Source organism: Oncorhynchus tshawytscha, linkage group LG16 (assembly GCF_018296145.1).
Source record: "Oncorhynchus tshawytscha isolate Ot180627B linkage group LG16, Otsh_v2.0, whole genome shotgun sequence".
NCBI lineage: Eukaryota > Metazoa > Chordata > Actinopteri > Salmoniformes > Salmonidae > Oncorhynchus > Oncorhynchus tshawytscha.
In genome coordinates this window covers 9,760,829-9,832,017 of record NC_056444.1, presented here as the reverse complement: position 1 = coordinate 9,832,017, position 71,189 = coordinate 9,760,829, and the positions used below count along the sequence as shown (strand labels likewise).

The window sequence follows — 71,189 nt, the reverse complement described above, 5'->3', positions numbered from 1 at the left end:
GTTGTGTGTAAGACTCACCTGATATAAAGAGGCCAATGAGAAAAAACATGTTCTCAGGACAAGCCATGTGAGAACTCACACACCACTGATCACCTGAAACAGTACAAACATTCACGTCCTGGTAGAGTAGGTCACATGACACATATTGTATCATATTGAAGCTTTAGTCCATAGTCACATAGGTTCTTCAGTTCTTCATGAACTAACAGCCGTACATTGAACATTTTGAATGTCATTACTTGTAATTCATTTCCTTAATTTAGTTTGAACATTAAAATATAAAGATAAGATAGTGAAGTAGTTGACACTTGCCTTACACTGATGTAAACGGTCCACAGGAGAGACTGTCACACACACATAGTGTGTTCTGACAAACTAAAATGCTGAAATTCATGTGGCACATCTCACATCTCATCAGTGACATACTTCCTAATAAGTGCATTTATATGACAGGATGTTGAATAGTCTATGTGATGGGTGTCAACATCAGTTGTGAAAACATTGTATGCTAATTGAAGTGTACAGAACATTGTAATTTTCTAATGAACCTTCTACTCCAGAACAATTAGTTTCAGTCACTTGAAACATTGCAGAGTTGGCCTGATCCATGTTTCACCAGTTTCAAATGAAATGGGCCCCAGCTGCCCACTGACTAATTCTAAACACAAAGTGTGTGTCAGCCACTGACTCAACAGCATTATATGGCCTATATACATTTCATTACTGCCAGAAATGAAACACTTATACACAATATATTTTTCATTGTGGGATAATAATATTCATTGCAGTTAATGTATGTGTGGTGGGTAAATAACCCTTTTAGGGGGAAGGGGACCCCTTTACAGCATTTTGTTACAGGCCCCCAAGTAGTCAAGTCCTCCCTTGATACAACAATGGAAACGTTCTGCAACATAACCATCTCCCTCTCCTCTATCTCACAGGCTTGAATGGGAATTTGTGTGAGATTTTTTTTTCTGTAGCTTCATCATCAACCAAAATCCATCCAACTTGATCAATTAAATTTGAGTTCAGTAAAAGATACCCGGTTCTGACATTATCTTTCAGCATGGAAAACAGACTTTGTCAGAAACAGAGTAACTATAATTGTAGCTGATGGATTATCACACACTTCCACATTTCTCCTGCACCCACTTCCTCTTTCATTACATCACTTCTATCTGCCAAGAAGAGCATGGTGGCTGGGAGCCACAGGAGGGAGCCATCAACCTGCAGGGCAAGGTGTACCTCCCCGGCGGTCATGTCTAGATGGGATACAGCTTTTGTCAAATTGAGGTTCTTAAGTTGATTGTATGTTTTATTTTAGCTAACCCTAACCCTTTTTCTTACCTTAATCTAATTATCCTAACCTGCTACGTTAATTCTCCCAAACTGCTGCACAAGTTCTCCTACATTTGCAAGGATATATCCCTTCGATTATAAACCCTCTTGGACCTGCCCAAGGCCTTCAGGGAGAAGGAGACCCAGGAGCTGAGGACGTACTTTACCCAGCAGGTGGGTTTTTATTACAGTGCAATTAATGAACAACCTCAAATGCAGCCTCATTTGTGTCTCTTGATCAACACTCAAAACAAAAGCAGACAAAATAACTCCCAACAATACACACTTGAAAAATAGACATGTAATGGGGAAATTTAAGAATAAAGTTCAGATTCAGTTTAGATTGATTCATATAGTGTTCAGCATATTTATTTATTTGACCTTCCTGTAACATGATTTCCAGGGGGGAGAATATGGTACAGGTTACAGGGTAGTCCAGGTAATTGAGGTAATATGTACAAGGAGGTAGGGGTAAAGTGACTAGGCATAGATAATAAACAGCAGCATAAAAAAGGGGGGTCAATTGGCCCAGCGTCGTCTGGGTTAGGGGAGGGTTTGACCCACAGGGATGTCCTTGTCCCATCGCGCTCTAACGACTCATGGGGCGGGCCAGGTGCACGCTGACACGTCACCAGGTTATGGTCTTTCCTCTGACACATTGTTGTGGATGGCTTCCAGGTTAAGCAGGCTTTGCGTCATGAAGCAGTGCAGCTTGGTTGGGTTGTGTTTCGAAGGACGCACAACCTTTGCATCTCCTGAGTCCGTAAGGGAGTTGCAGTGATGAGACAAGACTGTAACTACCAATTGGATACCACAAAATTGAAAAAAGTGGTAAAAATTCAATAGAATTTTAAAAAGTATCTATCATTAAAAAATAAATAATATATACATTTTAGGGCCTTCCTCTGACACCACGTGGTGTAGAGGTCCTTGATGGCTGGAAGCTTGGCCCCAGTGATGTACCGGGCCATACACACAACCTCCTGTAGCGCCTTGCGGTTGGAGGACCCATGCCAAATCTTTTCAGTCTCCTGAGGGGGAAGAGGTGTTGTTGTGCCGTCTTCATGACTGTCTTGGTGTGTTTGGATAATGATAATAATGATGATTGTTGGTGATGTGGAGACCAAGGAACTTAAAGCTCTCAACCTGCTCCACTACAGCCCCGCTCGGCCCTCCTTTTCCTGTAGTCCACGTTCATGTCCTTTGTCGTAATCACGTTGAGGGGGAGGTTGTTGTCCTGGCACCACACTGCCAGGTTTTTGACCTCCTCCCTACAGGCTGCCTCATTTTTTGTTGGTGATCAGGCGACTCCAGGCGACTGTTGTGTCATCGGCAAACTTAATGATGGTGTTGGAGTCGCTCAGTCATGGGTGAACAGGGAGTACAGTAGCGGATTAAGCACGGATCCCTGAGGAACCCTCGAGTTGAGTATCAGAGAGGCAGATGTGTTTTTGCCTACACTTACCACCTGGGGTGCGGCTCATCAGGAAGTCCAGGATCCAGTTGCGGGGTGAGGTATTTAGTCCCAGGGTCCTTAGCTTAGTGATGAGCTTTGAGGGCACTACGATGTTGAACGCTGAGCTGTAGTCAATGAACAGCATTCTCACGTAGGTGTTCCTGTTGTCCGAGTAGGAAAGGGCATTTTGAATTCAATAGAGATTATGTCATCTGTGGATCTGTTGGGGTGGTATGCAAATTGGAGTGGATCTAGTGTTTCTAGGATGATGGTGTTGATGTGAGCCATGACCAGCCTGGCTACAGACATGAGTACTATGGGTTGGTAGTCATTTAGGCAGGTTGCCTTGGTGTTCTTGGGCACAGGGAATACGGTGGTCTGCTTGAAACATGTAGGTATTACAGACTCAGCCAGGGACAGGTTGAAAATGTCAGTGAAGACACTTGCCAGTTGGTCAGCGCATGCTCAGAGTACACATCCTGGTAATTCATCTGGCCCTGCGGCCTTGTGAATGTTGACCTGTGGAATCCCTTTGTAGTCCATAATAGTTAGCAAGCCCTGCCACATTTGACGAGCGTCGGAGCAGGTGTAGTAGGATTCAATCTTAGTAGGATTCAATCTTGCAAGGGCTGTAGCTTTTGTGGCGTGATGGGTAACAATGCTTCGTGGGTGTCAGATTTTGATGTGTGCAGAGGGTCCCTGGTTCGAGCCATTTAGGGGCGAGGAGAGAGACTGAAGCTATACTGTTACATTGATGCTGTTGACTCGTTGACCCAGATCACTGGTTGCTGCGGAAAAGGAGGAGGTCAAAAGGGGGGTGATGTGAACCGATGTGAAATGGCTGGCTAGTTAGCGGGGTGCTAATAGCGTTTCAATCTGTAACGTCACTCGCTCTGAGACCTTGAAGTAGTTGTTCTCCTTGCTCTGCAGGGGCCATGGCTTTTGTGGGGCGATGCTTCATGCGAGGCAGTTGTTGATGTGTGCACAGGGTCCTTCGTTCGAGCCCAAGTAGGGGTGAGGAGAGGGACGGAAATGAAACTGTTACTTTAGAATCACCTCTGGCAGTGATTACAGCTGTGAGTCTTTCTGGGTAAGTCTATAAGAGCTTTGCACACCTGGAATGAACAATATTTGCACATTATTCTTTTTTTAAATTCTTCAAGCTCTTTCAAATTGGTTGTTGATCATTGCTTGACAGCCATTTTCAAGTTGTGCCATAGATTTTCAAGCTGATCAAAACTGTAACTTGGACAATTAGGAACATTCAATGTTGTCATAGTAAGCAACTCTGGTATATATTTGGCTTTTTGTTTTAGGTTATTGTCCTGCTGAAAGGTGAATTTGTGTCCCAGTGTCTTTTGAAAATCAGACTGAACCAGGTTTTTCTCTAGTTTTGCCTGTGCTTTGCTCTATTCCATTTATTTTCATCCTAAAACACTTGATGACAAGCATGCCCATAACATATTGCAGCCATCACCAGGCTTGAAAATATGAAGAGTGGTACTCAGTGATATGTTGTGTTGGACATAGAGTGAATTTCTTTGCCAAATGTTTTGCAGATTTACTTTAGTGCCTTATTGCAAACAAAATGCATGTTTTGGAATATTTTTTATTCTGTTTCCTTTTCACTCTGTCATTTAGGTTAGTATTGTGGGGTAAGTACAATGTTGTTGATCCATCCTCAGTTTTCTCCAATCACAGCCGTTAAACTATGTAACTGTTTTAAAGTCACCATTGACCTTATGGTGAAACCAGTGGAGGCTGCTGAGGGGAAGACAACTCATAATAATGTCTGGAACGGAGCAAATGGAATGGAATCAAACACATGGAAAACATGATGGATGTATTTGGTACCATTCCACCTGTTCTGCTTCAGTCATTACCACAGTACGTTCTCCCCAATTAAGGTGCCACCAACCTCCTGTGGGTGAAATCCCTGTGCAGTGTTTTTCCTCTCCGGCGACTGAGTTAGGAAGGACGCCTGTATCTTTGTAGTGATTGGGTGTATTGATAAACCATCCAAAGTGTAATTAATAAACTCACTACGCTCAAAGCGATATTCAATGTTGCTTGACTGATGGACCTTACAGATAATTGTATGTGTGGGGTGCAGAGACGAGGTAGTCATTTAAAAATCATGTTAAACACTAGTATTGCACACTAAGTGAATCCATGCAACTCATGTGACAAGTTAAGGAAATCTTTACTCCTGAACTTATTTAGGCTTGCCATAGAAAGGGTGTTGAATACATATTGACTTTCAGCTTTTCATTTTTATGTCTAAAAAGATAATTCCACATTGTGTGTAGAACAGTGACACAAAATCTCAATTGAATACACTTTAATGAGATATGTTAAATGTTGGACCAATAAGACCAAAAGATTTCATGGAAATTGAATGTAAAGGTTTTAATTACAGTGCAATTAATAAACAACCTGAAATGCAGTCTCAATTGTTTCTTCGTTTTAACACTCAACATAAAAATAATAAGATAAACAGTGACTAGTAAATGTTAACACCATTCTGCCATCATGTAGACTTCCTGCACCAACTTCCTGTCTTGTATCAGACCACTGTCTCTCCAACTAACTGTGTCTTCTCTCCTCAGTCATCATTGACTTTATATGGTCTTAAACTGCCTTCAGTGAGCTAGTTGAACTCAGCAGTTCCTCTATACTGGAACCCATTAAACAGATGCTCTGTGAACTCAACACTCAAAATAAATGGTCTAAAATAAAGAGTAGCCTGCATCATCATATCACCACTATAGTAACAGTTAAACACTTTTCATCCCAGAAAATTCTACAAATATGCAGATAATCAAAGAGCACACAATTATAAATGTAACAAAAGTACCAATAGAAACAGATACACAATGACAATACTGTACATAAAAACACTTAATACCCATTGGAAAAATAATTAACATCCACCTCTTTTATTCACTTGTGCATAAAGCCCATCTAGGTTGTTAAGAGGTGGTTCCTGAGCCCCTCTCCCAGTCACATTGACTTCAGCGTACTCACTCTCCTGTCCCTGGACCCTGTCCTGGGCTGCAGCTGGGGTCTCTTTGGTCTGTAGTTTGGAGAAGTCTATGTCACCGTAGTGGATCTCTTCAGGCTGGTCTTCTGCAGGTTCCTCTGGTTCCTCTCCGGCTGTGGCCTGGTTAGTACACACTGTCCCAACCGGGGAGTTCTGTGGAGAGAACACAGAGAGAGGAACAGGTGTAAAGCTCTAAGCTCAGTAATGGTTAAACTCTAAGATCAGCAGGTTACACAACACATACTGAGTGGATGACAATGAAAATTTAAATTAAACTGACATGAGTAAAGAATTTCATTTTGTCAACAAATGAGCTCCAATCTAAACAAAACACTGTCAAAGTCCAACAACTATTCTGTTATCATTCCATGTTCTTACAGGATGTGGCATTGCTTTCGGTGTGGTCATCTCCCCTAAACTTCCTCTGAAATGATGTTAACCTCATGGCTTTAAATAGTTTCAGCATTAATTCAGTACTTCCTTAGATACACTTTGTAGATGGTTTTGTAAGTTGAGCCTTATTCCCACCTGTCCCTGTGGACTGTCTGTCCTTTCAAGTCCATCGTGGAGCCTCGAGTTTCTCCTCCTGGAAGACATTTACAAAGGTATTCTGAATGCACTGAGAGGGTTTTCATATGCAAAAGCACAAACACAGCAGAAATAAAATTGTTTTGTGTTGATGCCAGGAATAGTTCTTACCATACAAAAAGACTGATCAGGCTGATAAGCAAAAAGGCCCCCAGAGTTCCTGCTGCAACCCCAATAACCTCTTCTTGACCTGAAAATACAGCACATATTGTGGTCAATTCTCACAAAAAGATCTCTAAAGTACACTACATGACCAAAAATATGTGGACACCTGCTCGTCGAACATCAATTCCAAAATCATGGGCATTAATATGGAATGTAGAATGTCATTGTATGCTGTAGCGTTAAGAATTCCCTTCACTGGAACTAAGGGGCCTAGCACAAACCATGAAAAAAACAGCCCCAGACCATTATTCCTCATCTACCAAACTTTACAGTTGGCACTATGCATTGGGGCAGGTAGTGTTCTCCTGGAATCCGTCAAAACCCAGATTCGTCCGCCGGACTGCCAGATGGTGAATCGTATTTTCAACACGCCAGAGAACGGATTTCCACTTCTCCAGAGTCCAATGGCAGTGAGCTTTACACCACTGCAGCTGATTCTTGGCACTGCACATAGTGATCTTAGGCTTGTGTGCGGCTGTTCGGCCATGGAAACCCATTTCATGAAGCCCTCATCAAACAGTTCTGGTGCTGCCATTGCTTCCAAAGGCAGTTTGGAACTCGGTAGTGAATGTTGCCATCCTACTGCCAATGTTTGTCTACGGAGATTGCATAGCTGTGTGCTCGATTTTAAACACCTGTCAGCAACATGTGAGGCTTTAATAACTGAATCCACGCATTTGAAGGGGTGTCCACATACTTTTGAATATATATTGTATATCTAACCTACGATTGTGCCCTACGTGCCCATTTTACCTTTTATAGCCAGCTGCACTTCATTCGACTTCCCACAGCCGTGACTATTTCTTGCTTCACAGTAGTACAGTCCTCCATCACCAGATGTCACATTGAGGGTGTAACTCAGTCCAGATGCTACCTGTGTTGGTTTACCCCCACTGATCTTGAACCAGGTGAAGTTTGTCACAGGAGGGTTGGCTGTACTGCTGCAGGTCAGATTAACACAGCTGCCCACTAATACTGGATCAGCTGGACTGATGGAGGCCAAGGTGTCCTTAGGAGAGACTGGGGGAGAGGGGTTCATTTACAATGTATCTGGATATGGTATATTGAATAGTCTCATCAAAACCACTCTATTACAATCATCAGTGAAAACATGATAGAATGATCTATTCTTCAGGAACCGGTGACTAAATCTTACATGAAACGTTAAGCATCATGTTATGTTCAGCTGTCTTGTTGCTTGTCCCTACTGGGTAGACTGCAGTACAAGTGATGTTCTTCTCATGATGAAGATATGACGGAGTGAAGGTCACCGTGGAGAGAACTGATTTGGTTTGGTCTGGTTTCTCCTGCAGTTGGTTCTCAGTTGTGAACTGTGTTGGGAGAGTCCATGTCAGCTCAGGGGGGTGTTCGGGACAGGGAGCGACAGCAGAGCAGTTCAAACTGACAGGGGTCCCTTCCTTCACCTCACCTGAGACAGTAATGATGGGACTGGAAGGAAAATCTGTAATACATTGTAGATAAATATATTTTACACTAATAGTTAAACTGTCCACTTGTTCTACTCTTATCTTTGATGCAAGGAATCTAAACTGGAAAAAAATAATTGGTAAACAGTTCAATTGTCTCTTACCCCTGACAACTATTTCAACAGACTTTACAGGATCTGTTGCACAGTATGGTTGACCGTCAATCCTGAAGTAGTATATATCAGAGTAACTGGTGGTTACATTGAAGAAGACTGTGGTGCAGTTCTTCTGGGACAGGTTTCCAGTTATCTTTCCTTGATATCTGTTGACTTTCCCATTACTGTGAAAAATCACATTTCCAGGATACTGATGAACATCAGGATATTTTTTTATCCACACTCCAAAGGTTGGTATTGTGCTTTTAAATTTATCCTTATGTTGGTCAGGAACATCAAATGAACATGGGATTTGCACACAGGAGCCAGTCAGTACATCCAGTCTATCTGGCATTGTGGTGATCAAATCTCGTCGACCAAAACAGGCCAAAACACCTGCAACATAAAGGACAACATCAGGGAGGTTCTGATATATTATCAGTTCAGTCCAATGATATGTATTAACCCTAGATGACTGACAGGAGCCTCTGTTTGGAAGCCACTGCACAGCCATCTTGTTACTCCTCCTCCAGTGTAAAACAGATGTTGGAAGCTATAGAAATGCATTTATTAATGTCTATATTCGTTTTAGACAAGTATATTCTATTACAGACACCTTAATGCAGACTTTTAAATTATATTTTGTGACCTGCAACACTTCCTTCAGTAGAGTGACCCTACTGTTTCTCCAGCCAATGATCGCATCTTGGAACTCACTAAACTGGTATTATGCAATAACTACTTCATCTTTGAGTCAGAGCTTTTCCTTTCAAATTCAGGATGTAGCCATGGCCTCCCCCTTTGCCCCCAACTATGTGAACCTGTATGTGGAACAATTTGAGGAAGCACTCATCTACAAAACAGAGACACACTCCCTACTTTCTAAAATCCTCTCATGGAAGAGATACATAGATGATGTCTTTGTGCTCTGGGAAGGAAGTCAGCAGGAACTAAATGAATTCCAAACTCTGCTAAACGAGAGCTCTGAATATCTCAAATTCACCATGCAGACTGTTGAGAGAAAAATAAACTACCTGGACTTATGGATCATCAAAGAGAATGATGCATTACATACAGATTTGTACACAAAGCCAACAGACCTCAATACCCTGCTACGTGGGGATAGTATGCATCCCCTTCCCTCAGGAATGGTCTACCATATAGCCAGTTATGCAGGGTTAAACAATCTGTGGCCAACAGTCAGATTTTGAGAGCAATGCTAAGAAAATGAAAAATAAATTCAAAATCAGAGGATACAAGGAAGAAACTCTTGATGCTGCAACGATGAAAATATCTCATAAACCAAGAGAGGAATTGCTAAAAACTACACGTCTTTTGCACTAAGTAAACCAAGTGTTCAGAGAAAATGAAAGCAATCCTCTTCAAGGTACCCCCACTGGTGGTCAATAAGTGTGGTCGCAATTTTAGGGATAACTTAGCGAGATCTGACCTGCCCCCTGAGCCCACTCAGACACTCTTGACACCCATTCCAAATGGGAACTACAAATGTGGCTCATGCTCACAGTGCAATAGCACTACAAAAACATCCTTCTTCAGACACCCACATACAGGTGGAAACATCCCTGTTAGGGGATATCATCTCTTGCAAGATAAATGGAGTAATCTGTCTCATCACATGTTCATGTGGGGAAGCCAACGCATTACAAACAAAAAACATTTAAAACAATGCATAGCTGTAAGAACACTGATTATCTAGTAGCAGCTCACTTTGTTGAAGCTAACCATCCCATCTCCTCCCTCAAATATACAGGTATTGAGCATGTTGCTCTACCAAGGAGAGGAGGTAACATGGAGATCCTACTGCTGCAAAGGGAGGTCTACTGGATTTCCCTTTTAAAACATTGACCCCTATTGGTCAGAATATTGACTTTGATCTCAGGCCCTTCTTATAAACAATTAGTTTTATGAACAAGTCTTATAAATGAATATATTCTTTCTTCAGCTTATCAGCGTACAACCAATATGTTCCCCCTGTTGATGATGCTTATTGTGCATTATTGATTAACCAAAAGATTACTTGTAAGACCATTTTATGAAATTGGAAACAAGAAATATATGTGAAATTAAATTCAACAATAATGTATGTTGATGCTAATCTTATGCTAATGTTAATGAAAACAATAGGCTAATATATTCAATATGCTGTAAACTATTGTTTATTAACAGTTTCACTCAATTCATTCAAATTAAGCTCATAATTATGACAGACTCCTCACTATTGTCATTGGTTGCACTAATTGCACTGTTTGTCTACATAACCTGGTTCAAGCATTCATGACTTTACCCTGAAGAAGGAACAGTGATGCCGAAACGTTGGTGTTTTACCCAATAAATTACTGGGAGTTTATATATATATATAGATTGTGCAACTCTCTTTGTGTTTTCACCATTAGTCAGCACCTTACAGTGTCATTTTCCTGGGTTAGTCAGCACCTCTAAACAATAAGTCATTTTCTCTGGGTGTGCTCCAGATAATGCTTTTTATATCACCTGAACATAACAAATAAAATAAATAAACATGTGAAGATGTTAAAGTATTTTATTTATAGAGTACTAACTTTACTGTCCCTTCTACAACAACATACTTAAATACATGTAATAAAGTCCTTGAAACATTTGATTTAAATACTGTAGAATTCCATTAATTCTTATGGAGGACTGCTTCTTCTGGGGAGTACCATATATAGAGACCGGTGGTTTCATAGTCTCTCATTGGCCGTTACATAGAATCAGCGATCCATGGTTTATACACATCAACGGTATAGTCTCTACTAATAATAATAATATAGACTTACTTCAATGAACATGTGATTTTTCAATTGGTTTGTCTGTCATCAAAGAGTGAGGTCACATGTGTTTGTGAGCAGATGACCACTAGTTTGAGCCCGGTATGGGGACAGGGACAGTGGTGGAAGCTATACTGTTAGCCGCACACTGACGTCGGTTTCACATGAACATACAGTGGAAAAGTATTTCCCCCATTATGGTTCTCTATTTTTGTATTTTTTTAATACTGAATGTTATCAAATCTTCAACCAAAATCTAATATTAAATAAAGGAAACTTGAGTTTACAAATGACTAAATAAATGTATAGTTATTTAATTTATTGAATGAACAAAGTTATGCAACATCCAATTCCCCTATGTGGAAAAGTAATTCACCCCTACTCTCAATAACTGGTTGTGCCTCCATTTCAAAACACACAATCTAATCTACATGAAAATGGATATGAAGCAACAAATTTGAAGTTTTGGAATGGCCTAGTCATAGTCCAGACCTAATCCCAAATAAGATATTGTGACAGGACTTGAAACGATGCTTGAAAACCCACAAATATCGCTGAATTAAAGCAGTTCTGCACAGGAGAGTTTGCCAAAATTTCTCCACAGCAACGTGAGAGACTGATCAACAACTACAGGAAGCATTTGGTTGGAGTCATTTCAGTTAAAGGAGGCACAACCAGTTATTGAGTATAAGGGGGCAATTACTTTTTCACACGGGGACATTGGGTGTTGCTTAACTTTGTTTAAGTATTAAATTAAATAAGTATGTAATTGTTCAGGTTCCATTTATCCAATATCAGCTTTTGATTGACTATCTGATTACATTCAGTATCAAAAATATGTTAAATACATTTTGACAAGACTGTTTGAATCCAGACAATTAAAATACACTAATCAGGAATTAACTTTACACTTTTCTACACAATTAAAAAGCTGGAATATAGCACATCCCATAAAATATAATGACTTGTGGTTATTCCTTTATCTCTGATTCATAACTAGTTGTTGTTGTGTGGAAGACTCACCTGATATAAAGAGGCCAATGAGAAAAAACATGTTCTCAGGACAAGCCATGTGAGAACTCACACACTACTGATCACCTGAAACAGTACAAACATACACTTACTGGTGGAGTAACTTAACTCACACAACACAATGAACCATCTCCATATCAAATACACAATGTCCTTCAGTTGTAAAGCTAATACATGAACAAACAGCAGTACATTAGAACATATTGAATCTCATTACTCAGAATTAATCTCCTTGAATTTATTTTGAACATTAAAATTAACAGAAATATAGTGAAGAAGTCGATACTTGCCTTAGACGGTAACGTAAACTGTCTACAGCAGAAACTGTCACACACATAGTGTGGTCTGACAAACTAAAGTGCTGAAATTCATGTGGCACATCTCACATCTCAACAGTGACGTACTTCCTAATAGATGAGAAATGATTTTCAAACAATTCTTCAGTATTTATTGTCCCTTTCTCGGGGTAGGACAGGTCAGCAGTATTTTGAAACTGGCCCCCAAATCACTAAGTCCGCCCCCGACACATTGTTAAATAGAACAAATGAAACTTTCAGGCATTATAACCATCTCCCTCTCCTCTATCTCCCAGGCCTGAATGGGAATGTGTGTGGGATTTAAACATATAGTTAAATCATGAACCAAAATCCACTATTCATTTATTCAAGAGTTACATTTATTAAATTAGAGTTTGATACAAAACATAAGGTTGTCACATTATGTTTCAACATGAAAAACAGACTTGGTATGAAACAGAGTAACTGTAATTGTATCTGAGTGATTCTCACACACTTCTCAACTTCTCCGACACCAACTTCCTCTTTGAAGTCTATTTGCAAAGAGGAGCCTGGTGGGCTGGATGCCACAGAGACACTCTTTTCACTCCACTTTGAAACAGAATTTACTTTTTCGTAACATGTTTATGAGAATTCATGTAGCAGGATAGGAGAATTATCTTAGCATGTTAAGAGCCTAAGGTTAAGGTCAGGTAAAATAGTCAGGTTTAGGGAAAATGGTCTCCTAACCAGGGTTGGATGAGGGCATTTGGGACCCTGAGCTTACTTTCCTTCATTTCAACACGTTCTGCCATGGTGCAGAGAAAATTATTTTTTATATTTTTGTTGTTTTATAGCACCTCATGCAGTTTTAACGCTACAATCAGTTCTACACATTTTTCTATCATATGCTATCTGGGGCCGTTCAGTAATCCCTGCTGCTGACCTGCTTCCAAAATCGCTTCTTATTGAAGTGCCGTGAAAAGAATGTTGCGGGTGACACAGGAGGGAGCCAGCCACCTGCAGGTCCTGGACGGCAAGGAGGACATGGGTGCCCTCTTCGGTGGTCAAGTCTAGATGGGATTAAACTTTTGTCAAAATGATGTGAAAAGTATAATTATTACAGCATTTTAGCTAATCCTAACCCTTTTTTGTACTTCAATTTAATTTTCATAACCTGCTCTGTTAATTCTCCTAACTTGCTGCAAAAATTCTCCCAAACTTGCTAGAAAACTCAATTTTGACAAAAGCTGTATCCCTTCTAGACCAAACCCTCAACCTTCCCGAAGGCCTTCTGGGAGAAGGAGACCCAGGAACTGAGGGCGTACTTTACCCAGCAGGTGGGAGCCGACCTCCCCCAACAGGTGGTCTCCCAGGCTTCAATGGGAACGTGTGTGTGATGTTTTTTTTAAACGAGTTAAATCATAATCGTTGAATAGAACAAGTGTAGACCTTACCGTGAAATGATTACTTACAAGCCCTTAACCAACAGTGCAACTCAAGAAAGAGTTAAGAAAATGTTTACTAAATTAACTAAGGTAAAACATTATTAAAAGAAACACAAAAAATGTGCAATAACAAGGCTATATTCATGGAGTACCGGTACAGAGTCAATGTGGGGGTACAGGTTAGTCGAGGTAATTTGTACATGGAGGTAGGGGTGAAGGGACCATGCATAGATAATAAACAGCGAGAAGCAGCAGTGTACAAAACAAATGAAGGTGGGGGGTAAATGTAAATAGTCCGTTGGCCATTTGATTAATTGTTCAGCAGTCTTATGGCTTGGGGTAGAAGCTGTTAACGAGCATTTTGGTCCTATACTTGGCGTTGCGGTACAGCTTGCTGTGCGGAAGTAGAGAGAACAGTCTATGACTTGGGTGACTGGAGTCTCTGACAATTTTTGGGGATTTCCTCTGACACCGCCTAGTATATAGGTCCTGGATGGCAGGAAGCTTGACCCCAGTGATGTACTGGGCCGTACGTACTACCCTCTGTAGGGCCTTAGGGTCAGATGCCGAGCAGTTGCCTTACCAGTCGGTGATGCAACTAGTCAAGATGCTCTCGATGGTGCAGCTGTAGAACCTTTTGAGGATCTTGGGACCCATGCCAAATCATAGGGTTGTCACAATTTTTTCAACATGAAAAACAGACTTGGTATGAAACAGAGTAAGTGTAATTGTATCTGAATGATTCTCACACACACCACTCAACTTGTCCTACTCCAACTTCCTCTTTTTCTTGCTTAACTTCCTCTTTAAAGTCTATTTGCCAAGAAAACCCTGGGGGGCTGGATGACACATTTTCATACCACTTCTATCCAGATTTGACTTTGTCGTATCGGGCTAGAAGAATTGCACAAGCATTTCGCTACACTCGCATTAACATCTGCTAACCATGTGTATGTGACAAATACAATTTTATTTGATTTTATTTGAATTTATGCAGCAGATTAGGAGATTTACAGCTATGGGTGAAAATGCTCTCCTAACAAGGGTCGGACGACCCCACACACCCACCTCTTACTTACTGCATTTAAACCCATTTTGCCATGGTGGGGAGGGCATTTCAACCCATTTTGCCATGGTGTGGAGAGAATTTCAACCCATTTTGCCATGTTGTGGAGAGAATTTCAACCCATTTTGCCATGGTGTGGAGGGAATTTCAACCCATGGTGCAGAGATGCATATTTACAGTTTTATAATGCTATTCAACATGTTGTCATGAAGCTGACAATTTTTTTTTGTTGTTCCCACAATTCAACACAATTTTCTATCATATGCTATCTGGGGCCGTTCTGTAGTCCAGCCCTGCTCCTAACCTGCTACCAAAATCACTTCTTATTGAAGTGGCGTGAAAAGAATGTCCCGAGCGCCACAGGAGGGAGACCGTGACCTACAGGTACTGGGAGGCAAGTTGGACATGGGCTCACTCTACAACGGTCAAGTCTAGTTGGGATAAAGCTTTTGTAAAATTGACGTCAAATTCTTTTAGCATTTGAGCTAATCCTAACACTTTTCTGTTCCTTGATCTAATTATCATAACCTGCTACGTTAATTCTCCTAACCTGCAGCCTAATTCTCCTAATCTTGTGAGAAAACTACATTTGGACAAATAACTCTTCGACCTTCCCAAGGCCTTCTGGGAGAAGGATTCCCAGGAGCTGAGGACGTACTTTACCCAGCAGGTGGGAGCCGACCTCCCCCAACAGGTGGAGGGAGAGCTGAAGGCTCTGGAGGACAAGATCAGGAATTGAGAGGTGAAGGGACCAGATGGTTCAGAGAGAGAAGAGAGAAAGTATTGACTATTGGACATTATACTACGCTGATGCTGCTAAATGAGAGTACTGGCAAAAAATTATTAACAAGCTCATTTCAGTTATGTGGAAACTGCTTTGCCTATATGTGGATAAAATGTTTGAAAATACAATGAAACAATGTGCCTGCATGCAGATCAGGCTACCACTCACTATCAATGGATATATGAGTAGTTATTAGGTGATAAAACAGAACCAATCTTACTGCTCTTTCCATGACATAGACTGACCAGGTGACTCCAAGTTAAAGCTATGATCCCTTATTGAAGTCACTTGTTAAATCCACTTCAGTGTAGACGAAGGGGAGGAGACAGGTTAAAGAAGGATTTTTAAGCCTTGAGACAATTGAGAAATGTGTTGTGTATGTGTGCCATTTAGAGGGTGTTTAGGCAAGACAAAAAATGGAAGTGCCTTTGAATGAGGTGCGGTTGTTGGTGCCAGGCGCACTGCTTTCAAGAACTGCAATACTGCTGTTTTTTTCTCACTCTAAACAGTTTCCGGTGTGTATCAAGAATGGTCCACCACCCAAAAAACATCCATCCAACTTGACACAACTGTAGGAAGCATTGGCCAGGTCGCAGTTGCAAATGAGAACTTGTGCTCAACTAGCCTACCTGGTTAAGGTGAAATAAAAATAAATAAAATAAATTGCTGTCATAATGGGCCAGCATCCCTGTGGAACGCTTTTGTCACCTTGTAGAGTCCATTACCTGATGAACTGAGGCTGTTCTGAAGACAAAAGGGGTTTCAACTCAAAGTTAGGAAGGTGTTCCTAATGTTTGGTATCCTCAGTGTCTTCAGAAAGGACCCCTTGACTTATTCCACATTCTGTTGTTTTACAGCTTGAATTAAAAATGGATTAAATAGAATGCCCATAACATGGTGCAGCCATCACCTTGAAAATATGAAGAGTGGTACTCAGTGATGTGTTGTGTTGGATTTGCCCCAAACATACACTTTTTATTCAGGACATAGAATTAATTTCTTTGCTCATTTTTAAGCAGTTTTACTTTAGTACCTTATTGCAAACAGAATGCATGTTTAGGAATATTTTAATTCTGTACATGTTTCCTTCTTTTCAGTATGTCATTTAGGTTTGTATTATGGAGTAAGTACAATGTTGTTGATCCATCCTCAGTTTTCTCCAATCACATCAGTTAAACTATGTAACTGTTTTAAAGTCACTATTGACCTTATGGTGAAATCAGTGGAGGCTGCTGAGAGGAAGACAACTCATAGTAATATCTGGAACGGAGCAAATGGAATGGAATCAAACACATGGAAAACATGTTGGATGTATTTGGTACCATTCCACCTGTTCTGCTCCAGTCATTACCACGAGTACATTCTCCCCAATTAATGTGCCACCAACCTCCTGTGGGTGAAATCCCTGTGCGGTGTTTTTCCTCTCCGGCGACTGAGTTAGGAAGGACGCCTGTATCTTTGTAGTGATTGGGTGTATTGATAAACCATCCAAAGTGTAATTAATAAACTCACGTCGCTCAAAGGGATATTCAATGTCAGATTTCATTTATTTTTATCCATCTAGAAACAGGTGCCCTTCTTTGTGAGGCAATGGAAAAGCTGGTTATATCTGTTTGGAAGTTGCTGCTTGACTGAGGGACCTTACAGATAATTGTATGTGTGGAGTACAGAGACGAGGTAGTCATTTAAAAATCATGTTAAAAACTAGTATTGCACACTAAGTGAATCCATGCAAGTCATGTGACAAGTTAAGGAAATCTTTACTCCTGAACTTATTTAGGCTTGCCATAGAAAGGGTGTTGAATACATATTGACTTTCAGCTTTTCATTTTTATGTCTAAAAACATAATTCCATGTTGTGTGTTGAACAGTGACACAAAATTTAATCCAATTTAATCCATTTTAATGTTAAATGTTGGTCCAATAAGACCAAAAGATTTCATGGAAATTGAATGTAAAAGTTTTTATTGCAGGGCAATTAATAAACAACCTTAATAAATTCAGCCTCAATTGTTTCTTTGATTTAACACTCAACATAAAAACTGACAGAATAATTCTAAATAGATATAACCTGAAAATAGATAATATTATTAGTCTGGTAAATGCACAAAAGATGAAGATAAACAAGGACTAGTAGATGTTAACACCATTCTGCCATCATGTAGACTTCCTGCACCAACTTCCTGTCTTGTATCAGACCACTGTCTCTCCAACTAACTGTGTCTTCTCTCCTCAGTCATCATTGACTTTATATGGTCTTAAACTGCCTTCAGTGAGCTAGTTGAACTCAGCAGTTCCTCTATACTGGAACCCATTAAACAGATGCTCTGTGAACTCAACACTCAAAATAAATGGTCTAAAATAAAGAGTAGCCTGCATCATCATATCACCACTATAGTAACAGTTAAACACTTTTCATCCCAGAAAATTCTACAAATATGCAGATAATCAAAGAGCACACAATTATAAATGTAACAAAAGTACCAATAGAAACAGATACACAATGACAATACTGTACATAAAAACACTTAATACCCATTGGAAAAATAATTAACAAGCACTTATTTTATTGACTTGTGCATAAAGCCCATCTAGGTTGTTTAGAGGTGGTTCCTGAGCCCCTCTCCCAGTCACATTGACTTCAGCGTACTCACTCTCCTGTCCCTGGATCCTGTCCTGGGCTGCAGCTGGGGTCTCTTTGGTCTGTAGTTTGGAGAAGTCTATGTCACCGTAGTGGATCTCTTCAGGCTGGTCTTCTGCAGGTTCCTCTGGTTCCTCTCCGGCTGTGGCCTGGTTAGTACACACTGTCCCAACCGGGGAGTTCTGTGGAGAGAACACAGAGAGAGGAACAGGTGTAAAGCTCTAAGCTCAGTAATGTGTAAAACTCTAAGGTCAGCAGGTTACACAACACATACTGATGGGATGTCAATGAAAATGTCAATTCAACTGACAGGTGTAAAGACAGTAAACACTGTCAAAGTCCAACAGCCATTCTGTTATCATTCCATGTTCTTACAGGATGTGGCATTGCTTTCGATGTGGTCATCTCCCCCTAAACTTGCTCTGAAATGATGTTAACCTCATGGCTTTAAATAGTTTCAGCATTAATTCAGTACTTCCTTAGATACACTTTGTAGATGGTTTTGTAAGTTGAGCCTTATTCCCACCTGTCCCTGTGGACTGTCTGTCCTTTCAAGTCCATCGTGGAGCCTCGAGTTTCTCCTCCTGGAAGACATTTACAAAGGTATTCTGAATGCACTGAGAGGGTTTCCATATGCAAAAGCACAAACACAGCAGAAATAAAATTGTTTTGCGTTGATGCCAGGAATAGTTCTTACCATACAAAAAGACTGATCAGGCTGATAAGCAAAATGGCCCCCAGAGTTCCTGCTGCAACCCCAAACACCATTGGGTTTTTTGGCTCTTTTTGCCCTAAAAATACAGCACATAGTATGGTCAATTCTCACAAAAAGATCTCTGAAGTACACTACATGACCAAAAGTATGTGGACACCTGCTCGTCGAACATCTCATTCCAAAATCATGGGCATTAATATGGAATATAGAATGTCATTGTATGCTGTAGCGTTAATAATTCCCTTCACTGGAACTAAGGGGCCCAGCCAAACCATGAAAAACAGCCCCAGACCATTATTCCTCATCCACCAAACTTTACAGTTGGCACTATGCTTTGGTGCAGGTTGTGTTCACCTGGAATCCGTCAAATCCCAGATTCGCCGGGCCTCCCGGGTGGTGCCTTGGTTAAGGGCGCTGTACTGCAGCGCCAGCTGTGCCATCAGAGTCCCTGGGTTCGCGCCCAGGCTCTGTCGTAACCGGCCGCGACCGGGAGGTCCGTGGGGCGACTCACAATTGGCCTAGCGTCATCCGGGTTTGGGAGGGCTTGGTCGTTAGGGATGTCCTTGTCTCATCGCGCACCAGCGACTCCTGTGGCGGGCCGGGCGCAGTGCGCGCGAACCAAGGTTGCCAGGTGCATGGTGTACCCTCCGACACATTGGTGAGGCTGGCTTCCGGGTTGGATGCGCGCTGTGTTAAGAAGCAGTACGGCTGGTTGGGTTGTGTATCGGAGGACGCATGACTTTCAACCTTCGTCTCTCCCAAGCCGTACGGGAGTTGTAGCGATGAGACAAGATAGTAGCTACTATAACAATTGGTTACCACGAAATTGGGGAGAAAAAAGGGGTACATTTAAAAAAAAACAATAACAAAAAAATTTAAATATCCCAGATTCGCCTGCCGGACTGCCAGATGGTGAATCGTATATTCAACACGCCAGAGAACAGATTTCCACTTCTCCAGAGTCCAATGGCAGTGAGCTTTACACCACTGTAGCTGATTCTTGGCACTGCGCATAGGGATCTTAGGGTTGTGTGCGGCTGTTTGGCCAAGGAAACCCATTTCATTAAGTCCTCATCAAACAGTTCTTGTGCTGCCGTTGCTTCCAAAGGCAGTTTGGAACTCGGTAGTGAATGCTGCCATCCTACTGCCAATGTTTGTCTACGGAGATTGCATAGCTGTGTGCTCGATTTTAAACACCTGTCAGCAACATGTGAGGCTTTAATAACTGAATCCACGCATTTGAAGGGGTGTCCACATACTTTTGAATATGTAGTGTATATCTAACCTACGATTGTGTCCTTCGTGCCCATTTTACCTTTTATAGCCAGCTGCACTTCATTTGATTTCCCACAGCCTTGACTATTTCTTGCTTCACAGTAGTACAGTCCTCCATCACCAACAGTCACATTGAGGGTGTAACTTAGTCCAGATGCTACCTGTGTTGTTTTACCCTCACTGATCTGGAACCAGGTGAAGGTTGTCACAGGAGGGTTGGCTGTACTGCTGCAGGTCAGATTCACACAGCTGCCCACTGATACTGGATCAGCTGGACTGATGGAGGCCGAGGTTTTCTTCGGAGAGACTGGGGGAGAGGGGTTCATTTACAATGTATCTGGATATGGTATATTGAATAGTCTCATCAAAAAAAAACATGATAGAATGATCTATTCTTCAGGAACCGGTGACTAAATCTTACATGAAACGTTAAGCATCATGTTATGTTCAGCTTTCTTGTTGCTTGTCCCTACTGGGTAGACTGCAGTACAAGTGATGTTCTTCTCATGATGAAGATATGACGGAGTGAAGGTCACCGTGGAGAGAACTGATTTGGTTTGGTCTGGATTCTCCTGCAGTTGGTTCTCAGTTGTGAACTGTGTTGGAAGAGTCCATGTCAGCTCAGGGGGGTGTTTGGGACAGGGAGCAACAGCTGAGCAGTTCAAACTGACAGGGGTCCCTTCCTTCACCTCACCTGAGAAAGTAATGATGGGACTGGAAGGAAAATCTGTAATACATTGTAGATAAATATATTTTACACTAACAGTTAAACTGTCCACTTGTTCTTATCTTATCTTTGATGAAAGGAATCTAAACTGGAAAACAATTGTCGGTTTTAAAGATAAATTGTCTCTTACCACTGACAACTATATTAACAAACTTAATGGGATCTGTTGCACGGTATGGTTGACTCTCAATCCTGAAGAAGTATTTATTAGTGTAATTGGTGGTTACATTGAAGAAGACTGTGGTGCAGTTCTTCTGGGTCATGTTTCCAGTTATCTTCCCTTGATATATGTTGACCATCTTACTGCTGTTAAATATCACATTGTCCGGATTATTACCAAACTGTGAGTTATCTTTAATCCACACTCCAGAGGGTAGTATTGCGCTGTTAAATTTATCCTCATGTTGGTCAGGAATATCAAATGAACATGGGATTTGCACACAGGAGCCAGTCAGTACATCCAGTCTATCTGGCATTGTGGTGATCAAATCTCGTTGACCAAAGCAGGCCAAAACACCTGCAACATGAAAGTCAACATCAGGGAGGTTCTGATGTATTTTCAGTTCAGACCAATGATATGTACTAACCCTAGATGACTGACAGGGGCCTCTGTTTGGAGGCAACTGCACAGCCATCTTGTTACTCCTCCTCCAGTGTAAAACAGATGTTGGAAGGTTTAGAAATGAATTTATTAATGTCTACATTTGTTTTTGACAAGTATATTCTATTACAGACACCTTAATGCAGACTTTTAAATTATATTTTGTGACCTGCAACACTTCCTTCAGCAGAGAGACCCTACCCTTGGTCCATACAATGAGTGCATCTTGTATCTCACTGAACTGGTATTATCCAATAACTACTTCATCTTTGAGTCAGAGTTTTTCCTTTCAATTGTGAGCCATGGTTTTCCCCTTTGCCCCAAACTATGCAAACCTGTATGTGGAACAATTTGAGGAAGCACTCATTTACAAAACATAGAGACACCCCCTGCATTCTAAAATCCTCTCATGGAATATAAACATAGATGATGTCTTTTTGCTCTGGGAAGGAAGTCAGCAGGAACTAAATTAATTCCAAACTCTGCTAAACGAGAGCTCTGAATATCTCAAATTCACCATGCAGACTGATGAGAGAAAAATAAACTACCTGGACTTATGGATCATCAAAGAGAATGATGCATTACATACAGACTTGTACACAAAGCCAACAGACCATCAATTTTATGCTAGGTGTGGATAGTATGCATCCCCTTCCCCTCAAGAATGGTTTACCATATAGCCAGTTATGCAGGGTGAAACAATCTGTTGCCAACAAGTTTGACAGCAATGCTAAGAAAATGAAAAATAAATTCAAAAAGAGGCTACAAGGAAAAAAACTCTCTGCAATGAAAATATCAAATACCAAGAGAGCATTTGCTATTGCACTAAGTACAAATCTTCAAGAAAATTAAACAATCCAAAAAGCACTGGTGGTCTATAAATGGTGTCATAAAATTAAAGCAATATTGAAAAAGCGAGATCTGACCTGCCCCCTGAGCCCACTCAGACACTCTTGACACCCATTCCAAATGGGAACTACAAATGTGGCTCATGCTCACAGTGCAATAGCACTACAAAAACATCCTTCAGACACCCACATACAGGTGGAAACATCCCTGTTAGGGGTATCATCTCTTGCAAGATAAAGGGAGTAATCTATCTCATCACATGTTCATGTGGAAAGCCAACTCATTACAAACAAAAAAACAATTAAAACAATGCATAGCTGTAAGAACACTGATTATCTAGTAGCAGCTCACTTTGTTGAAGCTAACCATCCCATCTCCTCCCTCAAATACACAGGTATTGAGCATGTTGCTCTACCAAGGAGAGGAGGTAACATGGAGATCCTACTACAACAGAGGGAGGCCTACTGGATTTCCTATTTAAAAACATTGACCCCTAGTGGTCAGAATACTGACTTTGATCTCTGGCTCTTTTTATGAACAATTATTTTTATGAAGAAGTCGTTTAAATGAATATATTCTTTCTACATCTTATCAGCGTAGAACCAATATGTTCCCCCTGTTGATGATGCTTATTATGCATTATTGATGAACCAAAAGATTACAATTTTATAACGTTTAATGAAATTGGGAACAATTAAATATATGTGAAATTATATTAAACAATAATGTATGTTGATGCTAATCTTATACTAATGTTAATGATAACAACAGCCTAATATAGTCAATATGCTGTAAACTACCATTTTAACAGTTTCACTCAATTCACTCTAATGAACCTCATAATTATGACACACCCCTCACTGTTGTCATTGTTGCACTAATTGCACTGTTTGTCTACATAACCTGGTTCAAGCATTCATGACTTTACCCTGAAGAAGGAACAGTGATGCCGAAACGTTGGTGTTTTACCCAATAAATTACTGGGAGTTTATATATATATATAGATTGTGCAACTGTCTTTGTTTTTATAGCTTACAGTGTATTCACCGTTAGTCAGCACCTCTACAATAAGTCATTTTCTCTGGGTGTGCTCCAGATAATGCTTTTTATATCACCTGAACATAACAAATAAAATAAATAAACATGTAAAGATATTAAAGTATTTTATTTATAGAGTACTAACTTTACTGTCCCTTCTACAACAAAATGCTTAAATACATGTAATATAGTCCTTGAAACATTTTATTTAAATACTGTAGAATTCCATTAATTATCATGGAGGACTGCTTCTTCTGGGGAGTACCATATATAGAGACCGGTGGTTTCATAGTCTCTCATTGGCCGTTACATAGAATCAGCGATCCAGGGTTTATACACATCATTGGTACAGTCTCTCCCAATAACATTAATATTAATTTATTTCAATGTACAGGTGATTTTTCAATTGGTTGGTGTGTTGTCAAGGTGTGAGGTGACGTGTGTTTGTGAGCAGATGACCACTAGTTTGAGCCCGGTATGGGGACAGGGACAGTGGTGGAAGATATACTGTTAACCGCATACTGACGTCGGTTTCACATGAACATACAGTGAAACTAAACAGTATTGACCCCCTTTCCGGTTCTCTATTATTTCATGAATTTATACAAAATGTCAGATCTTCAACCAAAACCTAATATTAGATAAAGGGCACTTGATTTACCAAATAACACTTTTTTTTATAGTTCTTCATTTATTACATTAACAAAGTAATGCAACAAACAATTCCTCTGTGTTAAAAGGGAATTTCTCCCTTACACTCAATGACTGGTTGTGCCACCATTTCAAAACACACAATCAAGTTTTCATGAGAGTTGATAAAAAGCAACAAATTTAAAGTTTTGGAATGTTCTACTAAAAGTCCAGACCTAATCCCAATTGAGATATTGTGGCAGGATTTGAAACGAGCTTGAAAACCCACAAACGCTTGAAAACCCACAAATGTTGCTGAGTTAAAGCAGTTCTGCATGGAAGAGTTTGCCAAAATCCCTCCACAGCAACGTGAGAGACTGATCAACAACTACAGGAAGCATTTGGTTGGAGTCATTTCAGCTGAAGGAGGCACAACCAGTTATTGAGTATAAGGGGCAATTACTTTTTCACACAGGGGCATTGGGTGTTGCATAACTTTGTTGAAGAAATAAATGAAATAAGTACGTCATTGTTGTGTTGTTAGTTCACTCAGGTTCCATTTATCTAATATCAGCTTTTGATTGAATATCTGATAACATTCAGTATCAAAAACATGCAAAAACTTTTTCACAGCAGTTTGAATCCAGACTATTAAATACACTAATCAGGAATTAACTGTACACTTTTCTACACAATTAAAAAGCTGGAATATAGCACATCCCATAAATATAATGACTTGTGGTTATTCCTTTATCTCTGATTCATAACTAGTTGTTGTTGTGTGGAAGACTCACCTGATATAAAGAGGCCAATGAGAAAAAACATGTTCTCAGGACAAGCCATGTGAGAACTCACACACTACTGATCACCTGAAACAGTACAAACATACACTTACTGGTGGAGTAACTTAACTCACACAACACAACACATTGAACCATCCCCATATCAAATACACAATGTCCTTCAGTTGTAAAGCTAATACATGAACAAACAGCAGTACATTAGAACATATTGAATCTCATTACTCATAATTAATCTCCTTTAATTTATTTTGAACATTAAAATTAACAGAAGATATAGTGAAGAAGTCGATACTTGCCTTAGACGGTAACGTAAACTGTCTACAGCAGAAACTGTCACACACATAGTGAGGTCTGACAAACTAAAGTGATGAAATTCATGTGGCACATCTCACATCTCAACAGTGACGTACTTCCTAATATGTGTATGAGAAATCATTTTCAAACAATAGATGAGAAATGATTTTAAAGGAATACTACGGTATTTATTGTCCCTTTCTCGGGGTAGGACAGGTCAGCAGCATTTAGAAACGGGCCCCCAAATCACTATGTCCGCCCCCGACACATTGTTAAATAGAACAAATGAAACTTTAGGCATAATAACCATCTCCCTCTCCTCTATCTCCCAGGCCTGAATGAGAATGTGTGTGGGATTTAAACATATAGTTCAATCATGAACAAAAATCCACTATTCATTTGACTCAAGATAAAACAGGAAAAAGTTACATTTTAGTTCGATACAAAACATATGGTTGTCACATTCTGTTTCAACATGAAAAACAGACTTGGTATGAAATCTTTGAAGTCTATTTGCCAAGAGGAGCCTGCTGGGCTGGATGCCACAGAGACAAACTTTTCACGTCACTTCGATATGGAATTTACTTTTTCATAGGAGTTTACGAGAACTTATGCAGTAGGTTAGGAGAATTAATTCTGCATGTTAGGAGACTGAGGTTAAGGTTAGGTAAAAGTGTTAGGGTTAGGGAAATGCTCTCCTATCCAGTGTTGGACGACCACATTTGGGATCCTGAGCTTACTTTCCTGCTATTAAACACGTTTTGCCATGAGGCTGATAGAAAAGGTTTCTGTTTTAAAGCTAATTTCCTGCAATTCTATACATTTTGCTATCATATGCTATCAGGTGCCGTTCTGTAATCCTAACCTACTTCCAAAATAATTTCTTATCCTCTATGTGATCGGTCCCCCCCACGGGAAGGCTGTTGAGTCCTTGCTGTCCCCAGTCCACCTGGCCGTGCTGCTGCTCCAGTTTCAACTGTTCTGCCTGTGATTATTATTATTTGACCATGCTGGTCATTTATGACCATTTGAACATCTTGGCCATGTTCTGTTATAATCTCCACCCGGCACAGCCAGAAGAGGACTGGCCACCCCACATAGCCTGGTTCCTCTCTAGGTATCTTCCTAGGTTTTGGCCTTTCTAGGGAGTTTTACTAGCCACCGTGCTTCTACACCTGCATTGCTTGCTGTTTGGGGTTTTAGGCTGGGTTTCTGTACAGCACTTTGAGATATCAGCTGATGTACAAAGGGCTATATAAATACATTTGATTTGATTTGAGCTAACGTGCGCTGATGTGATTAGCATGAGGTTGTAAGTAACAAGAACATTTCCTCGGACGTAGACATGTCTTATATGGGCAGAAAGCTAAAATTATTGTTCATCTACAGTAGTTCCTCCTTTAAAAGTTGCGTCATACTGAGGCACACCTTGTTGCCTGCTGCAGCATTCTGCCATTTTTTTCTGTTTATGCAAGTTATTGCTAGTTTGACCACCAGAGGGCATCTTTGAGAAACATTTGATTGTCTTCCGTTACCAGAGAATTTAAAACCTTTTTTGTAATAACATTGTAAATTGGATTGATTTTAAGAAATTTGGCTTAATTAATTTGATTATTATTTTGGTGTTCTATTCCGAGAAAAATGAAAAAAAACGAAACCCTTAGGATGGAATGTAAAATATGGCGCTGTACAACATGACGGTCAGATGTAAGCTACAGCATGAGGATTGGAGGATTCTTTATAGTTTGCTTTCATGAGACAACTTTGTTCCAATATTTCTGTAAATCAGTGATATTTATTCCCACATTTTATCCCATTATATGAACGAAAGCATAAAGATCCTGATGAAGAAATACAGTACCGTACAGTATATGCTTTTACATTTGGATAATAAAACATTTAAAGCATTTTGAAGATATGAGCCAGCTGCATTTGTTTATTAGGCTACTGTGCAGTCTACAATACATACTGTAGTAAACATGGGAAAGTGCCTAATTCCTTACATAAAGGAGAGCAGGCCATGTCTGTACTACAGAATGCGGAGCATACAGGAGTCGGGGGTTCAAATCCCTGACAGGGAGGAAGGAGTAGACTGTCTTGTAAATAAGAATTTGTTCTTAACTTCACTGGTTCCATATGTGTTATTTCATAGTTGTGATGTCTTCACAATTATTCTACAATGTAGAAAATAGTTGTTTTTTTAAAATCTTGGAATGAGTAGGTGTGTCCAAACTTTTGATACTTGCTTAATTATTTTTATTAATATAATGGTTTTTCTATTCCAAGAAAATTGAAAAACCCTCTGGGTTTCCATTAGTATGGAACGGAAAATATGGTGCTGTACAACGTGATGGTCGGCAGTACAGTACTGGGCTATTTAGCTAAAGAATTCCCGCAGGGCAGGTGGGAGACCGGGTTCAACTCCCCTACGGGGAGGAAGGAGTAGGCTGTCCTTGTAAATAAGAATTTGTTCTTAACTGACTTGCCTATAAAGGTTACACTAAGAGCATACCATTTCTGCACACTCATTTTCTAATTCTTGTCTAACCAATACCCAAACGGACATTAAGTTGGGGAAAGAATCTAATTGATTCATCAAGACCAGTCCCCAAGCTTGTCTCAGGGCCACGCGAAACGGTGCTAAAATAGTTGTAGGCTTTTGTTTCTAACTTCAATATGCTCTTGAAATATATAAGACCGTCACAATGTTTAACAGAACATTACTCAACACTAGTGAGACTCATTTCGCATATGGTAGGTATACAGTATACAGCCAAACCCAGATGACGCTGGGCCACTTGTGCACCGCCCTATGGCACTCCCAATTACGGTCAGATGTGATACAGCCTGAATTCGAACCAGGGACTGTAGTAAAGCCTCTTGCAACGAGATGCAGTGCCTTAGACCGCTGCGCTACTCGGGAGCCATGAATTGGTCATGGTCATGGCTATATATTGGTCATTATATATATATATAATTATTTTTTTAAATTCAGAACATTAACCATGTGTAGGTAGATACGTGTGTAGGTAGATGTGGAAAGATTATTTTTTGAAAGTTGGGGAGAAGGGAGGGGGAGGTTCACACCTAGCTCAAGTTGGGGAGGGGAGGGGGAGGGGGGTTTCACACCTAGCTCGGCTATTCAACATTTATTTAGAAAAGGTTGAATAGTCTATTGTTCGGCTAATAGCACATCCTGCTATGCTTGTGAAAAACTAATAATAATACTCCCCCTTTCCACATGTTAAAGATTCCAATTGATAGAAGTGCTTTTAGCCACAATCGACCCCAACCCCAATTAATATATTTGGGCACAGTCGATAGCGTGCTGGACTTCAGGCTAGAATGTTAAGGGTTCAAAACCTGCTCCCTGCATGGTTCATTACATTATTATGCCGGTCTCAGAGCAAATAGCCTGGATTGTTACTCCAATCTCGTTCCACGCTCTCTTCCACGCCTCATTCTCCACCTGAGTGGCTCACTTGTGGGCGTGCTGGCAGGATGTACTGTTTTTTATTTTGTATATATGAATTAGAAATCAGCCTTTACTTAAATCATGTTTCTAGTCTATTGCATAGTTACAATGTGTAATCATTGATGTCCCAGGAGCAAGAATGGTAAGCACTGTTGAAGTGTATATCTGTAATACAAACATGCAGACACAGCATCATTCAAAGAATGGAGTTTGATACACCTGGTATTGGATATGACTGAAAAAAACTTGCTGAATAGCTATTTTCGAAAGTTAACATTTTTGACAAAAAAATATGCACAATCTACATTAACTAACACATTCCTCTCAATTGTACATTTTTTGCTTGACTCGTTATGACGTTATAATTACTTAAATTTGCTTTTTTTTTGTCATCTATCTTTGCTGAAGAAAGTCACCAGGGATGGGTGGCTCACATCAAATTCGTCATTGGAACCACTTGATATGATTGGTCATATAAAAACCTTGGGACCCAAATGCATAATGAGTGCTCTAACTCCCCCTTGCGGTGGTCTGGAGCAATGAAGCTGTGATGCTGGGTATCTCTAAGTCTCACAACTTTTAAAGGAGGAACCACTGTAACTGCACTGTCTAATTTACAGTAGCTGTTAGAGTGAAAACTTATCATGTTATTGTTTGAGGAGAGTGCACAGTTATGTACTTGAAAATGTATATATTGACCAATTAGGCATAGTTGGGCAGACTTGATACAACATTTTGAACAGAAATGCAATGGTTCATAGTATCAGTCTAAAACTCTGCCATCTAGTGGCCAAAATCTAAATTGCTACAAATCTGGAATAATACATTGTGGCCTTTCTCTTACATTTCAAAGATAATGAAAAAATAAAAGTGGTTAGAGCGTTAGGGCCAGTAACCGGAAGGTTGCTGGATCGAATCCCCGAGCTGACAAAGTAAAAAATCAGTGGTTATGCCCCTGAGCAAGGCAGTTAACTCACTGTTCCCCGGGCGCCAAAGACGTGGATGTCGATTATGGCAGCCCCCCTCACCTCTCTGATTCAGAGGGGTTGGGTTAAATGCAGAAGAGAGGTTACTGTTGAATACATTCAGTAGGACAACTGGCTACTTATCCCCCTCTCCCTTTCCCTCACATTTCCACCAACTTCAAAGTGGTTCCTTTCAAGTGGTATCAAGAATATACATATCCTTGCATCAGATCCTGAGCTACAGGCAGTTAGATTTGGGTATGTCATTTTAGGTCCGATCGTTAAGATGTTAATTAAAGGTAAAATGGGCACGTAGGGCACAATCGTAGGTTACATATACTCTATATATTCAAAAGTATGTGGACACCCCTTCAAATGCGTGGATTCAGCTATTTCATGACATTGACATTAATGCCCATGATTTTGGAATGAGATGTTCGATGAGCAGGTGACCACATACTTTTGGTCGTGTAGTGTACATTGCAGATCTTTATGTGAGAAATTACCTGATATGTGCTGCATTTTCAGGGCAAGAAGAGACTGTTAACACAATGGTTTCTGGGATTGCAGCAGGAACTTCTGGGGTCCTTTTGCTTATCAGCCTGATCAGTGTTTTTCGATGGTAAAAACTATTCCTGGAATCAATAGAAAACTATTATTTCTGCTGTGTTTGTGCTTTTTAATATGAAAACCCTCTCAGTGCATTCAGAATACCTTTGTAAATGTCTTCCAGGAGGAGAAACTCGAGGCTCCACGATGGACTTGAAAGGACAGACAGTCCACAGGGACAGGTGGGAATAAGGCTCAACTTACAAAACCATCTACAAAGTGTATCTAAGGAAGTACTGAATTAATGCTGAAACTATTTAAAGCCATGAGGTTAACATAATTTCAGAGGAAGTTTAGGGGGAGATGACCACACCGAAAGCAATGCCACATCCTGTAAGAACATGGAATGATAACAGAATGGCTGTTGGACTTTGACAGTGTTTACTGTCTTTACACCTGTCAGTTGAATTTACATTTTCATTGACATCCACTCAGTATGTGTTGTGTAACCTGCTGACCTTAGAGTTTTACACATTACTGATCTTAGAGCTTTACACCTGTTCCTCTCTCTGTGTTCTCTCCACAGAACTCCCCGGTTGGGACAGTGTGTACTAACCAGGCCACAGCCGGAGAGGAACCAGAGGAACCTGCAGAAGACCAGCCTGAAGAGATCCACTACGGTGACAGACTTCTCCAAACTACAGACCAAAGAGACCCCAGCTGCAGCCCAGGACAGGGTCCAGGGACAGGAGAGTGAGTACGCTGAAGTCAATGTGACTGGGAGAGGGGCTCAGGAACCACCTCTTAACAACCTAGATGGGCTTTATGCACAAGTCAATAAAAGAGGTGCATGTTAATTTTTTAAAAGTGTTTTTATGTACAGTATTGTCATTGTGTATCTGTTTCTATTGGTACTTTTGTTACATTTATAATTGTGTGCTCTTTAATTATCTGCATATTTGTAGAATTTGCTGGGATGAAAAGTGTTTAACTGTTACTATAGTGGTGATATGATGATGCAGGCTACTCTTTATTTTGGACCATTTATTTTGAGTGTTGAGTTCACAGAGCATCTGTTTAATGGGTTCCAGTATAGAGGAACTGCTGAGTTCAACTAGCTCACTGAAGGCAGTTTAAGACCATATAAAGTCAATGATGACTGAGGAGAGAAGACACAGTTAGTTGGAGAGACAGTGGTCTGATACAAGACAGGAAGTTGGTGCAGGAAGTCTACATTACGGCAGAATGGTGTTAACATCTACTAGTCACTGTTTCTCTTAATATTTTGTGCAGTTACCAGAATAACAATATTATCTATTTTCAGTTTATACAGTTGAAGTCGGAACTTACACTTAGGTTGGAGTCATTAAAATTCATTTTTCATTCACTCCACAAATTCCTTGTTAACAAACTAGAGTTTTGGCAAGTCGGTTAGGATATATACTTCGTGCATGACACAAAGTAATTTTTACAACAATTGTTTACAGACAGATTATTTCACTTATAATTCACTGTGTCACAATTCCAGTGGGTCAGACGTTTACATGCACTATGTTGACTGTGCCTTTAAACAGCTTGGAAAATTCCAGAAAATGATGTCATGATGTCATGGCTTTAGACGCTTCTGATTAACATCATTTGAGTCAATTGGAGGTGTACCTGTGGATGTATTTCAAGGCCTACCTTCAAACTCAGTGCCTCTTTGCTTGACATTATGGGAAAATCAAAAGAAATCAGCCAAGATTTCAGAAAAAAATGTGGACATCCACCAGTCTGGTTCGATTTCCAAACGCCTGAAGGTACCAAGTTCATCTGAACAAACAATTGTACGCACGTATAAACACCATGGAACCACGCAGCCGTCATACCGCTCAGGAAGGGGACGCGTTCTGTCTCTTAGAGATTAACATACTTTGGTGCGAAAAGTGCAAATCAATACCAGAATAACAGCAAAGGACCTTGTGAAGATGCTGGAGGAAACAGGTACAAAAGTGTCTATATCCACAGTAAAACAAGTCCTACATCGACATAACCTGAAAGGTCGCTCAACAAAATCGATGGCATCATGAGGGAGGAAAATGATGTGGATATATTGAAGCAACATCTCAAGACATCAGTCAGGAAGTTAAAGCTTGGTCGCAAATTGGTCTTCCAAATGGACAATGACCCCAAGCATACTTCCAAAGTTGTGGCAAAATGGCTTAAGGACAACAAAGTCAAGGTATTGGAGTGGCCATCACAAAGCCCTGACCTCAATCCTGTAGATAATGTGTTGGCAGAACTGAAAAAGTGTGTGCGAGCATGGAGGCCTACAGACCTGACTCAGTTACACCAGCTCTGTCAGGAGCTCTGTCAGGAGGAATGGGCCAAAATTCACCCTACTTATTGTGGGAAGCTTGTGGAAGGCTAACCGAAATGTTTGTCCCAAGTTAAGCAATTGAAAGGCAATGCTAACAAATCCTAATTGAGTGTATGTAAACTTCTGACCCACTTTGAATGTGAAGAAAGAAATTAAAGCTGAAATAAATCACTCTCTGCTATTATTCTGACATTTCATATTCTTAAAATAAAGTGGTGAGAATGTACTCGTGGTAATGTCTGGAGCAGAACAGGTGGAATGGTACCAAATACATCCAACATGTTTTCCATGTGTTTGATTCCATTCCATTTGCTCCATTCCAGACATTATTATGAGTTGTCTTCCCCTCAGCAGCCTCCACTGGTTTCACCATAAGGTCAATGGTGACTTTAAAACAGTTACATAGTTTAATGGCTGTGATAGGATAAACTGAGGATGGATCAACAACATGTTACTTACTCCATAATACTAACCTAAATGACAGAGTGAAAAGAAGGAAACATGTACAGAATAACAATTTTCCAAAACATGCATTTTGTTTGCAATAAGGCACTAAAGTAAATCTGCAAAACATTTGGCAAAGAAATTAATTCTATGTCCAACACAACATATCACTGAGTACACTCTTCATATTTTCAAGCATGTTGATGGCTGCAATATGTTATGGGTATGCTTGTCATCAAGTGTTTTAGGATAAAAATAAATGGAATAGAGCTAAGCACAGGCAAAACTAGAGATAAACCTGGTTCAGTCTAGGGAGGAGGTCAGCAACCTGGCAGTGTGGTACCAGTACAACAACCTCTCCCTCCACGTGCTCAAGACAAAGGAAATGATAGTGAACTACAGGAAAAGGAGGGCCGAGCGGAGCAGTGTAGTGGAGCAGGTTGAGAGCTTCAAGTTCCTTGGTGTTCACATCACCAACAAACTATCCTTGTCCAAACACACCAATAGAGTCATGAAGAGGACACAACACCTATTCCAGGAGACTGAAAAGATTTGGCATGGGTCCTCAGATCCTCAAAATGTTCTACAGCTGCACAATCGAGAGCATCCTGACTGGTTGCATCACCGCCTGGTATGGCAATTACTCGGCCTCCGAACGCAAGGCGTTACAGGAGGTAGGGGGTATAGCCCGGTACATCACTGGGGCCAAGCTTCCAGCCATCAAGGACCTCTATACCACGTGGTGTCAGAGGAAGGCCCTGAAAATGTTTGTTTATTTTTGTTTTGTTTAATGATACATATTTATTTTTTTCTATTTAATTTTTTTTACCATTTTTTCCCCCAATTGGTAGTTACAGTCTTGTCTTATCGCTGTAACTCCCTTACGGACTCAGGAGAGGCAAAGGTCGAGAGAGAGCCGTGAGTCCTTCGAAACACGACCTAACCAAGCTGCACTACTTCACTACACAATGTCTGCATAACCTGGAAGCCATCCACAACAATGTGTCGGAGGAAACACCGTAACCTGGCGACCGTGTCAGCGTGCACCTGGCCCGCCCACTTGAGTCGTTAGAGCGCGATGGGACAAGGACTTCCCTGTGGGCCAAACCCTCCCCTAACCCGGACGACGCTGGGCTAATTGTCCAGATGCGACAGAGCCTGGACTCAAACCAGGATCTCTAGCAGCACAGCCAGCAACTGCAGCGCAGTGCCTTAGACCACTGTGCCACTCGGAAGGCCCCCAAAATGCTTCTTAACAGCTTCTACCCCCAAGCCATAAGACTGCTGAACAGCTAATCAAATGGCTACCCAGACTATTTGCATTGACCCCCCCCCTTTTTATGCTGTTGTTTATTATCTATGTATAGTCACTATACCCCTGCCTACATGTACATGTTACCTCGATTACCTCGACTAACCTGTACCATACTCTCCCTTGTCATTGCAATGGTGAGAGGTTAGCATGTCTTGGGGGTATGATATTTGCGCGTCAATGAACAAAAGAAAAGTAGTTGATAAAGTTCATCATAAATCAATCAGGTTTAATACAAGTTGTAACAGGGAGACATCTAGTATAGAAGCAGAGAAAACATCTAACTGGCCTCTTGGAGACAAGCCCTTTACAATGACACTTTTTGTTTTCTGAATAATTTTGCACGCCCAATTTTTCAGTTTTTGATTTGTTAAAAAAGTTTGAAATATCCAATAAATGTCGTTCCACTTCATGATTGTGTCCCACTTGTTGTTGATTCTTCACAAAAAAATACAGTTTTATATCTTTATGTTTGAAGCCTGAAATGTGGCAAAAGGTCGCAAAGTTCAAGGGGGCCGAATACTTTCGCAAGGCACTGTATTTCCTAACCAGACCAACACATGTTCTGTAAACACCAGCCTCTTGGAGACAGTCCCTTTATTTCCTAACCGGACCAACACATGTTCTGTAAGCACCAGCCTGAGAGTCAAAACAAAAGGCAGTGGCTTTGTCAGCTACTACAGAATCAGTGTTCCACAGGCTGGTGTTTGTTCCTCCAGTCTGGCGTCAATCCCTCTCAACAGGAGTTTAGAGTTACTCTGAATGATCAGCTATGAAAAGCCAACAGACATTTACTCCTGAAGTGCTGACCTGTTGCACCCTCGACAACCACTGTGATTATTATTATTTGACCATGCTGGTCATCTATGAACATTTGAACATCTTGGCCATGTTCTGTTATAATCTCCACCCGGCATAGCCAGAAGAGGACTGGTTCTCAGAGCCTGGTTCCTCTAGGTTTCTTCCTAGGTTCTGGCCTTTCTATGGAGTTTTTCCTAGCCACCGTGCTTCTACACCTGCATTGCTTGCCGTTTGGGGTTTTAGGCTGGGTTTCTGTACAGCACTTTGTGTCGTCAGCTGATGTAAGAAGGGAATTATAAATACATTTGATTGATAATCCACAACATACAGCATTGAGTCTAGTGACCATCAACCCTTAATGTTACAAACAGCACACTGGAAATTATGTAACAGAAAGGTCAAATATATGAATATGCTGAACATTATAGGAATCACTCTAAACTGAATCTGAACTTTATTTATCTTAAATATTACCATTACTTGCGAATTTTTAATTGATATATTTTGGGGAGTTATGTCAGTTATGTTTGGTGTTGATCAACAGACACAATTGAGGCTGAATTTGAGGTTGTTTATTAATTGCACTGTAATAAAAACCTTCACATTAAATCATTTTTATTGGTCCAACATGTTACATATCTCATGTGTAAACATTAGCTCATAATCATTTTTATTGGAAACAATACAAAAGTGACAAAAAATGCTGTTTAAAAATGTTTAAATGAATATGGATATTTAAGCTTGTCCTGATTAGATTAGATTATTTGGGCTAAAGCTTGTAAACATCCAATACCTTTATACTTCTTTGCAAGATGTCAGTAAGGTACTGCTAAACACCGATTCTGCTCCATCACCTAAAACCTACTGATATAGCCACTGACAGTGTGTGGTAGCATGAACTGCATTCTTCAGTGATACAGTCACATCATCTCATTGTATTTTCTTACAATTTAGAAACTTTGGTTTACATCTACCCACATATAGGCAAAGCAGTTTCCACAAAATTGAAATTAGCTTGTTAGTCATTTTTTGTCAGTACTACCATATAGCAGCATCAGCGTAGTATAATGTCCAATAGTCAATACTTTCTCTCTCTGAATCATCTGGTCCCTCCACCTCTCAATTCCTGATCCTGTCCTCCAGAGCCTTCAGCTCTCCCTCCACCTGTTGGGGGAGGTCGGCTCCCACCTGCTGGGTAAAGTACGCCTTCAGCTCCTGGGTCTCCTTCTCCCAGAAGGCCTTGGGCAGGTCGAAGAGGGCACCCATGTCCACCTCGCTGCCCAGTCCCTGCAGGTTGATGGCTCCCTCCAGTGGCACCCAGCCCACCATGCTCTTCTTGGCCGCCTCGTCCTCCCTCTCACGGCTGCAGCGCTTGAAGATCCACTCCAGAACGCGGGCGTTGTCACCGAAACCCGGCCAGAGGAAGGAGCCCGACGTGGGGTCCTTCCGGAACCAGTTGACATGGAAGATCTTGGGCAGGTGGGTGGCGCCCTTGCGGGTCTCCATGCTCAGCCAGTGGGCTAGGTAGTCACCAAAATTGTAGCCGAAGAAGGGGCGCATGGCGAAGGGGTCGTGCATGATAACCTTGCCTGGAGAAGAAAAAAAAAGTATTTTATTCAAAAAGGTCATGGTTTTCTACATTATCACAGAGGAATCAGGGACAACAGTATACCATCATATCAGGTGATATTAACCTTAGAGAGGTTTTTACTGTCTACTCTATAGACAGCTCCTATCCACTTAAATGTTAGAACTGTTCTGTGTTTTACCTTCATTTAACTAGGCAAGTCAGTTTAGAACAAATTGTTATTTAAAATGACAGCCTACACCGGCCAAAGCAGGATGACGCTGGGCCAACTGTGCACCGCCCTATGGGACTCCCAATCATGGCCGGTTATGATACGGCCTGGATTCGAACCACTAGTGAGATACAGTGTCATTGACCGCTGCCACCCGGGAGCCAGAAACATGAATTAAATGATTTAATTAACTTTGACAAGCTCTTTAATGTGGTTAATGAGGTACTGTACCTTTGTACTCAGCAGCTGCTGTGGCCTCAGACCTCATAGAGGCTCCTACAAACACACCGTGGCGCCAGTTAAACGACTCGTACACCAGAGGGACTCCTGGGAAACAGAGGTCAGAGCAACAGTGTAACAAAGTCCCAAAGTGAAACATTGGATAAGAATGTCAATTCAATTATCACAGGGAATCATTTGTATTTGTTCTCGTTACATTAACCAAAACTGTATAATTTACAACACTAGCTACAACACTAGATGCTAGTATGAAAATATATAGTGGTAATCTTAGATGACCTACTAAACCATTGTTTTAGTCATTGGATCAGTAGAGGCCACTCACCCTCTGGCCTCCTGCCCCCGAAGATGATGGCATCGATGGGCACACCCTCGTCACTCTCCCACTGGGGGTCGATGATGGGGCACTGGGCCGCCGGGGTACAGAACCTGGAGTTGGGATGAGCACACGGGCCAGAGTCTCCTGTGAGGAAGAGAAAAAGGGTGAATATGATTGGAACACATTATTACTGTTAGAAATGAATAGTATTAGGACATTAACATTTATATTACATTTTGATTTGATTGTATGTAAATAAATCACTTAGAAACATGATTACATTATAATTAACACTAATAGAGATTCATGGAGAAATGCTTTGTGGTGATTTACAAAGAGACAGCAGTAGAAAAGTGATGCAGTACTTTCTCAAACCAATGACAACAAAAGGACAGTATCATGACGTGTCACCAGGTGTCACTATTAAGACTTACAGCAGAGGTTCCCAACCTTTCTGGTTCGGGGGACCACCAAATCACAGCCAAAAGCTCAAGGACCACCAAATCACTGCCAAAAGCTCAAGGACCACCAAATCACAGCCAAAAGCTCAAGGACCACCAAATCACAGCCAAAAGCTCAAGGACCACCAAATCACAGCCAAAAGCTCAAGGACCACCAAATCACAGCCAAAAGCTCAAGGACCACCAAATCACAGCCAAAAGCTCAAGGACCACCAAATCACAGCCAAAAGCTCAAGGACCACCAAATCACAGCCAAAAGCTCAAGGACCACCAAATCACTGCCAAAAGCTCAAGGACCACCAAATCACAGCCAAAAGCTCAAGGACCACCATTTGCGGAGTCGCAGATATATATATTTTTTTACATCAAATTTCTCAGTAGTCCATTTTAGCAGTGAATGTACATCTATTTTGGGACTTATAAATGAATGATATATACCCAGTAATTCTTGAAGAATATAATCCTCATGAGCTTCGTTCAACTGTCATACCCCATACTCCAATTCGATATTCCCGTCATAAGATGTAATTCTCCCTCGACTAAACCCACAAATTGGGGAAAACAAACATTATTTCCCATTGAACCCCATGGTAAAAGAGACAACTTCATTGTTCAATGTACATGTAAGCAGGTCAAAGATCCTGACCTACGGTTGGCAATGCTCCCACATAGGGAAATGAAGCCTGCGACAAGAGCCCTGTGGCTACAGGTTATTCGGCGTGGGAAATGTGGGGACCCGATGTCCAAGTAGGCTACACGTATCTATGGGTGTGGGGAACATTTCATCACAGGTAAGACATTTCACTTGTTTTAGTCAATTTGTAACTCCACTCACTAGCTGTATAGTCTGTTTGTTTGTGTTGTTGGTCTTGTTTAGCTTAATGTTCCAGTCACGTGGCTGCTAGCACCTTCATGAAAAGGGGCATGAAGGAATCCCTACAGTCAATATTACATTAATCTAAGTAGTGAGAATGCTCGGGAGCAAGTAATGTTGAAAAAGTCATCTTGTACTTCTCTTAAATGTAGTTTTGTAATTGACTAAAAAAAGCAGATTACCAAAAAAAACTGCATTTAAAAAGGGTCAAGTATTTGCTGTGAGCCAACGGGGTAACCTAGGTAACCACAGGTTGTTTTCCCCACAGTCGATCAGGACCGTGACATTCAACTTTTTATTTTACCTTTATTTAACTAGGCAAGTCAGTTAAGAACAAATTCTTATTTTCAATGACGGCCTAGGAACAGTGGGTTAACTGCCTGTTCAGGGGCAGAACAACAGATTTGTACCTTGTCAGCTTGGGGATTTGAACTTGCAACATTCCGGTTACTAGTCCAACGCCCTAACCACTAGACTACCCTGCCGCACTGTGAGTATCAAAACCCAAAATACAGTAGAAACTTGTCCAATGTTTGTAAACAAAGTAAATGTAAACAAACACTGTATAGCCTCAACACAAGGTTAAAACTATTATTTTAATATATTTGATGGGCAGTCCTTGCATACATAGCTCTTGCTTTGAATTTGAGAGTGGTTACATTTCTCCAGGTCCATCACTCAGCTTTTTACCAAAACATTGTTTCATTTAAAGATTCCAGCTTAAAGGGCTTATTATTATTACTATGATAATAAACTATTTGCATTGTGAAAAGTAATGTAAAATAGCTTATAATACAATTAATACTCCCAAGATATATTTAATTTGTATTAAAACTAAAATAAATAATAATTGAAAATGACCACAGTCGTTCCCACTGCACTACAGTGAGTCAACTCTACCTGCTTTCAGGTTGGTTCCCACTGCACTACAGTGAGTCAACTCTACCTGCTTTCAGGTTGGTTCCCACTGCACTACAGTGAGTCAACTCTACCTGCTTTCAGGTTGGTTCCCACTGCACTACAGTGAGTCAACTCTACCTGCTTTCAGGTTGGTTCCCACTGCACTACAGTGAGTCAACTCTACCTGCTTTCAGGTTGGTTCCCACTGCACTACAGTGAGTCAACTCTACCTGCTTTCAGGTTGGTTCCCACTGCACTACAGTGAGTCAACTCTACCTGCTTTCAGGTTGGTTCCCACTGCACTACAGTGAGTCAACTCTACCTGCTTTCAGGTTGGTTCCCACTGCACTACAGTGAGTCAACTCTACCTGCTTTCAGGTTGGTTCCCACTGCACTACAGTGAGTCAACTCTACCTGCTTTCAGGTTGGTTCCCACTGCACTCAGTGAGTCAACTCTACCTGCTTTCAGGTTGGTTCCCACTGCAACTACAGTGAGTCAGTGACTCTACCTGCTTTCAGGTTGGTTCCCACTGCACTACAGTGAGTCAACTCTACCTGCTTTCAGGTTGGTTCCCACTGCACTACAGTGAGTCAACTCTACCTGCTTTCAGGTTGGTTCCCACTGCACTCCAAGTGAGTCAAATCTACCTGCTTTCAGGTTGGTTCCCACTGCACTACAGTGAGTCAACTCTACCTGCTTTCAGGTTGGTTCCCACTGCACTACAGTGAGTCAACTCTACCTGCTTTCAGGTTGGTTCCCACTGCACTACAGTGAGTCAACTCTACCTGCTTTCAGGTTGGTTCCCACTGCACTACAGTGAGTCAACTCTACCTGCTTTCAGGTTGGTTCCCACTGCACTCCAAGTGAGTCAACTCTACCTGCTTTCAGGTTGGTTCCCACTGCACTACAGTGAGTCAACTCTACCTGCTTTCAGGTTGGTTCCCACTGCACTACAGTGAGTCAACTCTACCTGCTTTCAGGTTGGTTCCCACTGCACTACAGTGAGTCAACTCTACCTGCTTTCCAGGATTTGCCGTGCCAGTCGGTCAGGGAGACCCCTGCGGCAGGGGGGTCCAGTCCCTCCCACCACACCCCTCCGTCACTGGTCTCACCCACATTGGTGAACACAGTGTTTTTGGCGATGGTCGCCATGGCATGAGGGTTGGTCTTCAGGGACGTGCCGGGAGCCACACCGAAAAAGCCGTTCTCTGGGTTGATTGCCCTGAGTTTACCTGAGAACAAAGTGACTAGGACAGTGAGTGACAGAGATGCTTGTATGGATTTGTTTCCTGAAGGAAGCACAATGAACTCTAAAACAGGAGGGAGTTGATGGTTATAGTTTCAATGGGTTGTACAAAATGTCTGACCATGAAATTAATAGCCTGACAGTAAATTCAAAGCTTGAGTACGTTACGGGTCGAGTCTGCACTAGTACGTTACGGGTCGAGTCTGCACTAGTACGTTACGGGTCGAGTCTGCACTAGTACGTTACGGGTCGAGTCTGCACTAGTACGTTACGGGTCGAGTCTGCACTAGTACGTTACGGGTCGAGTCTGCACTAGTACGTTACGGGTCGAGTCTGCACTAGTACGTTACGGGTCGAGTCTGCACTAGTACGTTACGGGTCGAGTCTGCACTCGAGTCTGCACTAGTTACGGGTCGAGTCTGCACTAGTACGTTACGGGTCGAGTCTGCACTAGTACGTTACGGGTCGAGTCTGCACTAGTACGTTACGGGTCGAGTCTGCACTAGTACGTTACGGGTCGAGTCTGCACTAGTACGTTACGGGTCGAGTCTGCACTAGTACGTTACGGGTCGAGTCTGCACTAGTATGTTACGGGTCGAGTCTGCACTAGTATGTTACGGGTCGAGTCTGCACTAGTATGTTACGGGTCGAGTCTGCACTAGTATGTTACGGGTCGAGTCTGCACTAGTATGTTACGGGTCGAGTCTGCACTAGTATGTTACGGGTCGAGTCTGCACTAGTATGTTACGGGTCGAGTCTGCACTAGTATGTTACGGGTCGAGTCTGCACTAGTATGTTACGGGTCGAGTCTGCACTAGTATGTTACGGGTCGAGTCTGCACTAGTATGTTACGGGTCGAGTCTGCACTAGTATGTTACGGGTCGAGTCTGCACTAGTATGTTACGGGTCGAGTCTGCACTAGTATGTTACGGGTCGAGTCTGCACTAGTATGTTACGGGTCGAGTCTGCACTAGTATGTTATGGGTCGAGTCTGCACTAGTATGTTACGTGTCGAGTCTGTAGTATGTTACCCTCAAGTCTGCACTGTCGAACTTCATCCAGGCGAGTCTCTCCTACACACTCCACAGTCCAGCCAGGCAGTCTGCACTTCATCATGGCCAGTCTGTTAGTTTTCCCACAGGCACTGGGAAATGGGTCGCCACGTCGTACTTCAGTGTGTGTTGAGGTTAGTGATGCCCAGGATCTGGTGGGGGGATGAGTGACAGAAAAGCCAGGACAGAGAGACAGACAGAGAGACCCACAGACAGAGAGATGCAGACAGAGAGACAGACCCTGAGGATTAGACAGAGAGGACAGACAGATGAGGACAGACAGAGAGACAGAGAGGACAGACAGACAGACAGAGAGAGACAGACAGAGAGACAGAAAGACAGAGACAGACAGACAGACAGACAGACAGACAGACAGAGAGACAGACAGACAGACAGACAGACAGAGACAGACACAGACAGACAGACAGAGAGACAGACAGACAGACAGACACAGACAGACAGACAAACAGACAGACAGAGAGACAGACAGACAGACAGACAGAGAGGACAGACAGAGAGACAGAGAGACAGACAGACAGACACAGACAGACAGACAGACAGACAGACAGACAGAGAGTGTTGCACTGAGTAGTTTCTCCCATAACGTAGGAACGTCACAAGAGATTAACTAACTACTCCCTGCTACTGTATGAGGTACTGACTGTGGATCTGTATCTGGCAACCCATCTCCTGATATTGCAGGTCAGCACAGATATTCCAGTCTGCTTTTCCTGTCTAAGGTACAGTATTCCTATCGGAACCCTTCCAAAAAGGGAATTCAGTGCACCCCTATCAGTTCCCCGTTCTCACCAGCATGTGTTCGGCCAGCCAGCCCTCGTCCTTGGCGATGCGCGAGGCGATCCTCAGGGCGAAGCACTTCTTCCCCAGCAGGGAGTTGCCTCCGTAGCCACTGCCGAACGACAGGATCTGCCTGGTGTCTGGCAGGTGGGAGATCAGCACCTTCTCTGGGTTACACGGCCACGAGTTGACCAGGGGAGCTGGGAGCGGGGAGGGGGACCATGGGAGGACAATGGTGATGGAGGGATGAATGCATATAGAAGCAGTGAATGGAATTAGAGTAAATGGAGAGACGAAATGAAGTGAGGCAACTGTATGGCATAAAGCAGGATGTGTATGGTTATGTAAGGGATGTGATGCGTGACAGCAGATCGAGAGAAGGCCTCTGTGAAATGGTACCTTTCAGTGGGAGGGGTCGACCGAGGGAGTGCTGGCAGCGTACAAACTCCGCCCCCTGTGCCAGTTTGTCCATGACAGGGGTGCCCATGCGCGTCATAATGCCCATACTGGCCACCACGTAGGGGGAGTCTGTCACCTGCACGCCAAACTTAGACAGCGGAGAGCCCACCGGGCCCATGCTGAAGGGGATCACGTACATGGTTCGACCTGAGGAAGAATGGGGATGTTCATTTAAATAAAACATTGAGAGTTAGGCATTATTTTTCATTAGAGACAAGTCTCAGTTAGCTGATTAAAAGAGTTGGTGTCTCCAATTTTTTTGGGGCCCTTTTCAGATAATTATTTAACTCTACATTTTAATCCTAAATTCAACCATTTTATATTTTAATGACTACTGGCCCTCTCACTGTCTAATTAGACTTCAGTGGTATGACACTATAACACTCGACTCAACGTTGAGGTTTAAGCCCGGTTTTCTGGTAGGCAAAAATAGGCATTAAAAAAAAGTGATGAACCCAATTTGACTGAAGAATAACACTCCATTGCAGACTATTTATATAGTGTGGACAGCTGAAACTATAGACGGGATGGTGTAAACCTCCAGAGAGTCCAGAAGGAGAGGGGGGTTGTGTACAGTCCAATACCTGCCATGCAGCCTGGGAAGCGGTCCTGTCTGGCCTTCTGGAAGTCACCCTCGCTCATCCAGCTGCCCAGCTGGCTCTTAGCCCCCCCATCGGGGATAGGGATGGTGTCCCTCTGGTTCTTGGTGACGATCACAGTCTTACTCTCCACCCGAGCCACGTCCTTGGGGTCTGTACGTGCCAGCCAGCTGCAGAGATAAAGGCCATAAACAGACTATTAATTATCTTATCATGCTTTATGGTAGAGTGAGAATAACAGGCTTTTGATGAGCTTCAGGGCCACAGTGGAAAAAGTGATTAAAAAGCCAGATTACTTAGTTTGACAGACTTAGTACTCCCAATAATGTACATATTCAACGTAAGCATTCTTTACTAACCAGAAAAATCACAGCTAATGTATTATATTATTTTCTACATTACCTTCGCTCACTATCTTACTGCTTCCTGACATACAGAGCCAGAGTCCCACCAATCACAGCGGTGATAGAGTAGGTAGGGGACCACGGCAACACTCACCAGTGTGAGAGCCAGAGTCCCACCAATCACAGCGGTGATAGAGTAGGTAGGGGACCACGGCAACACTCACCAGTGTGAGAGCCAGAGTCCCACCAATCACAGTGGTGATAGAGTAGGTAGGGGACCACGGCAACACTCACCAGTGTGAGAGCCAGAGTCCCACCAATCACAGTGGTGATAGAGTAGGTAGGGGACCACGGCAACACTCACCAGTGTGAGAGCCAGAGTCCCACCAATCACAGTGGTGATAGAGTAGGTAGGGGACCACGGCAACACTCACCAGTGTGAGAGCCAGAGTCCCACCAATCACAGCGGTGATAGAGTAGGTAGGGGACCACGGCAACACTCACCAGTGTGAGAGCCAGAGTCCCACCAATCACAGCGGTGATAGAGTAGGTAGGGGACCACGGCAACACTCACCAGTGTGAGAGCCAGAGTCCCACCAATCCCAGCGGTGATAGAGTAGGTAGGGGACCACGGCAACACTCACCAGTTCTCATACTTGGGTAGCCTCTTCACCATGCCGTCTTTCTCCAGGCCAGCTAGGATGTGGGCGGACTCCTCCGCGCTCCCCGTCACCACATGCACATTGGCAGGCTTGCACTCATCCACGGCCCTCTTCACAAAGTCAGCCACCGCTGGGGGCAGAGAGGGGATCGAGGCTAAGGAGCGGACCCCCACGGATGTCCCCACTCCACCCCGTCTGTACCAGGACACCGGGAGGTAAGAGTGGGTGTGTTACAGAGGCTGACAGGAAGGTGCACTGTATTCAAAAACATTCTGTACCATAATATACATGATATTAGCTGTCAGAGGAGCAATACTACCATCATTTAGCAACTTGCAGTTTAAAAATAAATAAACAAATATCCAAAACGGATATCAAATTTAAATCTGGTGTCAAAATAGGCAACAATACAAGCAACATTTAAATACTGGGTAGCGAGATGAATAATGGTTGCAAGATACACAATCAACCTCTTCTGTATTGTTTCAGGGATGCAATTCTATGGAGAGCAGATTAGAGGACAATGTGTCACTACAGTCCTACTATCAGTGCTGGTGAATAATCCACACATCAATAATGCATAGCGGTAATGGACGAATGTAATGTCACTTCTCAGATCGCACTTTTTAGGGTTTCCCCAAACAATGGCAAGCACTGTGAATGTGTTACTTCTGAACATATTCTACAATAGCATTTCATGATCCATACATGTTCCTTCCTCATGATTTAAAAGTCTGTGAGACATATCCCATACCTTCAAAACTCAAATGACTTTCACGAGGAAAGGCCATTGAAAGAGCAGCCATCTTCCTACGCGGTTTGGTTTTGCTGCTCTTCCTCAGGCTAAGTAAGAATGTAAGTAAGTAGCAGGAAGTGGGCAATCTAATGCAAACTGTGTCCAGGGCAGTGCAACCTGAGACTTCAGCTCAGAGCTCTTTATAATGGCAGGGGCACGTAGGGGGGGCTTTCTGTTGTTTGTTAACAACAGTGTTCATAAACAAGGGCAGAACACAATCAGTTACAACATGCGTGAGCAATCAGACTAGCTGACTAGAAAAACCAGGCACCGTGGCTTCACAAAAAAAAAAAAGGGGGGGAATCAATAATAAGGCTGAGAATGACGATATGGGTTCTCAGATACACTCTTCAACTGAACTTTTTTTAAACTAATTTTATTGACATGTCTAGGAACTGATTAGGGCTCTCTTTGGCTCTGGGAGCTGATTTACAATTGAACTCACATTCCAACTCATGGTTATAGGTCCATTAACTATTTGGCTTGAATTTCAAAAATAACACTTTTCTACTAGTTGAAAGATTTGATTTATTTAACTAGGCAAGTCAGTTAAGAACAAATTCTTATTTACAATGACGGCCTACTGGGGAACAGTGGGTTAACTGCCTTGTTCAGGGGCAGAACGACAGATTTTTTAACCTTGTCAGCTCGGGGATTCAATCCGGCAACCTTTCAGTTACTGGCCCAATGCTGTAACCACTAGGCTCCCTGTTACCTGGTAAAAGTGCTAGCCCGCCGCCAGCCCCAATTGGCTGCATCGTTGGTGTCATTAAACTTGACGTGTACATAACGGCCATTTCTAAAGGAAAGGTTAAAGGTTGCCCAGTGCCCTAGGTGCAAACTGAGAAGATAACATGTTGTGGATGGAAAAATGGCATATTGCCAAGAACAATTCTTGCCCAACATCACAGGGAACAAGTGTTATTTCAAACACTGTGTAACCCTTTACGTGATGATACATCATCTTAAAAGATCTTCTCCAGTTCATGAAGTCTCTTATAAGTGACACATTTCTGCATGCAGTCGACCAGATGTGTGTTGAGAAACTTCAGACTGGGAGAGAGCAAGCAAGCAGACAAAAAAAAAAAAAAAAAATGAACCAGGAGAGGAGAAAGGTTACCATGTAGAATGCCATGCTTCAGGCCACTTAAAAAAAAAAAAAAAAGACTTCACTGAAAATCTATTGAGCATAATGCAGGAGCTTTTATTCTGTCATGCAAACATCTAAACTATACACGTGCTGCACAATATTACAAGAAAATAAAAAAACAGTATTTTTTTTAAAAGGAAAGAAAATGTGCTGAACATGTAACATGAGTTCATATCTATAAGCTCTATACATATCCATTTAAGGGTGTGGCAGAAGTCCCAGCTCCAACTACAAGTACCATAGCAGCACAGTTCAACTTAAAGAGTACAAATCTGCCTCTGTAATTTTGCAATGTAGCTCACCAAAAACATAAGCTATATTCAATTACCAGCGCACCCTGCTTTCCCATTGTGGGGCGCCCACAGACATTTCTGTGAAACTGAATGTAAAACCAGGAATAGGCTACAGTGTTATCCTGACTTAGGGAGAGATAAACATGTGAGCACAACGATGACCATAACAATGTATCATTTCTCAACCCCTGTGGCCTTCTCTTTGGGTCCCGGTTGGGCTTTGCATTGTCTCATATACACCAGGACAAAAACGTAGACCAATCACCATGCACCACACACACACACACACTCCCCCCCCCTCCCCCCATTTTGAATGTTAATAGCTTGGTCCACAAGGAATTTTCAGGAACTCAGCAGAAATGCACGTAGCACATGCACACTGGAAATACATTCATTCACCATGCATATACATGCAGAAGTCATTAAAACGCCTAACTCCCATAATGCACTATGATTGTGTATCAACACTCATGCACCAATCACAAATGCACAGACACATGGACATAGATCCTCTCCAGACTGTCAAGACAAGATGCACTCAAGACAGCTCACATTTACTTTTTTTAGTCTCCGTGTGACATCACCAAAGCCTAGAGAAAGAGTTGTGAAGGAGGAACGTAAGAGATTCAAAATGAGGGACATGTCTCTTTGGGTCGTCCTGTCTCTCTCACTTGTTATAACAGGATCTTAAAATTCTTTCCCGTCATTTTCTATCTCAGAGGCGAACAGCTTTTGAAATATGGATGGTCAGATTTGTGCACTTCCAAATCTGCCTAACACAATCCAAGACACAGAGTGCTCGGTGTGTGCTGTGCTATATGTCTGACACTATTGCAGAACTGATCATCAAGATGTAGATGATGAATGGCTCACTGCTTTGAATTTCAGTGCTTCCTCAAATTCTTCAATAGGACCTTCCATTCTACAATGGGAACATTTAAATCCTTAGTTTGTGGACATTTAATCTGTTGTTTATGTATCCTTGATATTAGGTTACGATGTTTCTCTGATATGGCAGGGTGTGTGTATTCCCTGAGTTAGTTTGCCGCCATAAAAATATACCCTATCGTAAGAAGGATGTTTGCCTAGGATTGCTGCCAACAGACATACAATATCTTGAGTGAGATAGCAATAACAACTGGGTAAAGTATCCTATCCACGATAGGGATATTACTAATTCATGAAAACTAATTTAATACCATCTTTTGGCTACCATTGCAGTTTCTAAAATGTTGAAAAACCATAATGTTGCTGAGAAGGCTACACTATACTCTGCTATAGGTTGGTCAATAAGGAAATACACTGAACAAAAATATAATATATATATATATATATATATATATAAAGTGTTGGTCCCATGTTTCATGAGCTGAAATAAAAGATCACAGAAATTTCCCATACACATAAAAAGCATATTTCTCAAATTCTGTGCACAAATTTCTCCTTTGTCAAGATAATCCATCCACCTGACAAGTGTGGCATATCAACAGTATGATTATTATATAGGTTCCCCTTGTGCTGGGGACAATAAAAGCCACTCTAAAATGTGTAGTTTGTCAAACACCACAATGCCACAGAAGTTGAGGGAATGTGCAATTGGCATGCAGACTGCACTGTTGCCACAGATTTGAATGTTCATTTCTCTACCATAAGCCACCTCCAATGTCATTTTAGAGAATTTGGCAGTACATCCAAACGCAGACCACAATTGAATTTTTCAATGGCTATTTGAATGCACAGAAATACCATTTAGAGATCATGAGGCCCATTGTGAGGCCCATTTTTATCTGTGACCAACATATCTGTATTCTGCATATCTGTATTCCCAATCATTAGAAATCCATAGATTAGGCCCTAATGAATGTATTTCAATATAATGATTTTCTTATTATAAACTGTAACTCAGTAAAATATTTGATATTGTTGCATGTTGCGTTTATATTTTTGTTCGGTATAAATTGAGTTACAAATGGCAAAATGTTAAGATACTCACCTTCTGATAAGTCCAAGCAAAAGGCACGACATCTTGTAAAATATTAAAATGGGGTAATGAAATATAAAAGTCTAAAAAAATAAATATATAGAGAGAGAATAAGAGCGTCGTGTGCCCTTTAGCACCAACTACAACTCATATCTGATTGGTCTATGAAGAAGAACTGCACCGCTGAGGTTGCCCAGTACAGGCTAATGAAAGAACTTTGCACTTTGCAACACGTGTAACAATTTATCGGAGGCAAACACATTGACTGAATCTAAGTTCTGCGCATCGCAGTCGACGATGATGCTTAGGTTGATAACTTTAATGCAAACGAATAGCCTACCGATTGCATATATAAATATATTTATACACGCAAATGTATATGTATTTCGTCAAGTAATCCAGCAGTAGGCTATTGATGTAGCTAGATCTTCGTTATAACCGTTCAGAAAAAAAGTTATAAAAACAGGACAATCTGAAAACAAATAAATGGACCGCGAGGTGTCTGATTTTATGTTAAAATTACTCGCTTTCAATAAAGCATGAAACAGCTAAGAGGCGCATTTCATACGACTATCCTATCCCTGCTCCTGCCTCCTTCACAGCCAACCAAACCGCCTCTACCGGGTGATGCAAGCTCTGAAGTTCCTGTATCCGCTAAGACACAACAGCCGCCCTGCCCTGGTGACCCTCATATATACTTCAGCAATGGTGACTGGTGGTGGATGTAAGGCACGTACAACCTATGGAGAATCAATGTTGAGGGAAATAGTTGTCCGCTTTTGGTCTGTGCTCGAAAGGGACATGCAGAGTCAGCAGAATAAATGCAAAGTCATTGAAAAAAAATAGTACAGCGGAAGGATATCTCAAAATGACAATATTGGCTCCGTAAATTCTCTTGATCCAGCTGGTGCGATGCAGGTTATCCAACAAACGTGTTATTACATAAACTAGTAGACCTACCTAAATGATTACACACTGCCATGGGCCTACCTGTTGGACAAATAGGCCTGACAAATTCCCGAAACTATGTCATCATGATTGACACCTGCGTTATGAGCAGATGTCATAACCTATCATGACTTCTGTGCATCTTTAGTTAGATTTTGATAAGGGCAACTATGAGCAGTATGAAGCATACTAGGCTGAAAGTATATGGGATTAATCTAAAGATATTTGCTATCTGTGATACCGCTATGTTCTTTCTCTTTTTCATTGTACTTTCATTCAATGTGTTGGATGCCTGAGCTGTATTCGTGGATGGGACAAAAAGCTTCTGATCTGTTGACCAGTTCTGTCCAGAATCTACCAAGCAATGCAATGTCTGAGCCTGGTCTGAGGGTTGCAAATTGCAGATTTCCTGTTAATGTTTCCAAGTTAGAGAGGGAAAGAGAGAGGAAAAGTTAAAGGGGACGTTGTGTGGACAGTGAGAGAGAGATAATGACAGTAGGGTAGACAGAGTTCAAAGAAAGATGAGCCCCCAGTACCACTGGTTAAACTTCTATAAACCATCGTTATGGCCAGCAGAATCAGCCGCCATATTATGGAGAACAGCATGCACTATTTATGCATTCACTCCCCCGCCCACAGATGCAGTCCTCGGTTATCAAAGAGAACATTCAGAAATGCTGCTGCTGGCAAAAAAAAAAGGCATTTGAAGCTCAAATCATGGTTGGAATGTGGACTTAGTCTTGTTATCTTACATTGAGAGTCCATGAGAGAGGCCTATCATAGGTTACATGTACACTGATAAGGGAACCACTGAAAAGTAAAGTCTCAACCAGACCCTTCTCACACCAAGTAATGTGGGTTGTTTGATTTGATTTGACACCAAGTAATGTGGGTTATTTGATTAGATTTTTTATTTATTTTGTTGTTCATTTTTTACATTCTCAAATCAGGTCACAGAACCAGGATAGAAACTGAAATGTCATCTTTAAATGCACATTCAAGAATAGAAGGCAGACAATGCAATAATGAGTCGTACTTCTAGGTTGGTTTAAATGTTCTAGAACCAAAAGGAAAATGATTTGACTGAGGATCAAACAAGATCTCTTGACGCTTGTTCTATTATAATCGTAACTAATACGTCAATAATGAACTTGATTCAGAATTGTATTTGTAGTTTGAACTAATACCGTTTCATGGAACACTATTAATATGTCAGGCAACCTTTGCTACCATGTTTCTCTCCTAGACGCTCCCTTCCCCTTTATCGTCTGTCATCCATAGAGGAAAGACCTTTGGTCAGTATATTTCGCAACTAGGCAGAAATGGAAAACAACTTAAGTTTAAATCACTCACTCAATTAATAACTCATGTCTACTGCTGTGACAGCTATTTTAGAGTCGTTCTTTTGGCTGTACTGGATGTCTGCAACACTGATATAATATAATAGATATTATTAGGTGCTTAAAGTTATCCTATTTGGATATCCCACCCTCCCTGAGACACCTTTAAAGAGTGGGGTCATGGCTAGGGTTCAGCCATTATCGACAGCTACCCTGGAGCAGCTAAGGATAACTGCCTTGCTCAAGGGTACATTGGCAGATTTTTTCACCAAGTCAAGTCTGGGATTTGAAACAGCAACCTTTTGGTTACTGTCACCCAACGTGCCCACAATCATGTTTGAATATCTCCACTGACTTCATTACTGCGGTTTGCACAAGTTATTACTTGAACAAGTGGATGATTCATTGACAGCTGAATATTCAGATTACGATTGTCAATTAAATAATTTGAATAATCAGACAAAACAATTAGAATGATTTGCAGTAAGTTAATTGGATCTGTGGTTGAATAAATGAAGTCAGTCATTTAATAAACTATAGCTAGACTAAATAGATAAAACATTTGAGCATTGTTTGTAAGCTAGCTAGCAAACAAGCTAGACAGGTCGAAGCTATGCCTCTTTAATTAGCCACATTACAAGCTAGCTCTTACAAAGAAACATGATTTTGTATTATGGAACATGCCAAATAGAGCTACAGACCCAGCCTGACAATGGCTATTAGCTAATTGTTACTTTTATTTCAGTGTGGAGTCAGATGAGGGGACAATGTTTAATGAAGCTATTACAAGACTATTGTTGACCTCTGTTGAATGCACTTGATGGGCAGTGGGCGGACTGAGAGGAAGTATTTATCTAAATGATTTATATATGTTTGTCGTGGTGATTCAATAGGCTAGTTAATCATTACATGGCTTTTGACACACTATGTTTTGCTCAGTCTGACAGTAAGCCATCAGAGGCAGAGGATCTCTCTTTCGGCTGCTGCTGACAACAACTCTATGTAAGTTGTTCTTCTAAATCCTAATGATTATATGTCTGCTTTGCAATGTATCTTTATTTCTGTAGATGAACTCATGTTTTTGCTCCTTTTATCTTGTTCTCCAGACCCAGCAGGCAACAACCCCTACTGTACTGTTCCATAAAGCCACAGAGTTGGTGCCAAGATTGGTCATCATTCAAGCAAACAGTTTCCACCCTGGGTACCAGTGCATATTTCCAAACTATGTTTGCATATAATGACAATAAAATGTCAAAACATTGCTGGTATTATTTGGTCTGTTAATGTTTATTATATTATATTCTTGGCTAAAAAATATTACTATTTATTAGTAGTAGTCATAATTCATAAATGGCACCATACAGGGGTCTATATGGAACCAATTTTGGTTCAGTGAAGAAGAAGCCTTGGGTTTTTAATCAAATAACCATATAAAAGGGTTCTATACAGAGCTTTTAGGGGTTCCATATATGAAGCAAGTTATAGAACCCATTTTGTTTTTATAAGGACAGCAATTTTTCTAAGTATATAATATGCCATTGAATTTTTTTGTTTAGTTTGTTTGTCAAGATTCAAAATTACTATAATGTAATATAAAAGATCAATAACAGGATTGACTTGCCCTCAAAAAGCAATAATACCTCTCAGAGAAGCAGCGTTTCTCAACCCTTGATGGCTTTTTCAAGCTTTCTGAGCAGAGAGCAACTTTTAATCTGTAGAAAGGCTTGTAATTGTTCTGCGTAGGGCAGCAATTACGCTACTTGAATTAGGTTGTTTCAGGTGATGGAAACTTTAAGTGAGAAAGCCCCTATGACCAAGACTGGCCCAGCTTGCACACTGTAGTCTTTGTAATCATGGTTTCTTTGCTAATTGAGTGCCAACTTCATGTCATGTGCACTTGCACACTGGGAGCTACAGTTTAGTATTCTGTCTTCTGAGGTATTAGGCTATCCATGGTTATTATGAATTCAAACAAAATTGGAAATCAGAAAGCATTCTGGATAAAAAATATATATATATATCAGATTTTCATTGATGAGACCTACTTAGTCATATGACATCAGACAGACATAAACTGACCATGACCATACCACTCAAAATGGTAGAAGCAGCATTACCATCTATAGGACACACTCAGAACTGCAGTCCTACATTAATGCTTCAAAATTCACAAAAAGTGACGTTAGCTGATGAAGATTATCTCATAGAACAAAACCTGTGTTTATTCCGTACCCATCATTGGGCTACACTGTGGTACGCTACGGTCCCATAATCAAACTACAAATCCCACGATGCTCTAGCTTGATCTTCTAAACAGGAAATTACGTCTCCGTGAGAAGGGTTCAGTTACTTTCATTTTCACTTTTTAAGCTGACTAACGGGTGACTGACTTCAGCGTTGTGCACTATCAGACATTTAGGAAAATCCGCGCATTCTGTGTACTATTTAGTTGCTTTCTATTTTTGCATTGCAAAAGGTCATTTTTGCATATCAAGTAAATAAATTCCCATCACAAGATGACTTCCATAGACATTCGCCCGGAGTCGAAGAAACAGGTAAATTTGTCCATTTCTTTTCGAATTTTGTCTAACGTTCTATAATCATTTGACTATAGCCTATCAATATAACTTGTGTCAGATAACTCAGCAGCCCTGTTAATCTTCAAGGCGTTTTGACATTTAGACCAACAATAGTGACATGTGAGTTCACATCACAGCCTAGTCTCATAGACTAGACGTAACATAGTGCACGTAAATCTTGGGACGATGAAATGACTATTATATGTTGTGTGTGTGTGAGTGAGCGCGCGCGCGCATACGTACGTACGATGTTTGGTATGGTTAGATAAGACCGGTTACTTAAGGCAAAGGGTGGGCATATAAAGCAAAAGTCTAGCAACCCAAAGGTTGCATGTTTGAATCTCATCACGGACAAATGTTTCATTTTAGCAACTTATATTTTGCTACTTCACAACTACTTAGCATGTTAGCTAACCCTTTAACCTAACCTTAACCCCTAGCCTAGCTAAAGTTAGACACCCAGTCACCTAGCTAACGTTAGCCACAATAAACTGTAATTCCAAACATATCATAGGAAATGGATGATGGACATCCACAAATAAATACATACCATACGAAACGTAACATTTTCACGCTGATTGTAGTGTCCGAATTTAAATTCACTGTGTTGCATCAGGTGAACCTGACCCACAGTCCAGGTGAAAGTAACTGTCCAAACATTATAGAGACATTGGGAGTTGGGTTTTCTGCTGTGAATTCAAAACCTTTTTTCTGTGTTTGGTTTCAATTTCCTAGGTTGATGATTTCTGCACTCAGCTCACTAAAGAGGTAGGCCCTTAGTGGTGCAGGTCTACTTGAATAATAACCAAATGACCACATTTGAGATGTTAAAACGATAACTGTGTCCAACATTGGTAACTGGTGTATTACAGGCAGAGACCCTGGTCACATCATTCTTCCCTCAGAAGATTGCAGAGATGGAAACGCTGTTGAAGGTGAGGCTGTGGAAAAACACAAGCGCACCTTTCAATCTCAGTCCAAATACCTTGATGCAAAGCTATTGTACATAAGAATGCAAATATAATCTATATTTTTGTTTATGTGAAATGGTCCCCAGACATCCTTAAGCACTGATGGCCTGGCAGCTCTGAAGGCCCCTCTGGACATCCCAATACCAGACCCGGCTAAAGAAGAGGCTAAGCAAAAGAAGAAAGAGGAGGTACAGACGTTTCACCCAATTCAGCGGTCTATCATGATTAACCCCTTGGATTACACTGGAATCACTCCCAAGTAGTATCGACCATGCCTACACACATGAAGGAACCATGCAAAATCCTTCGCCCGCCCCTCTTCTCACTTGTTTTGCAGAAAGAGGCAAAGGAAGGGAAGAAAGACAAGGACAGCGAGAAAGAAGATGAAGACGCAGGTAGTTAAGAAGACACAATAGCACTGATTTACCACTGCGGGTTAGCTGTCAAATTGCCCGATTGCACAGATCTAGGATCAGCTCACTCTTACCACTAATCCTAACCTTAACCATTAGAGAGGACACACAAATGGAAACTTAGACCAGTGCGTTTGTATAACTTCATCCTACTCTTTGAGTTTTCTCATGGTGCTTCTCCCGAAGGGCCTCCCTGTGGTCCGATCCCCTGCAACGAGAGAGTGGAAAGTCTTCTAAAGGAGATCAAGCCTCAGATCCAGCTACTGAAGGAGAAACTGAACACAGTCAGTCAGCCCTTTGTCCCTCTGTTAGTCTCTGTGTGGGCCAAACTGTTCTTTTACATCTCAAATTCACTAGCACATCTTTTCCTAAATAGGTGAGAAGTGTCTAGAGAAATGCATAAATACTATGATCTCTTACTCTGGCAGGTGTCAATGTGGGTGCAACTTCAGATTCCCAAAATTGAAGATGGGAACAACTTTGGGGTGGCTGTACAGGTCAGACTTTCTGATCTTAATAAAATGATTGTCATATCAGCCATACCTTGATAATACTGTTGGTAGGTCCTACGCTCATCCCTAACCCTCTAACCCTAACCCTGGTCCACAGGAAAAAGTGTTTGAATTGTTGACGAACACTCGCACAAAGATTGAAGAATTCCAGACACAGATCTCAAAGTAAGAGACCTTAACCACAAGATCACTGTTTACACTCATATCTAATTCGTTATGTAGTTGTTGTGTTAATGTGACTAACAAACTCCTTCATTATCTGTGATGTGTTATCAGGTACTACAGTGAGAGAGGGGATGCTGTTGCCAAGGCCTCAAAACAACCTCATGTGGTTAGTATTCGTGTGTGTGTGTGATCGCTTTCATTTGTGTGTGTGTTGACCATATTTTGTATAACTACCTCCAGGGAGACTACAGGCAGTTGGTGCATGAGCTGGACCAGTACCAGTACTGTGAGCTTCGCATCGTGGTTCTGGAGATCCGCAACACCTATGTAAGCTCCCTCATGTATCATACCTCTCTGTCCGTCATTAGACGTGCTCAGCACCCCCATAATTTAACCTCCAAGTTAAACTTTCCCAGTGTGAAGTATTTACCTGGACTTCAAGAGTTGTGAATGGAAACCAAACCCTGTTATCAAGCGAACAAATTGATTTGAGTTTATAATTACCAATGCCTCTCCTGCTCCTCACATTGTACTTACCTACCTGTCTTCCTCTGTTTGATGCCCTTGTTGGAAAAAGAAGGGTCATTGTAGGTGGTGATGATGATGAATTTGTATGTTTGATGGGTCTATCGCGGTGCATTTTCTTGACGTAAAGCAAATATCTGTGTGAAACAGACAATAAATAAAAATCTATCTTATCCAATCTAATGATGAAAGGCTTTCAGTGATGTAATTACCCTGCTATTTCTGTCACCCATTCACCAGGCCTTGCTGTTTGACATCATCAACAAGAACTATGACAAGATCAAGAAGCCCAGAGGGGACTGCAAGGCCCTCATCTACTGATCAACTGACTCTTGTGAACATCCACTGGAGACAGCAATATAGCGACACACTCTTACTCACCCATTCACATGTTATGATACAAATCGTGTAGTGTAACATGTTGAAATGCTTGTTTCCTAACTGAATACCTTCAGACACAGTGGATTTAAAAACGTTTTCAATTTCATAACCAAAAAAACTGCTGTATTACACAATCAATTTATTCAATTTCAAAATTAAAGTAGTGATAACTGGCATAACATCAAGTGAGTCTTTTTTTAATGCTTCATGGTGAGATTTGAAAGTATTTCAATATTTTGCTTATGAAAGTTTGACTTTCTCAATTCTGTGGTAATGTACATAAATAATCTTCCTGTTATCCAATTCGATGTTCTTGATGTTAGGAGTTATCACATTGACTATAAAGCAAATGAAAATGTTACTTTTAGTTTTTATAAAATATCAAGCAAAGAGCCCTTTTTGCTGTGAAGTCATATCCATTCTTATTTTGATCTGGGGTGCAAATAATATTTTAGCCAAAGACATCAATACTTTGGCCACACGTCATGAACACCCCTTTCACTGTGCGGCTGAGTTGTGATGAGAAGTCCCTCTCCAGGCCACCCAGGACAGCACCAGCTGGGCTGCAGGCGATACCAACCCTGATACAGCCCCCTCCAGCCCAAACACCCTAGAGCTCCCCCCAGAAGCTGGGAGGGGAACTGCGGGAAGTAAGCCAGCAGACAGAGCAGCAGAAACAGCCACAGACCCAGTAGGGAGACACAGAGTAGGAAGAGCAGGCGCAGCGGGGGCCCCGAGGGCCCTCCCAGGGCTAGATAGGGCCCCAACACTGCAGTCTCCTCGGCCAGGAGCAGGCAGCAGAGGCAGAGGAGAAGAGTGTCCTCCGAGACCTCCCAGCCCTGCCACAGCATGCCCGCTTTCAGGCAGGAGGCCTTGCGCTCGCCCTCATGGAGCAGGAGTAAGGACTGCCCTGGGACACTGGCTCCCTGGCCAAGGTTCAGGCCCCCAACCAGGGTAGCAGGCATGGGCTCGTAGCAGCTGCCTGCCATGTTCTCCAGCAGAGTCAGGAGACTGCGAGAGCCCCACCACAGTGCTCCCACGGTGGCTATCCGTGAGAGATGGCGAACGGAGAGAGAGAGGGATCGACGGATGGAGAAGGAGAGGACGAAGACGAAGGAGCCAGTGAAAACACAGGTCCAGGCCCAGCCCGATCGCAGGAACATCCTGAAAGAGAATCCAAAACAGAGGTATCTAGTATAAATGTAAGATGGCTAAATTGCTCAGGACCAGGGGTGGATTGGCCATCTGGCAATTCTGGCAAATGCCAGATGGCTGGACCATTTTTTTTTTGGCTGGGCTGGTCGAAATTGGCACCAAATATTTTTATATGGAAAAAGGTTATGTGGCCCATGGGCCATTTTTTTGTTTTGTATTTGTATATTTTTGAGCACATTTTCTCTGTTATACTAATCTATAATGAGCCTTTGGTTGCTCAGTGGGAAACGGCCGGCCCCCCTACCAAGATGGTCTGACCCGGTTTTCTCAACTCGCATTCAAAGAATCATCTAAAACCATGATTTGGTCATACAGTAAAGTGCAATACCCTGATGATTCCTCTAATGAAAGTGTCTGCTCTGTGCCTGTGTCCTCGGTGGTGCCTGTGTCCTCGCTGGTGCCTGTGTCCTCGCTGGTGCCTGTGTCCTCGCTGGTGCCTGCTTCTATGATGAGCAAGTCACTCCACCCCCCCCCCATGAGCTCAACAGAAACATTTGTTATGATCATTTAACATTTCAAAATGCAATTGCGGGAAAAACACACAGCTTTGGAAGCTTCATCCATTTGTCCCTGACGAAGAAAGGGTCTCAGATTTCTGTCGTTTTTTTTTCTTCTCAACTCTCATTATTGATCTCAATAGCAACTCTTTTACAACCACAATATTTGATTTGGTTTTGAGATATGGAGCGTCACGCACGTGAGGGCTCATGGGTAATAGCCCACAACTGCTAGTTTCTTTTTAGGACATTACAGTTACTGTTGGCTGAATACATGGCTACTAGCAGTGGGTATTATACTCAGAGTTAGCGATCTAGTTCATTTGCTTTGAGTTTCCACTTTTGTCGGGTGTTGAACCCCAAATGAATTTGCATATGATATTAGTTAGTGTACATAAAGATGTATGTAATTCAACTCTATTGAACAAAACAAAAAAATGTGAATCTATAGTCTTAACTGTCAACCCAAAATGCACAATGGTCACTGGATTAGGTTAGTGACTGCACATCAAAATATCTTTAATCATGTATTCCTGCTTGGACATGCTCGATGAAATACCTTAGTACTCTATTATACTTCTTAATGAATGACTTCAAGATGAATTGGGTCAGACCAAGTCATGGGCTGGTGCAACCAACTGTAAAAGTTAAGTGACACCAGGGGAAAAATGTATTCTGGAGCCCTGTAATAGTAATGAACACTTAGGGTGTGTATTGATTCAGGGAAACGCATATGACAAGCACTAATTTGCATTATAAACTGGGTGGTTCGAGCCCTGAATGCTGATTGGCTGACAGCCGTGGTATAACAGTGTATGGCAAAACATTTATTTTTACTTGTCTAATTACGTTGGTAACCAGTTTATAACAGCAATAAGGCACCTTAGGGTTTGTGCTATATGGCCAATATACCGCGGTGCACACAGTGATGTGCCAGGGCCAAATTCTTGTACCAGTCCGCGCCTGCTTGGGACAGAGCTAGATGGTATGGCCATTGGAAGAATATTATGTGTGAAACATAAACAACACATTCATTATCACAGAACAACAATAACAGAGCTTTGAAAGAATGGAACTTTTATCTATTCTCCAATATTATAAATCATGCTAATGCCCATTTAATCCACGTGAATAGTGGCTTTCCTTAATACTGATGGGTGTTGTCAAAAACAAGAAAAAGACCTCACCTGTAGAGGTAGTGGTTCCTGTTTGCAAAGATGCTGTACTTGGACACCCACAGACTCAGGACTGGTCCAAACAGAACCACGCCCGACAACAGGAGGTGAAAATGGCGTCTGAATACGGCGCTGCCAAGCAGTCCAGCCCAAAGGTCTGTAACAACCACCAGAACAGAGTTTAGGACCATCATGGCAAGCTTCACCGGTCCGTTTTGGTCCTTAGCCATCCGTGTAGTTTCTCCCTTGTCATTTTCTATTAGTTCTGTTCGATTTGTTTTTAATCTTTGGATCCATTGCTTTTATGCCAACTTTCTTAAGAGTCACATCTTTTCGATTGCTATGTTATCGTCCTTTCCTACGGGCAGAGAGTATGCTCTGTCGTCAAGTGTTGACTGTACTTGTATCTGTCCAGTGCTGTGCTGTACACTCCTACCCTGTGTTCGTTTATCTCTCTGGCTGTCAGAGCACATGGTTTATACACATTCCTTCCTTCCTAACCCCCCCCCCTCCACAGTCACTACATTTTGAAAAAGCCAGTCTCCTTTTTTGGCAAAGTCCTCTCCACTAGGCCCTCCATTCACAGGCTCAGCTGTTGATGCCAAAGTATATTTCAATCCATCCCAGTTGTCTGTGTTTGTCACTAGCAACACTTGCCTCACAGAGCGTTCTCTAAGGCCCATTCCCCCACTTAACATCCCTTTACATGCTGCTCCATGTATCCTACCACTTAGCATCTGCCTGTCTTCATTCCGATATGAGCCCCTGAGGGTTTCTCACACAGATAGACGTACTAATAGCCCTGGAGGCTAGTCCCCAGACAGATAGCTCCCATTCTCTATCTGGGCTATTTACTCACTCGCTCTCGGAGGGTGCCAAGGATTCCGACTAATTTTAGAGCACTATCAGCATTCCTGCCATTACAATACCCCCCCCCCCGGAACTCTGCTGTGGCTTTGTGGCAGCTAATTGTCTGTTAGCTGTAGGGTGGGGGGGGGCAACCCACTAATTTAAAGCTGTTGATTGGTTTCAATTTTTTTTCTCCCTCTTGCTTCCTATTGCTCAAGCAGCAACTTTTATAGAAAACCCATCTGTAAAGCCCATTACTGCAGAGGTTCGACAGGTCGTCACAATCCATGGTGAGCAATCATAACTTTGCAGATATCTGGCAATTCCCTTCGTTGGATTTCTGATGACTGTCTTTGCTGGGTTTTATGCACACACAAATGTTTTATTGTAAAACAATTTGCAGAGATTATATCAAGGTTGATGTTGCAAGCACACTCACACACCCAAACCCTTTACTGTGTCTTAAAGCCCAGAACACACCCAAACCCTTTACTGTGTCTTAAAGCCCAGAACACACCCAAACCCTTTACTGTGTCTTAAAGCCCAGAACACACCCAAACCCTTTACTGTGTCTTAAAGCCCAGAACACACCCAAACCCTTTACTGTGTCTTAAAGCCCAGAACACACCCAAACCCTTTACTGTGTCTTAAAGCCCAGAACACACCCAAACCCTTTACTGTGTCTTAAAGCCCAGAACACACCCAAACCCTTTACTGTGTCTTAAAGCCCAGAACACACCCAAACCCTTTACTGTGTCTTAAAGCCCAGAACACATAATTTAGATCTTCGATTGGAATTGTTTACATTGGACTACAACATTCACTGAGTGTACAAAACATCCTAATATTGGAGTCAATTTATCAGGGAATGGGACTCTACAAGGTGTTAAAAGCATTGCAAAGGGATGCTGGCCCATGTTGACTCCAATGCTTCCCACAGTTGGGTCAAGTTGGCTGGATGTCTTTTGGGTGGCAGACCATTCTTGATACACACAGGAAACTGTTGACCGTGGGAAAAACCCAGCAACGTTGCAGTGCCAGGTACACCCAAACCGGTGTACCTGGCACCTACTACCATACCCTGTTCAAAAGGCACTTTTGTCTTGCCCATTCGCCCTCTGGATGGCACACATACACAATCCATGTCGCCATGGTCTCAAGGCTTTAATTATTATTTATTTTAAATCCTTCTTTAACCTCTCTCCTCCCCTTCATCTACACGGATTGAATTGAATTTAACAAGTGACATCAATAAGGGATCATAGCTTTAACCTGGATTCACCTGGTCAGTCTCATGGAAAGCGCAGGTGTTCCTAATGTTTTGTACACGGTCTTCTTACCTCTGGACATTAATACCATCACAACATACCTTATACTGAATTATCATCATTCTGTGATTTATAGTTTTAGTCTACATATGCTTTTACTCTAAGCAATCAAACACAATGTGGGCATGAGGCTTGTTGGGGGCTCTTGGAGCAAGTGCTTTAGTGAGCTTCAATAAGTTCTGCATAAACAGCTCCGCCAAAATTCATAGAGGCTTTAGTCTCCTTCATCCTATTCTTACTGTACACTGGGGTGCATCAGAAGAGACAACTCTCCTTAAATGTCATTGTTTTATAACACAGGATAGCGTGGCTCCATCTGCACTGTGGCTGGAGGGATGTCTGTCTGCGTAGGAGTAAGGCCCCTGAAAGAAGACAATGCCTCAACTGTATCCCTTCTCTGCAGACTGGTGAATACAGGGGGTAATAGTGGCTTCTGCACCAAACACAGAGGTAAGAATTTACATTATATGTATTGTTATCTAGCATTGAATTGATGCAATTTCACAGTTCACTCTGAGCTTGTTCTCCTCCCTCTGTTGCGGTCCTGCCTCTCCCCATAGTGAAGTCACTGACTGACACCGTCAGGCTGTCCCACACTTATGACATCACTTCCTTTTCCTCGCTTGTTTCCATGGTCTATGGAGACTTTTCATATTCATATTTTTTAAGTACTTCCTGAATTGAAATGGAATTGAGCGCTGCCCCTCAATAGAGTGGAGCAGAGATACAAAGGCTTACAGAGCTGCTGATGATGTTGTCCTAGTAGGGATGCCAGCTGACAGCGCTCACACAGGCGTCATGGTCAGAGAGTCACAACGCTGGTCATCAACACGTCATAGACTGGGCACAACACACAGTTAGCGCACATTACACTGCTCTTGACTCCACTCACACATGCACGCCCTACTGTATACCCATGTCATCAATACTTAATATAGCAAATATGAGATTTTCTGGGAGCAATCTAGATTAGATTACAGTCGGATTGGACTGTGTTTCTGGCCCACTTGCTAATCTAAATGTGATCTCGACTAGGACCCAGTACAGATGTACAACAACCTCATGGCCTCCCCAGCACCATTCTGGGCAACCTGCTGCCAACGGTGTCCTGCTGGACGATGTTCAGCCGCAAGGCCACCAGGCCCTCCATTGGGGAGGACTTCCTCATGTCCCACTTGATGGACTGGTCCTTTTGAGTTACTGATCAGATAACGTGCGTCGCCCTGCAAGGTGAAGAGAGGAAGATTATAATGAATCTGTATCTTCCTGACAGGGATGAGGAGTCAACAGGCACACAGAGAAGGTTTATAATGAACCTGTATCTTCCTGACATGAGGAGTCAACAGGCACACAGAGAAGGTTTATAATGAACCTGTATCTTCCTGACAGGGATGAGGAGTCAACAGGCACACAGAGAAGGTTTATAATGAACCTGTATCTTCCTGACAGGGATGAGGAGTCAACAGGCACACAGAGAAGGTTTATAATGAATCTGTATCTTCCTGACAGGGATGAGGAGTCAACAGGCACACAGAGAAGGTTTATAATGAACCTGTATCTTCCTGACAGGGATGAGGAGTCAACAGGCACACAGAGGAGGTTTATAATGAATCTGTATCTTCCTGACAGGGATGAGGAGTCAACAGGCACACAGAGGAGGTTTATAATGAATCTGTATCTTCCTGACAGGGATGAGGAGTCAACAGGCACACAGAGGAGGTTTATAATGAATCTGTATATTCCTGGCAGGGATGAGGAGTCAACAGGCACACAGAGGAGGTTTATACCTTAATGTGCACAGTATCAGGATGAAGTGGTTAGAGTTTTAGACCCTGTCCAAATACTAAAAATGCATCCTTCCTCACTATCGAAGCGCTTGCTGATTGGTGAAACGGCACTGCATAGCTTTCACCTGTCCAGTTATATCAGAACAGTGCATTTATGTATAAACAGTAAATTGTCCCATGTATGCGTTTAGGCTTTGATATCGATGATTACATACACAGTAAGAGAATGTAAGAGAGTGATTGCACATGCTGGAACATTGGTTCTCCTCTAACCCTGCTGTGGATGAAGGTGATACAGTTTCTGTGTCAGACCTGGCCCAGAGCGTCAGTCTGTCCCACACCTTGCAGAGCAGAACAGCAGCTGGGACCTGTCAGCAAACGCCACTGTGTTCTCGGGCGTGAGCTTTGATCTGAGGAGACAGAAACAGATGGCAGAGGTCAACAACACGGTGATGTGGGTCATGACAAAGGGTCCCAAGAGAACAGGATTGCTCTGTATCGTCAGCTAAAACCAGAGGAGGTGGTGTGAAGCTTACAGTGGGGAGACAGAGGGTGACCAGGTGGTGACTGAATACTTGCAATGCCAATGTCCATAGGCGGGCAGACACACACTTTAAGAGTTCTCTTATTCTGTTCCCGATCGATGACATAGAAGCAGCCATCATTAGCTAGGCTATAAAACGCAACAAACTATTTTATTTTTAAATGTCTCGGAAAATGTCGAATTGGGATGAAATATATTGGGTGCACTCACTCTCCAATGACCCCTTTCCCTCTGGAGGCAACCAGAGAGCAGACACAGAACCTATTCTTATCTGGGCTAAGAGGGAAGAACAGAACATTAATCAGCCTCAGCCAGAGAGAAGACACAGAACCTTATCTGGGCTAAGAGGGAAGAACAGAACATTAATCAGCCTCAGCCAGAGAGAAGACACAGAACCTTATCTGGGCTAAGAGGGAAGAACAGAACATGAACCAGTCTCAGCCAGAGAGAAGACACAGAACCTATTCTTATCTGGGCTAAGAGGGAAACACAGAACATTAACCAGCCTCAGCCAGAGAGAAGAGAGATGGGTCGACCCCAGGTGGTGAGAGTAGCTAACAGGTTAGAGAACTGGCAGTGTGGTGACAACCTCTCCCTCAACATCAGAAAGACCAAGGAGCTGATTGTGGACAAGATCCGACAGGGGAGAAAAAAAAAGAAGAAGATTTGAACGGTCATCCAACTCAGGAATCTCAGGCCTCTTTCTAGATCTCCGACTGAAGATCACTGAAGTTATGATTTGACCAGGTACTTCACTTGCTTGTTTTGTCACACACTGAAATTAGTTTGCCTATCAGAATTTTAGCAACCAGGAAATGGTGGATCAATTTCTGCATAGTGCACCTTTTAAAAGTTTGAATCCTTACTTGAGGGAAAATCTGCGTAAATCTCACTTTGACATCAATTCATAAGTAAAAGTTTGAGACACACACACACACACACACACACACACACACACACACACACACACACACACACACACTTTTAGTTTGCCTAAAAAGCAGTAATTAAATGGGAAATCACATGAACTGAAGTACTCAGCTATCCACGTGATTGATGTTCTGGACGATGAATTTATCTAATTTAAAATGTTTCCTGTTGCTCCATCAGTGGCAAAACAAAACCAGTAATAGATGGTTGAGATGACTAGCTCTAATGTCATGCATCCTTGTGAATCAAGAGGATTGCAGGTAGAATGGTTCATTTCCTCATTGGTTAAGCTATAAGTACTATGAGGAGAAACACAAACTTGAGGTCCAGGTCGGTGTGGGTTTCACTGTCTCCATCTACACTGCAGACTTAAACTAGAGGGATACAAGAGGGCACACGTCAGTACAAACTACACAATGAAACATCCTAACAAGAAGCCCAAGAGAGATTCTGAGCCTATATTCTGATGAACATTGTGACGGAAATCTAGTGGATTTTGAAATCACTCCTTTCAAAATTAGCAAGAGTTTAGCTTTTCATCAAGTAACTGTCCAGTGAAAAGCTCATATTCTGTTAACTCTGTTAATACCCAAATAATGTTATTGACGCGTCCTATATTCGTATGTGGCCAAAGCATTCATTGAAAAAAAAAGAAATAAAGAATACCCCGCCACAAATGTTCATTTTAAACCAACCTGTTCAAAAATGATATTTTTCTTGCATAAATATTTGTGATCACACCACTCAAATACAGAAAATCTGTTTTTTAACATACTTAAAATAGTTTTCCTTACAAAAAAAATGCTAGTTAACTCATAAATAATTATAGGCCATATTTCATAGAAATGTAGAAACACTGGACCATTACTTTAGCTCTGTCATCCAACCTCCATATCTTCAAATTAAGTTATAATCCTACACATTAGTTCATCTGTGCTAAAGTCAAGGTGACAATTATTATTATTATTTTTTTAAATAGCAGCCCCCACCAGTGTGTGTAGTGAGACCGGCTGGAATAGAGGATCTTGTGGGAGTCGGGGGCGACTGCTTCAGGTTAAAGCGCCCCCTACTGGTGTCATACAGACAGAGGTTCTGGTCTAAGTAAGACAAGGAAGGGATGCATGTGTTAGGAACCAGAGGTCACTACTAATAAAACAATAAAAAGTGACATTGTTTTAATGTGAATTTGGCCATGTAAACACAGCGATGTCGTTAAGAACTAAAAAAAATAATTTCAAAAGTTTTCCCATTCCACTGTAATGGTTGTGTTTTTTCCTTGTTCCACTCTCACAGAGCTCCATCAGCACGTGGGTTAGAGTGCTCACTGAGTCTCAGAATTCCACTGTGCTCTGTTGCTCTTCACTCAGACATTTGCATTTATGATGGATTCGAGTTTGGAGATGTTGAGTCTGACGAATATCAAGTATGTCACCTTGAAGTTGTATGACCACAACCTCTGGTGAGAAACCAGATGGAGGAAGGTTGGGTGTCAGAGGGAGGGCTAGCTGGCCCAAATCAGGTCCATTCACATTAAGATTTGCATTGTCAGACCCTTTTTCAGAATGGCCCTGATTTGTATTATATGGATGAGCACATTTTCTTGGGGTGAATCCATTGTTTTAATTCCACATAAGAGATTTACTTTGGTTATTTCTCAATGTTGGAGAGGTCCCATCTGGGGTGCCATTTTCTATGTAATGGTTTTGACTTGAGGTTATTGTTTTGTAGGGGTGCCAGGTAGGTTGTGCCTACCAGAGAAAATATTGATTTCTCCTTTTGGTTTGGAAGGGAATGAGTCCTGTCTGGTCTGTCAAGTCTACACCAATACAAAGGACTCGTGTTTAAAAATAAATTAAAAATAAATCACTATGAAAATAACCTTTCATAAACCCTTAAGACATTTTAAATAACGTTAAAACCTATTTTGTGTAGGTTATATTACCCAATTAAATGAGCACACACACACAAAAAAAAAAGACGATGAGCTCTGGTTCCTCAAGGAAAGGTCCCGTACCTCAGGCCTGAAAGAGTCCAGCCTGGTAAAGGGGTTCAGTGAACCCAAGTGACCTTGTCCTTTCATAAAGTGATGCGTAATCCCGGTCTCATTAAAACAATCAGATTGCAATCAAACTCTAACTATAGAGTGTCACATCTCTGTGGTCTTCACTACAACTGAACACATCAATCACGGTATACATCACACCAAAACAAATGAAATATCGTATGCAAAAAGTAGTAGTAAGTCAGACAGACAATTCGATCCTCCAACAGATGTCCAGTGGGGGAAAGACCATGAAGAAACAGCAGAAACCAACATAGATCAGTAGTCCAACAATAGATATAAGTAGATCTAGTAGTGGTTGATCCTGAGACACGGCTATAGTACACAATTTTTACTACAAATAAAAACTGGGTCTCGACGAGCTTCCAAGCTGAGGGGTAGACCACTTCCTCTCTCACACCATCGTCAAAACCCACGTCCTCACCTTGGCCGGCTGATGGGAACATGTTGCCATCGTTACTGTACACACCACAGAATGCTTTCTGCTGGTATGTGTCCTTGTGTGCCACATGATTGGGCAGAAAACTGGGGAGAAATGCAAACGGAACATTAACACATTTCAATGACAACAGGCTCCTCCTCACCTGTCAATATTCAGGTCAATAAGGCTTTATTCATGTAAACAAGTTGAAACTATTAAATTGAACGATTTGTAAAACATCAGCATTCACTTGTTTTAGCAATGACTTCACGGCGAGTAGTCCACGCATGTGTGGATATTCTCACTGTGAGCGAATGTGACTGCACTCTCCATGAGAAAAACTGTAGCTGTGACACCGGCCTTGTTCCCTCAGAGAACAGATTTTTTTTTTTTACCTGAGAAACAACTTTGTAAGAAACTACTGTGACAAAGTGAGACCAACATGAAATCGCTCACCCTCACCTCCGTCAGCACGCACGTGAAGCTTTGCCTCGCTTTCAGGCTGGATGAGGCCGTGGCCATGAGGATTCTGGTCCAACTCCTGAGTGTCGGGCTGGGAATCCACTGGCAAGACACAAGACACAGCAGCAGTCAGCCAGAGACCAGCGGGGCAGACACGACACAGCAGCAGTCAGCCAGAGACCAGTGGGGCAGACACGACACAGCAGCAGTCAGCCAGAGACCAGTGGGGCAGACAAGACACAACAGCAGTCAGCCAGAGACCAGTGGGGCAGACAAGACACAGCAGCAGTCAGCCAGAGACCAGTGGGGCAGACACGACACAGCAGCAGTCAGCCAGAGACCAGTGGGGCAGACAAGACACAACAGCAGTCAGCCAGAGACCAGTGGGGCAGACAAGACACAACAGCAGTCAGCCAGAGACCAGTGGGGCAGACAAGACACAGCAGCAGTCAGCCAGAGACCAGTGGGGCAGACAAGACACAACAGCAGTCAGCCAGAGACCAGTGGGGCAGACAAGACACAACAGCAGTCAGCCAGAGACCAGTGGGGCAGACAAGACACAGCAGCAGTCAGCCAGAGACCAGTGGGGCAGACAAGACACAACAGCAGTCAGCCAGAGACCAGTGGGGCAGACAAGACACAACAGTAGTCAGACAAGACAAGACACACAGCAGTCAGCCAGAGACCAGCGGGGCAGACAAGACACAACAGCAGTCAGCCAGAGACCAGCGGGGCAGACAAGACACAGCAGCAGTCAGCCAGAGACCAGCGGGGCAGACAAGACACAGCAGCAGTCAGCCAGAGACCAGTAGGGCAGACAAGACACAACAGCAATCAGCCAGAGACCAGCGGGGCAGACAAGACACAGCAGCAGTCAGCCAGAGACCAGCGGGGCAGACAAGTGAAGGTATAAACAACACTTGTGAAAGGAACATGCCATTATGTTCAGTCTTAAGAGACTTGTTATTGTGTATTTAACAGAGTTCTCTAGTAAGTGCATTGAAATATGTATGAAGAGCACTATATAAAATAATCAAATTTTTTGGGGTCGTTTTTCCTTTCATTGCTTGCGCTCACAGTAAAAACAGCAGGATGTCTGTGACTAGTGCCCACTACAGCAATGACACCCCGTGTGGTTTACCAAGAGGGTTGCAGCGGACTCCCAGGCGCCCCTGCCAGGCATCGTCAATGTACTCGTCAGAGTCCGAGAACGACTGGACGAGCTGCAGACGTGTCGCACCATTCACATGGATCAGCCTCACCTTCCCCCTTCAGGTGCACACAGAGACGGGGAGAGGGTTGGGAAAATACTGTGCTCAGTGACATGAACTAGGGCTACATATGTAGAACCCAAGATGAGCAATCACTCCATTCAGCATTAGGGGCGTATAATTATTATTTTATGCATGTACTACAGACGGCTATAAAAAATAAAATGAAAAATCGGTCCAATAATACAGGACTAGTAAAGGCACAATATTATTTTATATACACAGGACTAGTCAAGTTGACACACTTACTCAATCCAGGGTTTTTATTTTTTACATTGTAGAATAACAGTGAAGACATCCAAACTAGTAGTAACCAAATCAAAATATATTTTATATTTGAGATTCTTCAAAATAGACACCTTTTGCCTTGACAGCTTTGCACACTCTTGGTATTCTCTCAACCAGCTTCATGAGTTAGTCACCTGGAATGCTTTTCCAACTGTCTTGAAGGAGTTCTCACATACACTAGTTTTTTTCTTCTGATTTTTTCAGGGACCTCTGCATCCCTATTTCCCACAGCTAGAGTATGGTGTTGAGTAGGTTTCGACTTGGAGCAGAGCACTTCTCATGTGCTAGGTCTACTCTTTAGCTAGACTTATTTTTTAAATGAAGTAGGCAAGTCAGTTAAGAACAAATTCTTATTTACAATGATGGCCTACCCTGGACGACACTGGGCCAATTGTGCACCGCCCTATCGGACTCCCAATCACAGCCGGATGTGATACAGTGCCTCTTGCACTGAGATACAGTGCCTTAAACCACTGCACCATTCGGGAGCCCGGTTTTCCAGTCCCAGCTCCAATTTACCTCCTCAATAGGTAAATCAGCACATCAATATAATCGTGTTCCTCCTCAGTTAATAACTACATGTCACCCTGCTGCCACTACCGCTCTGATTGGATTCTGCTTGAGAACCGTCGGGGTTGACGCTGGAGCCCCGATCGCCGGATATCCCAGAACTAGACAGAGCCCATAAACCGTGAGTTTGTCAGGGAAGTCAATTATGTTGTCTATGAGAAGTGAATAATGATAAGAGTCAGATAAATGTGTTTGTCGTGTGAGAGATTAACAGACTACTACCAAAATACTTAGCTAGGATAATTTATGACAAAACAAGAAGCACAATCAACTTGCTCTAACCTTAGTTACATATCACTAGCTGACCCATCGCATGTATTGTCTGACTAGATATATGGACTAACGTTACCTATCTAACCAGCTAGCCTAGTTTAAATACCTAACATACATTTAAACGTGCTTGACAGTTGTTTGGTGCTGTAGATTAAGTGTAATAATTTGCCAATTATGTTGTTACGAGTCAGTTTATGAAAACGGTTGTTATCTGTAGCCGTTCTTCTCTGCCGATGTTTCAAACTATTACCAGACCAAAGTAACTAAACGTCAGCTATGCACCATGTTTACAATACTGGAACACCTGCGTGTCTTTTACTGTGCCCAGAGAGGAAGACCCAACTCCGCGGAAAATCTGTTTCCCTCAAAGCAGGTGTTTGTTTTTGTTTTTTTACCATCAAGCAAATGAGCTTTTGTATGGAGGTCAATGAGAGTGTCGAATTTGGTCAACAAAAAAATGAAAGATTTATATTTGATCGAATATACGTTTCGTAATAAGTAGGATACGTGACATCCCGGCAACTTTGAGAAGAAAAAAACACTTTCTATTCGAGTTGTCTAGAGATGGCTATGCATGTTCATGGCATGAGGCTAGTAGCATTGCATCTCCAAAAATGTTTATAACTAACCCATTGTTCTGTCCGCGG

At 42.0% G+C, this 71,189-nt stretch overlaps 6 protein-coding genes, 1 long non-coding RNA gene and 1 pseudogene across 7 annotated transcripts in view; 2 read left to right on the top strand and 6 right to left on the bottom strand.

The window, feature by feature from the left end:
* LOC112215288 (sialic acid-binding Ig-like lectin 7) overlaps window positions 1–98 on the bottom strand; it is an 18,664-nt gene extending 18,566 nt beyond the window's left edge. Inside the window, exon 1 of the mRNA XM_042298750.1 lies at window positions 19–98. Coding sequence (XP_042154684.1) covers window positions 19–67 — 49 coding nt within the window. The 5' untranslated portion in view covers window positions 68–98. The remainder of the gene's footprint in view (window positions 1–18) is intronic.
* Window positions 99–5,188: 5,090 nt separating this feature from the next.
* LOC112243258 (myelin-associated glycoprotein-like) lies at window positions 5,189–12,445 on the bottom strand. The gene is made up of 8 exons (XM_042298752.1): window positions 12,302–12,445; window positions 12,003–12,077; window positions 8,182–8,568; window positions 7,747–8,052; window positions 7,344–7,610; window positions 6,537–6,615; window positions 6,366–6,423; window positions 5,189–5,990 (listed from the first exon to the last, which is right to left on the bottom strand). The coding sequence occupies exons 2-8, from the start codon at window positions 12,049–12,051 to the stop codon at window positions 5,718–5,720; spliced, it is 1,419 nt and encodes a 472-aa protein (XP_042154686.1). The 5' UTR covers window positions 12,052–12,077; window positions 12,302–12,445; the 3' UTR covers window positions 5,189–5,717.
* Window positions 12,446–17,528: 5,083 nt separating this feature from the next.
* Window positions 17,529–25,281, bottom strand: LOC121839590 (B-cell receptor CD22-like). Its single transcript, XM_042298751.1, has 8 exons — window positions 25,160–25,281; window positions 24,855–24,929; window positions 21,073–21,459; window positions 20,637–20,942; window positions 20,256–20,522; window positions 18,923–19,016; window positions 18,752–18,809; window positions 17,529–18,407 (listed from the first exon to the last, which is right to left on the bottom strand). The coding sequence occupies exons 2-8, from the start codon at window positions 24,901–24,903 to the stop codon at window positions 18,135–18,137; spliced, it is 1,434 nt and encodes a 477-aa protein (XP_042154685.1). The 5' UTR covers window positions 24,904–24,929; window positions 25,160–25,281; the 3' UTR covers window positions 17,529–18,134.
* Window positions 25,282–30,287: 5,006 nt separating this feature from the next.
* Window positions 30,288–30,813, top strand: LOC121839542. The gene is made up of 2 exons (XR_006078992.1): window positions 30,288–30,388; window positions 30,733–30,813. It is a non-coding gene; the product is annotated as an uncharacterized LOC121839542 (long non-coding RNA).
* Window positions 30,814–35,619: 4,806 nt separating this feature from the next.
* On the bottom strand, window positions 35,620–49,371 carry LOC112215306 (phosphoenolpyruvate carboxykinase, cytosolic [GTP]). Its single transcript, XM_042298748.1, is given in 12 exon segments — window positions 35,620–36,651; window positions 37,093–37,188; window positions 37,427–37,564; window positions 40,673–40,888; window positions 41,948–41,970; window positions 41,972–42,087; window positions 42,089–42,106; window positions 42,765–42,952; window positions 43,152–43,358; window positions 43,796–43,980; window positions 44,799–45,011; window positions 49,049–49,371. Coding segments are annotated over 12 exon segments (1,902 nt in total). The 5' UTR covers window positions 49,081–49,371; the 3' UTR covers window positions 35,620–36,181.
* Window positions 49,372–53,666: 4,295 nt separating this feature from the next.
* Window positions 53,667–57,051, top strand: LOC112215304 (proteasome activator complex subunit 1). The gene is made up of 11 exons (XM_024374227.2): window positions 53,667–53,879; window positions 54,639–54,671; window positions 54,776–54,838; window positions 54,961–55,062; window positions 55,212–55,269; window positions 55,474–55,571; window positions 55,716–55,784; window positions 55,897–55,964; window positions 56,076–56,130; window positions 56,205–56,291; window positions 56,730–57,051. The coding sequence occupies exons 1-11, from the start codon at window positions 53,841–53,843 to the stop codon at window positions 56,808–56,810; spliced, it is 753 nt and encodes a 250-aa protein (XP_024229995.1). The 5' UTR covers window positions 53,667–53,840; the 3' UTR covers window positions 56,811–57,051.
* Window positions 56,993–60,224, bottom strand: LOC112215303 (fat storage-inducing transmembrane protein 1). Its single transcript, XM_024374226.2, has 2 exons — window positions 59,770–60,224; window positions 56,993–58,034 (listed from the first exon to the last, which is right to left on the bottom strand). Exons 1-2 carry the CDS (start codon window positions 59,985–59,987, stop codon window positions 57,335–57,337), a joined length of 918 nt encoding a protein of 305 aa, XP_024229994.1. The 5' UTR covers window positions 59,988–60,224; the 3' UTR covers window positions 56,993–57,334.
* Window positions 60,225–62,965: 2,741 nt separating this feature from the next.
* Window positions 62,966–70,387, bottom strand: LOC112216470 (annotated as a pseudogene).
* Between the last annotated feature and the right edge of the window lie 802 nt (window positions 70,388–71,189).

Bases quoted from the DNA above. Each gene is read 5' to 3' on its own strand.
- LOC112243258 (XM_042298752.1), bottom strand. From the start codon at position 12,051: ATGGCTTGTCCTGAGAACATGTTTTTTCTCATTGGCCTCTTTATATCA. The intron at 7,611-7,746 runs GTAAGATTTAGT...CCTCTCCCCCAG, and splicing joins CATGATGCTTAACGTTTCAT to TCTCTCCTAAGGACACCTTG. The intron at 6,616-7,343 runs GTAAAATGGGCA...CTGTATTTTCAG, and splicing joins AGTGCAGCTGGCTATAAAAG to GTCAAGAAGAGGTTATTGGG.
- LOC112215304 (XM_024374227.2), top strand. From the start codon at position 53,841: ATGACTTCCATAGACATTCGCCCGGAGTCGAAGAAACAG. The intron at 53,880-54,638 runs GTAAATTTGTCC...TCAATTTCCTAG, and splicing joins GCCCGGAGTCGAAGAAACAG to GTTGATGATTTCTGCACTCA. The intron at 55,270-55,473 runs GTAGTTAAGAAG...CTTCTCCCGAAG, and splicing joins GAAAGAAGATGAAGACGCAG to GGCCTCCCTGTGGTCCGATC.
- LOC121839590 (XM_042298751.1), bottom strand. From the start codon at position 24,903: ATGGCTTGTCCTGAGAACATGTTTTTTCTCATTGGCCTCTTTATATCA. The intron at 21,460-24,854 runs GTGAGTCTTCCA...TTCATGTTGCAG, and splicing joins CATTGGCCTCTTTATATCAG to GTGTTTTGGCCTGCTTTGGT. The intron at 18,408-18,751 runs GTGGGAATAAGG...TTCTCTCCACAG, and splicing joins CAGACAGTCCACAGGGACAG to AACTCCCCGGTTGGGACAGT.
- LOC112215303 (XM_024374226.2), bottom strand. From the start codon at position 59,987: ATGGCTAAGGACCAAAACGGACCGGTGAAGCTTGCCATGATGGTCCTA. The intron at 58,035-59,769 runs GTGAGGTCTTTT...ATTCTCTTTCAG, and splicing joins AGGAACCACTACCTCTACAG to GATGTTCCTGCGATCGGGCT.